Source organism: Poromitra crassiceps (genome assembly GCF_964638095.1).
Source record: "Poromitra crassiceps genome assembly, chromosome: 11".
Taxonomy (NCBI): domain Eukaryota; kingdom Metazoa; phylum Chordata; class Actinopteri; order Beryciformes; family Melamphaidae; genus Poromitra; species Poromitra crassiceps.
This window is the reverse complement of record NC_139643.1, coordinates 5,512,325-5,584,413: the sequence shown is the minus strand read 5'-3', so window position 1 is coordinate 5,584,413 and position 72,089 is coordinate 5,512,325. Positions and strand designations below refer to the sequence as shown.

At 43.7% G+C, this 72,089-nt stretch overlaps 1 protein-coding gene across 1 annotated transcript; it reads right to left on the bottom strand.

The window, feature by feature from the left end:
• Positions 1 to 17,132: 17,132 nt before the first annotated feature.
• LOC310785738 (protein NLRC3-like) lies at positions 17,133 to 63,979 on the bottom strand (the record flags this gene model as incomplete). The annotated part of the gene is made up of 8 exons (XM_083646871.1): positions 17,133 to 17,272; positions 18,019 to 18,065; positions 18,233 to 18,385; positions 22,205 to 22,378; positions 48,283 to 48,456; positions 56,569 to 58,363; positions 63,555 to 63,818; positions 63,940 to 63,979. 8 exons carry the CDS (start codon positions 63,977 to 63,979, stop codon positions 17,133 to 17,135), a joined length of 2,787 nt encoding a protein of 928 aa, XP_083502997.1.
• Between the last annotated feature and the right edge of the window lie 8,110 nt (positions 63,980 to 72,089).

Here is a 72,089-nt window from a genome sequence, read left to right as displayed (position 1 = left end):
CCGTTGCCATAGAAACAACCACGTGACATTGCTGGTCCCTGCCAATTTTATATTGGGTAAAGGGGCAGAGATGATGGTGCCCCAGTGTGTGAACTCCTGACATGAACTCCGCCCAACAGGTGTGGCCGGACTGGCCGCGAAACGTCATGTGACGAGGAGAAAATAAACAAACGAATGCTAAATCAGACCCGTACATTGCCGCTAGCTAGCTAATACTGTGTGTGTTTGTTTTATTAAGCTACTACAATGAATCAAGTAGATAATTTGTTGTCTGTGCGGTTTAGCACATTGCCGCTGGAAGATAAATTGGAGATAAAGCGTTTAGGGCCACAGACCAGACGATTTTGTGATGCTTCAGTCTGGGGATAAAGTGAACCATACCTTCAAGCGGGAATGGTTTGACAAGAAGACATGGATGACTGCTAGCACCTCGAAACGTGCACTGTTCTGCTTCCCCTGTATTCTTTTTGGTGGCGGAGATTGTGTTTGGGCATCGGCTGGATTTAAAGACATTAAACATCTATCTGAAAGAACGGCTCAGCATGAAGGCTCAGAATCCCATCTGAGCTGTGCCATGAAGTTGGGCTTACTTGGTGCAGGTCAACATGCAGGCAGAACTTGATAGTGCATATCGTCGGAACATTGAGGAGCACAACAAACAGACTGAAGAGAATCGGTATGTTTTGGGGAGGATTATTACTTGCATCAAACTATGTGGGAAATGCAAATTGGGCTTGCGTGGTCACGACGAGTCAGAGGAATCACTTAACCCAGGCATCTTTAGGTGCATTTTTGAGACAATGTGCGAGGGGGACAGCAGGCTCCAAAGACATTATGATGCAGAGCCTCAATTCAAGGGGACGTCTAACACCATTCAAAATGAACTCCTGGATTGCATGTATGAGGTATACAGGGAGGAAGTGGCAAAATAATTAAAAGAGACTCATTTTGTTGCTGTCCAGGCAGATGAGACTACCGATATATCATGCAAGTCCCAAATGGTCATCGTGTTGAGGTACATGGTAAACAACTATGTCGTGGAGCGATTCCTAGAATTTGTAGAAGTGAAGGACAAATCTGCCATCGGCCTTTGCAATGCGATCAAACAAGTCCTTGAACCCCTGGAGCTGACTGACAAACTCATCGCACAAACATATGATGATGAGTGGGAGCACAGGCGGCGTGCAAACACTGATGAAGGAGAGCTACCCAAATGCAATGTTTGTGCATTGCTACGCCCACCAGTTAAACCTGACCCTGCAACAAGTATGTGCATCCAGAATCAGTGCGCTGAAGGTCTTCTTTGCTGATTTAGCTGGTTTTGCCACGTTCTTCTCCAACTCGCCTAAAAGAACGACTGCTCTGACGGAGACATCAGACAGGCACATCCCGCGCCCCCCCCGGCACACGGTGGAACTTTAAAAGCAGGACCGTTAATGTGGTATGGGAGACCCGCGATGCGATACTGGAGTGTTTGGAAAATATTCGCACTCAACCGGGATGGGACAGAGTGACCATCAGCGAGGCATATGGCCTCTCCATGCACTTGAAGGACCCGACATTTCTCCAGCTGCTGCAGTTCTTTGCTGAAGTCATGCCAGAAGTGGATTTGATGTATAGCATACTACAGAAAAGAGAGATTGACGCATCTGGTGTGAATCGTGCAGTTGAGAACTTCAAAGTAAATGTAAGAAAAATGAGAGTGAGAGCAGATGTGATTGCCACCCAAACTCCCACTGGCCCAACTAAGCTGTGCTATCAAGCTATGGCCCATGGCCTTTAACAACAAGGACAAGTTGCAAACAGAGCTGGCTACTCTCTACCGACACAGTGAGCTGTATACTGGAAAATCAGCACTGTCTCTATTCCAGACCATTCACGAAAACAACCTGCAAGACACCTTGTCTGAAACCTGCACCCTACTAAACGTCATTATCACAACTCCCATGACATCTGCCGAATCTGAGAAGAACTTTTCAACATTAAAAAGGATTAAGACATTTACAAGAAACACTATGGGACAACAGCGACTGAATGCCCTTTCCATGCTTTCCATTGAAAATGTGTTTATCCAGGGAAAGGTGGATTTCAACACTAAAGTCATCGAGAGGTTTGCTCACGCAAAGAACCGGCACGCTACATTCCTGTTCAAGTGACCTGCATTGGTGAGTCAATATTTTTGTGTGTGGTGCTTAAATGTTTTTTTCACATAGGCTAATGGACAGTGCGCCGTACACTGTATACACACTATTGGAGCTGTCTGATATGTTTGTTTGGATATGTATGAGAATTGGACAGCCGTTCACTGTATACTCTAGACTATTGCAGCTGTCACGTGACTTGTCACTTTCAGCACCCTGGACAGGGCTCTTGTGTGTGGCTTTTGTGTTATAGCCTCTGCTCTGCTGTTGGATGTTGAATAGAATAATTAAAGCCAAATTTAATTAGTTGTTTTGTATATTTTTTGTCAGTAATGCAAGGTTTGCAAGGCTGTCATATATGTGATAGTATAGTAACCCCATCTGGGATAAACAGGGAACAGAGCAGTTTTGTTGTGTTGGGAGCGTACCTATGTTCCCCGGGTCCTATATTCCCCGGGTCCTATGTTCCCCGTTTTTGTGGGACCGGGGAACATAGAACCCTTTCTATGAAAAAGGGTCCTATGTTCCCCGCTTTTCCCAAATAGGGTCCTATGTTCCCCGCTATGTTCCCTGGTCCGATGTTTCTCCCGAAATGCCAAAAACAGCCTACCTCATATGATCGCGTGATTCAATCAATGCATATGGGCGCAGACAACACTCTCCGTAACATTTGGAAAGGGCCTGCCGACTAGGTCATTTTTTTCCCACCATCATTTCTGAGTTCTGTCTTGGTTTTCTCCTGCAGCGCAGGGAGAGACAAAAGATCCAGACACCTGAGTCGGGGCGGACATTAAATCATATGTTACCCTGCTGCAAGTAAACATTATTATTCTAAGAAATAGTATTTTTCTCCTCTTAGCCTACATGTGTTAATGCTTGTAAGCCCCGCTGTTGCGGGCATGTAGGCTATGTTAAAGCATACAATGTCAAGCTTTATTGGGTTTAAAGGCCCGCTCATGTGCTCCGCCCCATAGAGGCATGTCGTAATAGGGATGAAGGCGCAGACAACACTGATATAATATTAAAAAAAGGCCTGGTAATCCCCGAGACAGAACTCAAAAATGATGGTGGGAAAAAAAATGACCTAGTCGGCAGGCCCTTTCCAAATGTTACGGAGAGTGTTGTCTTTTGATTGAATCACGCAATCATATGAGGTAGGCTGTTTTTGGCATTTCGGGAGACACATCGGACCAGGGAACATAGCGGGGAACATAGGACCCTATTTGGGAAAAGCGGGGAACATAGGACCCTTTTTCATAGAAAGGGTTCTATGTTCCCCGGTCCCACAAAAACGGGGAACATAGGACCCGGGGAACATAGGACCCGGGGAACATAGGGATGACCCCGTTGTGTTTGCAGCAGAGGGCTGCTCAATATCACTGCTATGAAGTCTGCCTTCCGTGCGTACAGTAAATATGCACGAGCTCCATACCGAGCGTACCCATACAAATGCGAAGTGTATTTAGTTTTGGAATATTTCTGCTCCTTGGCACTCAAATCACAGTCATATCTGCCTACCATAGATTGGCTACATCTTTTTTGTGTGTGATGGTAAAACTGCCCCTCCAGAAATGTCAGGCTAAAATCGCCACTGCTCTTAACTGTCTTTTATTGAGAAAAGAATCATGAATAAGGTACCATACAGAAAAGAAATAGAAATGGTTGTAATTGATTTTATCTATTCTGTGCTGCTACGTGCAGATTGGTTTTTGATCCTGGATTTAGTCTGGTTCCACCATGCTGACTTCGATGGCGAGCCTGTCCCAGTGAGCGACATTCCACGGAGGGAACGTTTGGACACAGTGTGGCCAGCTGTGTCGGATCTATTCTGTGAAGTGACTGAACTGATTCGCATCAGGATTTCAATTACTGGATTCCAGATAAGGAACACTTACCGTGTTTTGCGTACTACCCGGGTAGAGTGACTATCTTTTCAAGAGATAAACAGAAGGAAATTTTATTTTATTTTTTCTATTTTTTCCTAAAACAAAAGAGCTCTATTTTGTTATTTTGGGGGTATTTTCTATTGCAACAATTATTGGTGTGTTGTGAAATAAACCTGCCAGCTGTTCTGTTTCAAAAGCTACGTTCTGTCTCCTTTTGAGTTATGTAAGAAAAATATTGAATTAATCACAATATCAATGGACATTAACATAATGATTAAAATGTCAGTTCATCGCATCTAATTCTACAAATTAATCTATCACATCTATAGCTAATATATGAAAAACATTACATCAATTGTGTGTGTGTGTGTGTATGAGTATGTGTATGTTAATTAGCGTGTGTGTGTGTGTGTGTGTGGGTGTGGGTGTGTGTGTATGTGTGTGTGTGTGTGGGTGTCAGAGAGAGAGAAGGAGGGGGAGAGAGGAGAAGAGGGGTGGTTCTTCAGGTTGTCTCTGTGAATCACAGAGGTGGCTGAGGGGCGGTGTCAAACCGCCTCCTTTCCAAAATGGCGGTTTTGCCAAATTTAGAAAGAGAGAGAGAGAAAGAGAGAGATCAGGTTCTCACAGATCACTAACAGTGTACCAGACATTGTACATCAACATACATGAAACTGTAATCAACCCTAACACTGCCCAGAACCATTAAACCATGAACTCTCACGTGGATTCCACGGTTAAGGGAATCGTTCCGTTTGTTGGGAAGGTTGCTCTGCACGGCGTCTCTGGGGTGCAGTAGAGAGGATGGCGTTGGTTTGTGGGAGCGATGTTCTCCGCGCAGCTCACCCTGGCCTGGGAAAGCGTGCAGCAGAAGTCTGATGGGGTTGAGTCGATGTCTGGGGCTGGTGTGCGTTCTCTCTGTTGGTTGAGTCAGTGCTCGTGCTGCTCTCTGTGGCTGGGTGCCACGGTGGGGTCCTTTCTGCAGCAGTTGGTTGGCTCTGCTGCGGTGTGCTCTCGTTTGGATGTCGGTTGGTGGTCCAGCTGGGCGTCTGGGCTACGAGTTTGGAAGCACAAGGAGGGCTTTTCCTCGCGACTTATAACAACTAAACCGACTTAAACTAAACTGAGATTAAGTGGAGCTAAGTTACGCAGGCTATTTCCTATAGACTCACTGCCTTTTTCACTGTAGTCTACCTCTGCCTCTGATGCTGGCTGTGGGGCTCAGTTACTCCGGGCCTGGTCAGGCCTAGTTGCTAGCAGAGGGTGCAGAGAGGTGGGGGGGACCTGCTGGCTTCCTGGCACCTCCAACCCCCTCCAGCAGCTCGGTTTGACTGAATGCTTCTCCGTAAACTCTTTGTTTTGCAGTAGTTTTAAGGAAAACCACATATTAAAATGAGCATGGCGTTGTGAGCCAATCACATGTTTTGGTTATTGGAGACGAGTTGGCTAAACCCACTCTCGAGTTTCAGCTCCAAGGGCCTTGACCCTAGTTGTTTACCTTTGGCTGTAGGGGACCAATGTCTTGATTAGATCAAAGGTAGACAATGCCCATAAAGCTCATGGAGGTGTGACAAGTCCTGCTGATTCAGGGAGCGGCTGTGCTCGGGGGCAGCCATAAAATCGCCATTTCTCCCACAGAGTTACAGGCTGGGAAGTCAGAGTTTGTTAAGTCATATGAGATGTTACTTTCATATTTTCACTGTTCATACTTCTGTGCAGTCCAGATATTGTGTCCATATCACAACAATACTCACTATTGTTATTGAATCTTGAATCTTTCGCCCTCTGGAGGCTGGAGCTGATCACTCACGTTACGCAAGGGATTCTTACGGATGGTCAACTTCCAGCCTGTTGACAGTGTTGTTGCTAGGCAACACTGGGGGTCCATGGTTCCCTCTTCTGTGTTACTGTTGTCTTGCTCACTTGTCACTAAAGCGAGGAACATCCTACGACTTCAGCCTCGACTTGGAGCGTTGCTGACGGCAGCTTGACCTTTATACTCCGTCAGCTAGACAAGGGGAGCACAGGGGGGTCCCCAGCAAAATGACTAAATTGTGTGATTTCACTAGGATTTCAATGACTAGAAGTTAGCCCAAGGAGAGTATGTAATATACTTGGTATTAGTTTTCACTCTGTGCTGTTATCAATATGTGCCAATCTACCTTATATTAGACTTGTGCTGAGCCTGTTCACATCAGCTGCGTCGAGTCACATTTTTCGAAATGTCAGAAATGTCATCTGTTCTCTCCTTTGACCAGCAGAGGGCAGCAGCATGTCATTAAACAGTAGCTCCAGGAGCAGCTGTCTGATCTCCCTGCTCCTGTCCGCGCACGCCGCACGCACGCACGCACGCACGCACGCGCGCGCACACACACAGCTTTACTGCACAAAACCTTTGACACACACAATATATCCCAATCTGCCAATCCATAATCCATCGCATAAATAAATACATAAATAAATAAATTAATACATAAATAAATACATAAATACATAAAGTAAGTAATCAAAAAAGATCAGAACCAAGGAGGCACTCTTGTCAGATTAAAAAAAGCTTTAATTGAAGACTTAGTTAATCTCTGAACAAATTAAAAAAGCCAACATGTTTGGGCCACAACCGGCCTTCATCAGGGCAGTAATGAATGAAGCAGTTGACACATGACATATAACCACACAGGTAGACAATTCAGTGTAAAGCTCACACCTGTTGAGGAGAGAGGGCCGAGGAAATTAGCTGTGGCCCTCCCAACATAAAAAAGCGTCAGTACTAGAAGAAGCTGTCATGTCATGTAAACATATATATTGACAGATACAACACAATAGAAAAATATCATTAGAACAAAAATCATTTTAGAAAGAGATGAATATATATCAGCCTAATGGTAATGGTCATTATATCCAATCCAATCCAATCCAACTTTATTTATAAAGCACTTTAAAACAACCAGAGGAGGACCAAAGTGCTGTACAGAGTACTGAAGAGCAATCAGCTAAAAACAATAAATCAATTAAATCAGATAAAATTAATAAAATGAATACAATGAATAAAATGAATAAAATGAATAAACATATTAAAAGAGGTTACGTAAAATATATAAAAGCAAACTCAATAAAATTATCTATCTATAGCCTACAGATCCTGTTAAAGGACAAACATATAAAAGCAACTAGGAGGAAGGAAAGCATGTCTATAGCATCATTCAGGCCTGGAGATGTCATAGCTTGTCTGGAAAAAAAAGACATCTCAATCAATACAAAAGATCAATCAAATCTGAATTGAGGTGATAAGAGTCCTAAAAGTGGTGACTCGTTTAAATGGAGTGTCTAGCTTAAAGTATGAAGGAGCAGTTAGTTGAAAGAGGGCGTGGTTTCACGTTGAACTGCTGTTGAAAACCAAGGACGGCAGTTTCCCCCAGAAGCTGTTTGAAGCCGTTTGTTTACAAACAACCTGATCCGATCCTTTGATGTAGCCTATAGTTTATCAACCTTATATTACAGAGCGCTTGCGCTATTCTTACAGCAGGAGAATAGCGCATCGAAAGTTGACACAATATTTTATGTATGATGTCAAATAATTCTATGAAGTCTAAAACTGACTATGTTTACATGCACACAATATTCCGCTTTTTGCCCATATTCGGAAAATGACAATATTCCGACTAAATGAATAATCCACTAATATTCCCGTTTACATGCAGCCCTAGCTCGCCCTCCCCGACACGTGAGGGAGGGGGGGAGAGAGAGAGAGTTGGTGGAGTTTTTCTGTTGAGAATAAACAGAGCAGCGCTATTCTCACCAGGATCACTTGGTCCATTTCAGGAGCTTGCTGCTGGGAAGTTTGGCGTTGCGATTATTTGCACATCCAAGTCTTTCATAAAAAGTAGGCTACTAGCCTATGTTATTACCTCGCAAGGTCGCAAGCACTTTGGACTTCCGTGGGCAACCAAACGATGTTTCTCATCTCCTCCCATCTAGAAATGTGGGCTTTTCTGTTCGCATGCCATAGATGACGGATTCTAATAATTATATCGCCTCTTCTAGTGCTTTCTAGCACACATCAGTTGACAACAAACATGAAACATGCGTCACAAACTGCGGTAAAAACCCTGATTGAGACACATATTTCCGAATGCGCTGTATACATGATCAAAGAATCCTCCTAAAACCCGAATAATAGTGGAATAACCCAGATGTCTTAATCGGAAAATGGTAAATTCGGAAAAAGGCCAAATTCGGAAAATGTAACTGGAATATGCTGTTCACATGACCCTTATCAAATTCAGAATATTGTCATTTTCCGAAAAATAGTGGAATATTGTGTGCATGTAAACATAGTCACTGTTTGTTGGCAGCTCTGGTTTGATCGAGATTTTTTCATAAATGTATATTTTAATCATAACTCTACTCAGGCAAATCGCGGGGTAGCTGTAGTTTATGAACCATTCAGAGCGTAGTATTTAATGCCTCAACCAATCGCACGACGCACGCGTACGGCTTAAAGGACCCCGATCTGATCCAGGATCTGCCCCTCCGCCCGAAATGTAAACAGACTCAGACCTCGCAAAAGCTACGGATCAATGTGTGATTTCCAGGTAAGAATATGTTATTCACAGGTATATGCCACACTATATATTATCTCAACTAGCGTAATTGTGTTTGGTAAGATAAAGACATTCGATAAATTAATGAATTTTCCTCATCGGCTGTACCGGGTTAGCGAGGTAACGTTAACGTTAGCTAGATTACGGAAACATTTAACGATCTAATCAATTCTAGAAACACATTTCAGAAGCTAGCTAACGTTAGCCACGTGTAACATACAGTAACTACTACGTTTTCTATTAGAGCTTCCAAGAAGAGAGAACATCGCCAGAGGCGATCTGACTACACTCCTGTGACGGTGGTCAGGGGATGAGGAACAGGACAACTAACTAACACGGACCCAAACCTCGATCCCTGCTGCAGATGGCCGCAGATCTGGAGAGATGTGTTGCAACAACGTACTCGTCTCCATGCTACTTCCAGGCTACTACACATCATTTTGCTCCTTGTACCTTGTATGGGATGAACAGCCGTTGTTGACGTTGGGGAAGACAACAATTTCGATATGCAGCCTGTAAACAATTTGTTGTGGCAGGCAGGGTTCCTACGCAAGTCTGGAAAAGTATTTAAAATTAATTTGATCATTTCCAGGCCTTGAATAGTTTTGGGATTTGGTGAGAGACAGAAATCTGGGAAAATATGTAATTTAAAAATGGAAAGCATGTAGGAACCGTGCCAATCATCTCACATATTGATATTTGTGGCTGTGAAGAACAGTCTTCATCTATACAGTGATATGACCTAGTTATCAGGGACAAGCTGTCTTATCTGCATAAATCATATTGAATAGTACCAGACAAAACCTTTAAAACAAATCAAGCTCTGGAATTTTTTCAATTGGAGATGTGTAGGAACTATGGAACACCTGGACATAGACATGCTATCATTAAATTTGCAATTGTGCAACAATTACATTTTATGTACAGTACTTGTTATAAATATATTAGAACTGCCATAGCGTTTCCCTGATCGTATAAATTAAGTTGCCATTAAACTGCGTTCGAGTTGAGGCTGCCAACAAACGGAATCGTGTTCAGAAGAAATGTATTTAGTTCATATGAAAAAAGAACCTAAACTTAAGATGGGGATCGATCATCTCAAAAACTAAAGCAGATAGCAGCCTTCGGCCCACCACCTATATCTGACACAGAGACGCTGAGGCACCATCAGACCAGAACATAAACCCAGGGTAGAGTGGTTCAGTGAATGAGGAGTAGAAGGTGTACAGGTGAGTCAGTGTGTCAGAGGAGACTGTGTAGAAGGACAGAGAGCCAGCAGGCCAGTCGAGAAACACTGCAACTCTGTGAGAGACAGAGGAGGGGTCAGGTATGATTGTGCGTCTGCCTTTGTGGTAGACCATGTAATTAGAATCACCACACTCACACCACAGCTTCCAGGACTTTTCATACTTTCCAATCTCACAGTCAGCACCCCCTCCTTTCCTGCTGATTCCTCTGTAAGTCACTCCTATACCAACCCTTCCTTCCCTCTCCACCTCCCAGTAACAGCGACCAGTCAGACCATCTCTACACAGCAGCTGCCAAATGCTGTTGTCAAATCTCTCTGGGTGATCAGGATATGGCTGCACCTCTTCATACACACACGTCACCTTTCTCTTGTCTTCAGACAGGAGGAGCCATCTGTGTGCTGTGTTTGGGTCCAGTGTGAGTTTACAGGCATCTGATGAGACAACAAGACTCATTACAGCAGCAGCTTCTCATCTAATACACCTGCTGTGTTTATTATTTTATTAATTACTTCACTGTTAATTATTCAACAGTTTACTGTTTGTGGCTAATTTTATTTCATATGAATTTATTGATTTAAATAAAAATAAAGGAAAACCAACCTCTGATGGGGCTGACAAGAGGTTTCATTATGAAAATATGATGAAAAGAGACTAATGACTAGGCTACAGGAAACATACATTACAGGAGTCATAATATACATCACACACACACACACACACACAACACACGCACACACACACGCACACGCACACACAAAAACGCCCTATCTGATCAGACTTTGTGGAGTCTATTTTGAGTGAAAAGTAATGATCTCTCTCTCTTTCTCCCTCTCTCCACACACACACACACACACACACACCTACACACACACACACACACACACACACACACACACACACACACACACACACACACACACACACACACACACACAACCCCCTATCTGATCTTCTTTGTGGAGTCTATTGTGAGTGAAAAGTAATGCTCTCTCTCTTTCTACCTCTCTCCACACACACACACAAACCCCTCGCTGTCAGGTGAAGAGAAGTGGCTGGCGACTGCACATGTATCGGAGGAAGCATGTGCTCTACAAGTCTGGAAGTAGCACTTCCTGGTTCGTAGGCGGAAAAGGCAATGGGATGTTTGTATGGGGTATTGGTTAAATGCATGTGGTTAACAAACGTTTATGAAACAGTGGAGTTTGTGTTCAGCAAGATTATCTTCACAAACGAGGAGCACTTTTATGACTTTACAAGCATCAAAAACACTTCAAAAGTTATAAAAGTGCTCCTCATTTGTGAAGATTATCCTGGGTCAGGGTTTTTTAACGCCGGCATGCCTGCCCCGTTAAAATATCTGAAAATGCCGACCCAACCCAACCCAGCAGGCCGCAAACGGCCAATTTAATGTAATATGTCTCTGGACTCACGATGAGCGCAGCAATGTGTCCAAACTCATATCTCTCCTCCTCTCTCTCACAGACAGACACACACATGGTGCCAGTGCGCGACTGGACAACCGTTTTACTGCTCTGGATGCGTTGTGCGGCTGCTTTCATTCTCATTCTTTCTGCTTGTCGGCGTTACAAACTCAGCTATTATCGATCTTTCCTCAATTAATCCAAGGTCTTCAAATGGAGGTAGCAGGTAGAGAGGAGGTAGGCTACAGAAACAGTTCTTATTCTTTCCAATTTCTTTTAATTACCTCATGCGCTCTTGTTGCAGTAAAGTTGACAAATAGATCACAGTCGAGTCCACACAGAAAATCTGCGGTGGCATTCGTTTTATGGACACTTCAAATAATAATTACAGTGAATAATCCTTCCAAAATGTTTTGAGAGCACATAGGCTACCTTATTTGAAGCGTTTCTTTACTAGTGCAGACGGCTTCAGACTCGCTGATTGTGTGTACGTGTGAGAGAGTTCATGTCTTAATAAAGGGTTACTCTGCGTGTTTCACTGCTCTAACTAAATTATATTATAATTTTGCTTTGTCACGTTCTGAGCCTGCCCCGCCCGCACCCACGATATTTTCATAATTTGCTAACCTGTGGGGCGGGCCAGCCCACAGGACCCGGCGGGTTCTGGGTGACCCGCGCATCACTACTGAACACAAACTTTGCTGTTTCATAAACTTTTGTTTTCTTTGTTTTCTTTGTTTTGATTGTTTGTATAATAAAGTTGCCAAGGTGGACGGGTCGTAGGCCCGCCCCGGGTGACCGATACCACGTCACCTCCACCCACACACACACAGACAGCCCCCACCACACGCAACATTATTCGGCATAGCGCCACCTACTGGCAAGACATAAAGCTGTTTCTCTCGAGAACCGTTTGTCCAATCGACTTCACCCTTGGGTAGTGCACTTAGGGGGACCTGATGGAGTGCAGTGCCGAATTTCGTGCAATTTGGCAGGAAAGTGTGTTATTGTCCGGGGGTTGGAGTAGTTTCTTGACAGTAGAGAAGAGGGTGTGGGGGTTTCGGGTTGGTGCTGTTGATGAAGGTGGAGAAGTGGGCGGATTTGGCAGCTTGGAGTGCATCACAGTAGGAGGAGATGTGTTGTTTGTAGGCTTCAGCGTGGACGGTGAGGTGTTTTTTTGTAAAGTATTTCCAGTTGATGGCATGTCTGTTTCATGGAGCGGAGTTCAGGAGTGTACGAGGGGGAGGAGGTGGTGAATGAGATTGTGGTGGTTTTCTTTTTTTTTAATATATTATGTGTTCCCCCGATTTTTTATCCCATTTTTATCCCCCATTAGTGCTCATTTTAAATAAATTTTTAATTTAAAAATAAATTAAAATTGTGGTGGTTTTCAACGGGGCCAGTGAGTCAGGGAGTCGGAGAGAATGGAGTTGAGCATGATGGCATAGTCATCAGGAGAGGAGGGGGCGGAGTCATATAGGGGGCAGAGGATATAGACTGGGAGAGAGAGAGTGGGTTGACAGATTTTATGTTATGGAAAGAGATGGCGTGGTTTTTGGGTGATGCGGTGAGGGCAGGGGGAAGAGAAGAGGATACAGTAGTGGTCAGAGAGTGGAAATGAGAGAGGGTGAAGGTTGGATATGGGTAGGCAGGCAGAGCAGACTTGGTCGAGTGTGTGGCCTTTTACATGGGTGGGGAAGTTGATGTGCTGGGTAAGGTGGTGCAACCATGTCCAGCAGCAGTGAGAGAGAGCGGGGAAACTTTCACTCACCTGCGGAGATGGGAACCTGTGAACTGGCGATGGAGTGGTGACTATACCTCCCGGGACAGGGATCAGGTAGCGCGGCACAGCTAGGCTAACGTTGTTTGGTGGGCGCCACGCAGTGGGTCAGTCACACACTGAGCCATGATGGTGACGTATTAAGCCGGCGGAGGGGATGATAAATCAGGTTAGGTGAATGAGACTAAATAAGAACAAAGACTAGAACAAAGACGGGCGCACAAAACAAATAGCCTACACACGGAAAACAAGTAACGTTAAACTAGATAGTTTAGGACGCAGGTGGAAGAGGCAGTCAAAACAAAGATGCCAGCAGTGCTCTGACTCAAAAATTACAGCAATGGCAAACGCAACACATTTCATGCCATTTGGCCACACACATATCCATACACAGAGCTTACATAAACAATACAATACCGGGCCGGAGTCCCACCAAAATGGATTATGAAGCTGCGTAGCAGCCTGATAATCTGTGATTCCCAAAGTGTTGGCCGTGGACCACTGGTGGGCCGTGGTTTTTGGACGAAGACAAATTACCAAATGGGCCGTACTTGACTAGAAAGCTTGAAGCATACACTAGGTAACAAAGTAGGTTCGAGAACCTACAGTAGCCTACATCAGTGTTTTTATTTTAATTTTCCCTAAATTGATTCATCAACTTTTTTTTTTTAAATATATTTTCCAGATTTGTTTATCCCATTTTTATCCCCCATTAGTGCTACTTTTAATGTATTTATCCTGGTTGCTGCTCCACCCTCTGCCGATCTGGGGAGAGCCGGAACTGGCTCCGTGCTTCCTCCGAGACATGGGCAGTAGCCAGCCGCTTCTTTTCACCTGACAGGGGAAGCTTCACCTGTAGGACATAGCACATGGGAGAATTACGCTATTCCAACGAGTTCCCCTCCCTCTTTAGATTTATCAACTTTTAATACTTTTCCGGCGACCCGACGGATACCCTGATTATATTTTTAATGTAAGCTTCCCAACCCTGCTTGTTTTTAAATGATGTGCACCTATGAGGAGTGCCATCCATCACACTCATTATGTCTGGAGTGGGCTATCCCCACAGAGGTAACGTTAGCTGCTGGCTTCACGCGCAACGCATGTTCACATGCGACACACGGTTATCTTTAACAAGCCGCAGTCTAGAAACACCGTTGGTCCTTGGTGTTTATCAAACGTAATAAACAGTTGCATTTCACTTTCACTTTGTCACAAAGTCACAGAACAGCCCTGGAAGGCTGGTAAACAACGTTACTGGTCCCAGCTAGGTGCAATAGGACGAATCAACGTGACATCACAACCACCAAGAAATGCGGAACCGTAGCAGCAGTTAACTAGTATAACCTCGTGTCACGAGAGAGCCTGGCATGCGTTACTGAGGCAGGAAGACAGAAGAAGACCCCGTCTTCCGTTGGTCTGTGCTGCAATGTTTTCGCCACAGCACGGTCTTCCTAACCTGACGCTGCCAGATGGACGGTTTAGCTACACATTATGTTTCCCTAAACCAGTCGATCTGGGAATGCAGTAATCCAACCCGCTGACGGAGGTGGGCACTTTTTCCAAGGTACTTGGCAGGTGATTGGATGACCCATCTGTCTATCACCGCTGGTGCGTGTTAACTACAACCAATCAGATCGCCATGCCTCTGACGTAACGTTTGCGACCGGGGTATGAGCCTGTTGAAATGTTTGTTGCTAATTAGTGGCTAACAGCAGCCAGGAGTGTTTGGCTACGCGCAGCGAATTGATGAGTGGCCATCCCTTGCGCTATTAATAGTTCATTGATGAAAACGGAGCGCAGTGCCACGTGTGTTTATTTACTATGCTGCCTCGCTATCTCCGTATAAGAACGTAAAGCGCTTTTGCGCAGCTTTGTGTGTGTGTTTTGTGGAAGCTAATGTAGGCTAACATGTGCTCCGGCTGGAGTGATGTGGGCTGGGGCCAGAGTTATGATTATTGCACGGGAATTTCCACAAACTAACGCATGAGCGATTAATAATTGGATTGGATTAATAAACGTTTTGATATTTTGGAAATGCTGTCCAGTTGAGAAATAACTTCCGCGGCGGCAGCCATGTTGACGAGTGAAAAGAACTAAAAAAACCATGTACCCACTACTTGCCCAGACGTTTCTCAGTAGCGTCACACAGAAAGCCCGCCTTAGGCTGCCGTTGATTCGTCGAGCCGGCCATGGTTCGACCAATCATCCTAACTGCCTGTGCATGACAAGATGGATTACGTCGAGAGAATCTCTTTTGATCTCGCGAGGTTATCTATCTTGCAAGCAAGGTTACGGTCTTCCGCCCATAGCCGGAAAACTCGGAGCGAGGTTTTTCCATCCAGGCTAAACTAGTATGAGTTGTGCCAAACAAACGTCAATATCTCAAAAACTACACATCACATATTTTGACATTCTGAGTGAGAGCAGAATTAATATTTCTGGTTTAGTTGTGTTAGTTTCTGACGTCGTCTGACGTAAATAGATCAATAAAATGTTTTTGAATTGTCCCTGGACTGCAGACTAATTTAAACTGTGGAGATCAGAGTGGTTTCCGACGAGAATAATGTTGGTGTTAGTTAGAGGCTTTGTTGCCCCGAGACGCTGCTTCTAACTCGGCCTGGGAGCGGACTCGCCGCTGGACCTGCCTGGAGCTGGAGGTATGTGCGCGCGGCTGTCTGCTCCAGACGGCGGGAGGCTTTGTGGAGCTGCGGAAAAAGTGCATCAAACTCGGAGTGAGAATCCTGTAACATATTGAGCTTATTCAGGTAAGATATTAATAATGTAATTACACATTCAGCGAGAAACAGTCTATACTGAAGACGTGTCAAATTTGACGACGTGTTGTTTAGTATTTTAAGTCTACAGTGTTTAGTTTTTTTCATTTCCTGAAAATTTGCCATTTTGGAGATGCGTGGTTGTCATCGGACGGCGACGATATGTAGTGTTAAAGGCGTATAAACTGTTGCAGTTTTAAAATGAAGTAAATTTAGTCAAAAGCACAACCTGGTAGAGTGAGACACTCAAGGCTGGCTCCATAGGGTCCCATTCTAAAGTTGCCCCCAGTAAGCCGTTTGTTTACCAACACTGATCCCTTGTATACAGACAGACGAGAGAGAGAGATGCACTCCAAGCTACAACACACTTTGAGAGAAGATCACAAGTTCACCTGATTGCTCAGTGAATGGTTAGAAGGATAGTTAGGCTTCATCCTTTTGTCTATAACAAAGTTGTAAACATTCTCTCTCTCTCTCACACACACACGCACACGCACACATGTTCTATTAATTTTTATTATTATTAGTATAGATATTGTTGTTTTATTATGATTATGACATTGAGAACATAGCTGGTTATCAGCAATGGGCAGTATGCAATATTGTCATAGATATGCACTTTAAATATGCCGGGCTGCTAACAGGTGCACTTTAATGCACAGTATTATTGCATATTATTGACCACTACAGATGATTTTATGATTTTTATGATTTGTGTGTGTGTCATTTGAATGTGTCTGTGTCCTCATGTGTTGTAGAACAAATTGCCTCCTTGGAGGACATTAAAGTTTTCTACTATTACTACACACACGTATAATAAATACAAAACTGACTGGAGGGGTGTTTAGGGATTGCTGGTAGCTGGTGTAAAGCTGGAATTATACCTCCTGCATGGACTGTTGCACAGAAATGAGAGACACAGAATCCTGAAGAGAAAATGTTTGGAGCTTTTATACTCTGTGCAGGTTTCTGCTCGCAGAATTGAGCGGGAGTTTTGAAAATTCCACTTTGTCTGCCCAGCCGTGTCCCTGTAGTTAGAGATTTTGGGGTGTGCACGGCCAGGTGAAATTATCCCGCACTGGAGCTTTGCGGAGGGGCATGGCTGCTGATTTGACGTCACTTTTCTGCATGGACCCTCGCGGTCCTTCCCGATGTGGGAAGTATAATTCCAGCTTTAGCACACAATGTTTAAGGTGTTTAGGGCTTGCTGGTAGCTGGTGTAAGAAGGGGTATGGTGTTTCGGGCTTGCTGGTAGCTGGTGTAAGAAGGGGGATGGTGTTTAGGGCTTGCTGGTAGCTGGTGTAAGAAGGGGGATGGTGTTTCGGGCTTGCTGGTAGCTGGTGTAAGAAGGGGGATGGTGTTTAGGGCTTGCTGGTAGCTGGTGTAAGAAGGGGGATGGTGTTTCGGGCTTGCTGGTAGCTGGTGTAAGAAGGGGGATGGTGTTTAGCGCTTGCTGGTAGCTGGTGTAAGAAGGGGGATGGTGTTTAGGGCTTGCTGGTAGCTGGTGTAAGAAGGGGGATGGTGTTTAGGGCTTGCTGGTAGCTGGTGTAAGAAGGGGGATGGTGTTTAGGGCTTGCTGGTAGCTGGTGTAAGAAGGGGGATGGTGTTTAGGGCTTGCTGGTAGCTGGTGTAAGAAGGGGGATGGTGTTTAGGGCTTGCTGGTAGCTGGTGTAAGATGCTCCCAGAATAATGTGGCTTGCCCTCTTCTGCACATGCCCCAACTGGGTGGACAAGGCTTGGGTGTCCCTGAGGAGGGAGCTATTGTCCATGTTCATTCATACAACTAAAATTAGGAGGGGCTGATTAAATAAGAACAGCTTCACTATTATTCTGGTCTAACCAAGTTTCACTGAAAAACATGACATTTAATTGGTGTTCTGTTATAAAATCATTAATTAAAATTGAGTTGCCTGCTAAAGAGCCGTTAGGCTGAAACGTCCGTGTGTGTGCTGTACCTGGTGTTAAGCTGGAATAAACCAAACGAAAGGACATTTTTGTGTGCTGGCTCTCTCTCTCCTACCAAGTATCTCCTGTGCCGTGCACCGAAACTTTGAAAACATCGGTGAGTGTGCTCGCTGCTGGCTTATGCCAGTTTGTTTGAACACTGCTAAAGATCTGACAGTGAATAAGGCCAAGTTTAGTGTGTTCATGAATCAAACACTTACATTTCCTCAGACCTGGTTTCAGCCACTGCTCTCCACCATGGTCCACACTGGAGGAATAAACAAAGTCAGACCAGCACTTTTAATTAATAACCTTCAATATGAGTTTCCGCACAGCATCAGTCATAACTGATGTTAATCAATATTCCTCATCTCTGTAGTGTGACAGAGAAAATGTCTGACTCTCGGCCTTCTAGCATACGTTGCCTCTCCATACCTGAGTCTCCACTGTCCAGCAGAGAGTAGGTTCTCTCCTGAGGCTCCTGGATGATTGTAGCTCAGGTCCAGCTCTCTCAGATGGGAGGGGTTGGAGCTCAGAGCTGAGGCCAGGGAAGCACAGCCTTTCTCTGTGAGAAGACAGCCTGACAGCCTACACACACACACACAGACACACAGAGCATACTGTTATGTAATATGTTATTCAGTGATGTATAGTTTGTAGTGCTGGGTGAGAAGAAATTGTATTTGTTAGATTTTAATTTCAAATAAAAGCAGAAAGACACAGACACACACGCGCACACACACACACACACACACACACACACACACACACACACACACACACACGTGATTTCTAACCCCACATAGGATAAGCAATAACCACGCCCTGTGGCGCCGGGATTGGCCAGGAGCATTGAAGCTTGGGACTAAAGCACCTGGGGTTTTTCATCTTTTAAAATAAAAATGTTTAAAAAACTATTGCTTGTTACATTTTCAGTGCTGTAGGCTACCTTTTCTCTGCGTAAGAATTGAGCTTGAAATTAACGATATGATACATTATATTATATGAGCTATGAACGTGAACACAACACCGTTTATATTATTGTATGTTTTTGTAGATTGTGTACATTGTGTAGATTACAATTATTATGCTTATTATTATTATTACTATGCTAAGGAAGGTAGGTGACCATAATTCATTTCAATGTCCGCTCTCAATATCCGCTCTCGAAATCGCTGTCCGTTCTCAAGAGCTATTCAGTTGGTTCATGAAATCGCTGGGCTGCGTGCCCTCTAGTGCTGCTCCTGGCCAATCCCGGCGCCACAGGGCGTGGTTATTGCTTATCCTATGTGGGGTTAGAAATCACGCCACACACACACACACACACACACACACACACACACACACACACACAGGCTGGAGCCAAATGTGTTTATTGTTGATCTGCTTGTATTGATCTACTCAGTAGAGTTAGAGATACTACTATAATGTGTTAATAACTCTCTAGAGATGTCTGTAACTGTGTAGATGTTTACCCTGACATCTATTCCACCTCACTTAGGTTGTTTTAGCTTGCTCACACCCTTCCTTGTTTACTTCACTGGCTGCTGGTTTTCTCCTGCCTTCAGGTCAAACTAGGAGAACGGCTCCACTGCTTTGTTCATCATCATCATCATCATCATCATCATCATCATCATCATCATCAACATCAACATCATCATCTTCAACCGCTTATCCAGGATCGGGTCACAGAGGTACTGTAGCAGTTCCAGCAGGGAACCCCAAACTTTCCTTTCCCTGGCCACTAGGGGTGCAATAGATCACAAAACCCACAAATCGGATCGTGTCATGGTTTTGATGTCATGTAATAATAAAATAATACATAATAATAATTATTATTTACTCCAAAAAGTACAGATAAATAAACTCCATTAATAATTCAATCATTTGCTACTTTGACTCTGACGCAGCTGCCCCCCCAGTCTGTCTCTGTATTCTCTCTCAGTGTCCCGCCCACAGCACTATCTGATTGGTTACACGCCTATGCCACAGACGGGCAAAGAGACAAGGGTTCAGCCCTCAGCCCCGAGTATGAGAGGGAGGGAGCCCCGCGTACCAGTGGTACCCATCCCACAGGATGAGAACCACTGACCAGTATTCATATGGAAACAGCGGTGCATTGAATCGTGGAGGCAACATGACGTTCAACTTGGGAACCATTGCAAAATGGTGCGCACTGTTTTACAGTTTGAACACACCATGGACGGATTAACCATTATGGACAAAAGCACCAAGTGGCAAGGGCACCAAGCAACTGGGTAAAAAAATATAATAACAGTAATAATAATAAAATAATAATAATAATAAATTGCCGCCCCGCCCCTCGTGCCCCCCCCCCCAAGCAACCAATTTGTGTGTATATGTTGTTGTGTTGTTTTATGATTAATGTGCTTGCTTGGCTGTGCTGTGTCTCTATGCACTGCAAAGTCCTGCATTTAACTTGAAAGATCCCAGCACTGCACCAGGCCGGCCCATTTTTATAGGGGTGTTCTCCCCTAGTGGCAAGTGATATGGCATCGTGTGAGAGGCAGCCCTCCCTTCTGCTCTGCTCAAAATGGCCTGCTCCATGTCAAAGCGTGGAAGTCGAAAACAATTCCTTCTTATAGGGTTGCAGTTTTTGATGCATATCCCAGTTACACCACGGAAAATGTCCGAAGTCACAGCCTAGGTGATGTCACTCAATGAAATCAGTCGCTCGCTCTTTCTCTCCCCTCTCTTTCCCAAACGTAACACAATGCATCTGTCTCGTCTGTGTGGTTTCACTGCAACTCTTTTGTCTGTGTATCTTTTCACTGCAACGCTGCATGGAGATGTAACGTTAAATGTATACTATGCAACTATTTAATTAAAAACAATTATACAAAAGTTTCCCGTCAAATCCCTTTATGTTGAGAGACGCTTCTCCCTGTGTGTATTTTAGTGATGGGGCATGTTTTTCTGCATTCTGTGTTTATGTGGTCGAACGAGGTTGTGTTTATGTGGAGAGAGAGAGAGAGCGGCGGTAAACTGTTCAAATGCAGGTTATTAATTAATTATCTGTTATTCTCTAATAGTTTCACAGCGGTTATGCTATAAAAACAAATAAACACACACACACACACACACACACACACACACACACACACACACACACACACACACACACACACACACACACACACACACACACACACACACACACACACACACACACACACACACCTTCATCAGCCAAACAGCTCAAACATTGATCTGGGAAGGAGCTCTATTTCCTGGTTTTAGTCTGCACTGACTCCACTCTGCTGGATTCCTCTCAGCACATCTTAGTGATGCTATTGGCTGGATGTTGCGCTGTGAGTAATGTTATTGGCTGGCCGTTATACAGCCCCACGTGGACCTCTGCAATGTATCCGCCCCAATACGTCCCGGCACAGCCAATATGTAAATAGCCCCGAAATCAGGCAGGGGGCAGCGTCTGGCCACAAACACACTGCCACAGTATTTAGTGGGTTAAAATTTATGTTTTTGACGGGAAACTTTTAAGGATAAAAAACACTTTTTTTCCACGAAATAGTTGCATAGTATACCATAGTATAGTATCAAAAAGTAACAGTGGCAGTTAAACTGTATTTCACACTGATGGGTAAAGTAGCAATTAATCCGTGTTCACATGCTGTTGCAGCCCTACTGGCCACATTAGCCAGGTCTGACTGGGAAATCCCGAGGCATTCCCAGGCCAGGGTGGAGACAAAATCGTATTAACATATGAGGTTATAGGGTTGAAAGTAAGACTGACTGAGAAAACCTTTCACTCTGCTTTTTATGACGACGATGATGATGATGATTATAGTTTATTCTGGTAGAGAAATATTTTAAATTCAAGTTTACTGTTCTGTTCAACTTTTATTCAGGAGCAAAATTAACCCTTTAAACTCAACAGAATAGTGATTTTACGTATTGTGATATAACCTGATACAAACCATTTTATTGTAATATCATGTTTAGCTTCATTCCCCAGCACTACTAGTTTGTTTTGAGCTTTTGCAGCTTTTGAACAGGTTTTCTGAAAAATAGATTGTAGCTCTGTGTAAACTCAGTACTGTAACAACAGTACTGTACTGTAACTGTAAAAACAATAAACTGCTCTGAAATTATACAAAAACGGTCTCCAATATTAACAGCTGACCCCAGGATCAGCTTTGTGTTTTAATTTCTGTTCTGGATTCACTTTGACAGACCCTGACAAGTAATTTACTTCAGGTTTCACCTACAGAGGCAGTGAGGAGAGAAAGTAGAGTTGAACGCTGGTTTCTCAGCTGGTTTAAAGCCACATCAGCAGCAAATGAGAGTTCAGCTATTTTCTCTAACATTAATGCACATGTAAAGCAGACATTAAATGGTCAGTTGAACAGTAACAGTATATCTGACCTGAGAGTCTCCAGTCTACAATGTCGACTCCCCAGTCCAACAGAGAGCACCTTTACACCGGAATCCTGCAGATCGTTGTTACTCAGGTCCAGCTCTCGAAGACTAGATGACTGGGAGCTGAGAGCTGAAGCCAGAGCTTCACAGCTTCTCTCTGACAGCTGACAGATACTCAGCCTGAAGGACAAGAAGACAGGTGGGAATGTTATGTTATATTTAATGACCCTATTGTATTATTTCTACAGATTGTATTGATGAGGCTAACTGACCCTTATATTTAATGTCATTGTATTATTTCTGCTGACAGACTGTATTGATGAGGCTAACTGACCCTTATATTTAATGTCATTATGTATTATTTCTACTGACAGTCTGTATTGATGAGCAGAGTTGGGGTCCATTACTCAAAAAAGTAATGTATTACACATTACACATTACTTTAAAAAAAAGTAATGCCTTACTTTACTTGATTACTCCCTGGAGAAAGTAATTCGTTACACTACTCGTTACATTACTTTTGCGTTACTCCGTAACATCGCCTGAGATGCATTGTCACGTAATTTGCCAGTTAACAATACAACATTAAACCTTACATTACATATGCCCATATATTAGCACAAATCTCTATCGTAATAAGGTAGGTTGCAAAACTTTTCCTGTCTGACGGTGGCTGTCCATTCCCTGCCATCTGTATTTTGCTCAATATGTTTCTGAAAAATGGTGATTCTACTGTTGAAACTGGCAACATTTCCTGTACTATGTACCATGTAATTGGTAATTGGCTGAACGACTCCTGCCTGACCTTGAATGTCTCTAAAACCGTGAACATGTATTTCTCTATAAGGCGTAATAACACCCCCCCCCCCCCCCACCTGACATCTTTGTTAAGGGTCAGAGGGTGGAGGTTGTCCAGGAGTTTAAATAGCTGGGTATTATTTTAGATAGCAACCTCTCCTTCAAAAAGCACATAAAGAAAACTGCAGGGACTGTCAAACTTCTTCGGCAATTTAGATTCATTCGATGTCAGCTGAGCACAGATGCGGCAAAACTGTACATTCTTTCATTTTATCACATCTGTCTTACTGTGCCACTACTTGGTCCCAGGCCAATGAAACAACAACGCAGCCACTCTTTACTCTATTCAAGCAAGCGCTGAAGGTCCTGGATAAAAAACTTAAAAGTTATCATCATTGTGACATTATCAAGAAATATAACTTTCTAACACTTGAGAATTTTCTGTTGATGGCAAATGTCTGTTTGTTGTATAGGATCTTCCACGGCCTTGCCCCCCTGCCTTTCAACAAATTAGTGACAAATCGCAACGCTAGTGTGAGAGCCTCCACTAGAGGGGACTGTTGCCTTTTAGATTAACTAAATTCAGTCAATCTGCATTCACAGTCAAAGCGGGTGGGCTGTGGAACACCCTGCCAGCAGTAATTAAAGGCTGCAGTACTCTCAGAGGTTTTAAATCCTCTATTAAGAAGTGGCTGAGAGAGGGTCAGTCTTGCGGCCACCTATAGTCATTGGTGTGGTCTCATATACTATTTCTTTCTGTGCTATGACATTATTTATTTTTTACCACTACCTCATTTGCCAATGTGTGATTTTAGTGGATTGCTATCTACCTCTATGTGTTCTATTTTACTGTGCATTGTACATGTATTATCTTGCTAATAGTAAGTATATTTTTTTGTCATGTATCTTGATTGTTTAGACATTAGGATTTTCTTTTATTGCTGTATTTGATATGTACTGTGTGTGCACAGGACTCTGTGTGCCCAGGGACTACAGATGCAAATTAGCTTTTAGCTATCTCTGGTGCAATATGTTTATTGTGTACTGTCCCTGCTTAAATAAACAATAGAGATAAAGATAAAGACATTATGTATAACATCACATATGGTACTGCTTATGGTACTGGTCATTTTATTCTCAAATTGACAAATTTTTAACATTGACACAGGTTTAAACTGTGGAAAAACAAACGCAATGTGGCTTACCCTCAGAACAAAGTCAACCACAAATCAGAGGCAGAGTAGTACGGGTCTTGAGTCAGACTTCACATCAATTCTTCATCTAAACTAGTAATGAAGCCTCATATTGGTGGAAATTCCCCCAGAGATACATTACTAATATATTAGATATTGCATGCACTGGCCTATCTGCAAATGAAACGGTTTACTGGATATTCAAACCAGTGTATTAGACACAACAAATTATTTAATTATGTGGGTGGCGGTGTGGGTGGCAGTGTGTGTGGCTGCGGTGTGGCAGCAGTGTGGCTCACGATTGTGATGTCATCAGTAATGTTATCAGTGATGTCACTTCACAATTGTGATGCCATCAGTGATGTCACTCGAGCAACTCTGATGTAGTATAGGCCGATGGCACACAGTTGGCCCAGATGGCCCCTCGGTGGGGGGCGGTGTGTGTCTGTCTGTCTGTCAGTCACGATTTTGGGAGCCCCTGGAGCGGGCGACTTCCATAACTGCAGCCATGGCGCATCATCTCCAGAGTCTCCACCCTATACACACTGTTATGTCAGATATCTATGGCTAAACATGGTCAAAGTTCCAAAACTTTAGGTTAACATGTAGAAATGCTGCCTATATGTCAAAAGCCCTCACATAAGTTGATTAACTCATTGAATGCCAATGACGACAGCTGTCGTCAATTCAAATACTGACGTAGACTGCCAAAGACGACGATTGTCGTCAATTGCGTTTTTTGACGGTGGGACGTGGATCAATCCCTGATACATCTCTGGTACAACTATTGTAGCTATTGGAGGTCTATAACCTATTTTACAGAACCCTTAGGTGGCGACAGTGCTCTCCACATAACAGAAAGGCAAGGAAAAAACAAAGAAGAAGTCGTTATGGAAACGGAAATCGCATCGCATCCGTATGCATCGATATGCTGAAGCACGTTACTGCAGCTGTGCCTGCAGCAGCCAATCTGCTCCCACAATTGAGCCGCTCCGTGTCGGTTGCGACAGCAGCACATCCGCACATCCACACCGTGGAGTTGTTATTATTCTCAACTGGAAGCATCGTTGCCGGTGACAAACACACGCGGAACGCTGTAAAAAAACTGGATGTTGCGCACCCTTCACTGTGCGCACAGCAAACTCAGCAGAGAGCCACCACAGACAGGAGGAGGAGTGTGCAGTTGAGGCGAGGCGGGGCGGGGGGGGGGGGGGGGGGCACGCAGAGCAGCACGCAACACCCAGACAGACCCAGGCAGCAGGACAGGATTAACAAACGCAAGCCAGAATATCCGATGCCCAACAGCAGCAAATCAAGACCAGCAAGAAGCTGCAACCAGCAGCGCACGCAGGGGCCAGCGCTGCTGGTTGTAGCTAAAAATATTATTCTGCCAAACAAAATTCCCTGGCCTAAACTGTTTTATTGAAGGAAATTATTTTTGAGGTGTGACTACATTAGAAAAGATTAGCTTCAGAGTCAGTGATGTGCTTGAAATGTTTAATTTCACAAAAGGCCAATTATCTCAGCTTCTAGAAAAAAATTGCTGTTTTTGGATGAATCAAGCTATCTTCTCCGGCTCATAACTAAAGAACGGAAAATGGGATCAATAAACTTTTTTTTGCAGATGATAGAATAGAGTCTCATCGTTCTTTGTGCGTGTTCAGTGTTTACATAGTAATATCACACAATATTCTGTGGGCCTCGAGAAATCACTGAAAACGCTCTGAAACTCTGGCACTGGGAGCGTCCGTTCTCCAAAAGTGGCTGGCACTCAATGAGTAAAGAGCTGAAATGAGGAAGAAATTAGCTGTGCTGAAAAACAGCTAAAACTGAAATGGAAGAACTGTAGTGCGTTAGAGGGTATAGGAGAATACTGTCCCAGAGGACTAAAGAGATGATTTAGCATCTAAATGTAGCCCAGTCTAAAAAGTATTTCATTTTAGGCTAATAAATATGTAAATAAATAATTAAGATGAATAAATAATCTTGAAATGTATAAATGTATGTTCAACCCTGTTAAAACAGTTCATAGTGACTTAAAAGCATGCTATAAGCAGATGAATATATCTTTGTCATTATTTTGGTGATGGTCGTTTAAGATTCATGTTTGTTTGCTGTGCAGTGTGCACAAGAAGCAGCGTGGTTGACGTTCAACCTAGCCTAGAAAACCTAACCTTGTCAATCATTTCCCTTTTGTAAATGTCATTGGTTGTTACTAATGTGTTTAGCCAATCAGAGAGGTGAAGGGGCGGGAGGTAGAGGAGACCCTGTTTAGTCTGACGCACATGGTTTGTCAGACGACGAGAGGAAATCAGAACGTATGAACAGTGTATAAGTTGCTGGAGTTTATGTCCATTAATGAGGTGGATGCAGAGTTTACTGAAGGTTCATGGATATATGGCAACTTGCAGAAGGTAAATAGCCTCTGTGTGTATTGTTTGTGGCACTTCATCATGATGTAGTGTGTAAAGTAAAATGCTATTAGCAATTAGCATGCTAGTGATATTAGCTCATGCTTAACTATAGTAGCAGCTGATGTTACTGTGCGTTGGTAGTGTGTGTTAATGCTTTTCACTGGTTTGAAGCTCGACATGAGTTTTAATATGAGTTAGTGACTAAGAAAAACTGTCATGTACATGTTAGACTGAGGACCAGGAAGCTCTCCTTGGACTCTTTTGGAAGAGAGAAGACGTCTCCAGGCTCGGCTATCCTACATCAGGACTGGGTCCCGTCGGTGGTCGGCGTCAAGCTCACTCATCGTCCCCCCTCACCTTACATCGCCAGGTTACCCCATCTTTTGCCCTGTTTCACCCAAGGACTGTGAGTAAGAACTAACAGTGCACGTGCTACCTTTTATTTTCAGCTTGCTTGGCAAGTGAAGCGGCCATTTGTTTTAGGCCTCACCGCTCACGAGCGTCGACTCAGGCCTGCAACCAGTTTTATTTTATTTTGGGAAAAAGGACATTTTGAGAAAAGTTTAACAGGAAATATAGGAAACATTTAATTTGTATACAGCATACGGTGAATTTTGTTTTGTATGTGATGTATGTTTATTTTTATAACTTAATTCAGTATTTATATGTGTCATATTTACATTTCATTAAGGTGTATTTAGAGGGAAAAGGAGTTAAACACAATTCTTAGTAGGTTCAAAAAGAGAGATATATATCATATTTTCCTGCTAAGTGGAGGCACCATAATTTATTTGTAAACCATTATTAGTGTAAGAGGTTTTACACTAGTAACTTTATTTTGTTATACAGGTCACACGGACAGCCACAGCTAAAAGTACCCAGGCCCCGCCCATAGTACTACAACCCCCGTTATTCATTTAGTAACTTTAATAGCTACATGGGTCGGGTGCTACAAGAAAAGTTCACATTTGAGAAGCTGGAATCAGAGAATTAGGAATCTTTTCCTTAAAGAAATGGCTCAAAATGATGAATAGATCATCAAAATAGGCAATTAATGTAATATTTGGCAATTAATCGATGAATTGACTAATTGTCTTTATCAGTTATTATAAAATGTATTTTTATGAATTTTCAAAATACGAATTTGTATTTCAAATACATTTTTCAGACCACAATTTTGTAGATAGATAGATAAGTTTTATTTCTGTGACATACACCATATTCATGGTGCCCAACCCGTCTGGGCTTACAAGACACAAATCATTCAAATTGCAGTCTGATCGTTCCTTAGGGAACAGTTTATGACGATATGCGTCGAAAATGGGAATAAAACTGTCTATTTAGATGGAGGAAAACACGCTGCCACTTGGCCCCCACAGAGCTACATTCTAGGACTGGCTTGCACACTATTTTGATCACAACAACGCCTAGGACGGACAAAAATGCTGCGGAGATCACTGGGTGAGTCGTCAGATCATAATTAATGTGAGGAGAGGGGTCCAGGTTAAAAAAAAACGAAATTCTCCTTTAATTGCTAATTTAAGTGAAATTAAGTGAAATACAGTCTAACTGCCTGCCGTTATTACTTTTTGAAAGTGTAACAATGAGTTGCAGAAGAACGAGACGTTCATTGACTGTCACGTTACATTCGGGAAGGAGAGGGGGGAGAGCGAGCGACTGATTTAATTGAGTGACATCCCATAGGCTGTGAAGTTCGGGCATTTTCAGTCGTGTAACTGGGAAACTGGGAATGTCTCATCATTGAAATAGATCACAAGATGGTGGTGTTTATGCAATTTACGCAGCGATGCTGCCTGCAGCTTGTCTGCCTGCAGCTTGTCTGCCTTCCCCTCGAAAAACACAGACAGCTCAGCTCGCTGTGAGCAACTGCCAGGGTGTGTTCAAACTGTAAAACGGTGTGCACCTTTTGCTACGGTTGCCAAGTTGTTACCTCCACGATTCAAAGCACCGCTGTTTCCGTTTGAATACTGGTCAGTCAGTGGTTCTCTACCTATGGTACGGGTACCTCACGGGACTCAGCTCCCTCTCATACTCAGGGCTGAGGGCTGAACCAGCTGTCTCTTTGCCTGTCTGTAGGCGTGTAACCAATCACATAGTGCTGAGGGCGGGACACTGAGCAAGACTACAGAGACAGACAGGAGAGGCTTCTGCACAGGGGGGTACGGTGGTGCAGTGGTAAGCGCTGTCGCCTCACAGCTCGAAGGTCCTGGGTTCGATCCCCACCTGGGACGCTGTGAATGCTGAAGGAATGCGTGCCCGTCCGCATGTCCTCGAGTGCCCACCGCCCGGGTGGGGTCGTCAAAAAGGGCCTTTCTGTGTGGAGTTTGCATGTTCTCCCCGTGCCTCCTGGGGGTTTCCTTCATATAGGAACCCCTTCACCAAAACATGCAATATCCTGGTTGCTGATGTGGTGCCTCCTCTGGTCGTGAAGGGCGCCTGTTCGGAGGGAGGGGAACTCGTTGGAATAGCGTGATCCTCCCACGTGCTATGTCCTACCGGTGAAGCTTCCCCTGTCAGGTGAAAAGAAGTGGCTGGCTAACTGCCCATGTCTCGGAGGAAGCATGGAGCCAGTTTTCAGCTCTCCCCAGATCGGCAGAGGGTGGAGCAGCAACCAGGATAAATATAAATGAGCACTAATGGGGGATAAAAATGGGATAAAAAAGTCTGGGGGAAAAAAAAGAAAAAAAAAAAAAGGAGAGGCTTCTGCATCAGAGTCAAAGTAGCAAATTATTGTATTATTAATTGAGTTTATTTATCTTGATTTTTTGGAGTAAATACTACATTTATTTGTTTATTTAAGCTCCAATTCCACGGAGCGATCCAGTCCGGTTAGAAAAGCCTGAGCTCCCCCCCTCCCTTTCATCCCTGTCTGTATATATTATTCCATATTATTATGCTTCTCAAACCAATCTCACTGCAGTTTAAATACTGCAAGCATGTAAATATGCTACACTATAGCAAGATCAAAGTGAAAAGAATGTTCGAAACGCATTGACTAGAAAAATATAGCCTATCCCTATGTGGCCTATGTCATGATGAGATTAGATTGGTGAAAGTTTGTCCAGTTTAGAATATCGTTTTCTCCCGCTACCTTTTCTTCTCCAGTGCTGCAGATGATGCACATAAATATAGCCTACATTATGTAAAGTCATTGCATAAATGTGTTTTTATTGTAAAAGTAAATGTGAAGTAAGAAGTCTTATTGGAGCGGACATCACAGTAGGACATCACAGTAGAACCGTGTTACAGCTGTCACTCATCTAAATCACGTTAAATCTGCGAGGGATATATATATATACAACCTGGATTACATATATGTTTCACATAGGGTTGTGTTTGGATTTCTATGTTTTATTTTGACCAATGTTGAAATGTTCTACAATTGCATGTTGTGATAACATAAACATTATTTCTATCTACCCCTTTAGGCAATTTAGGCTGATTTGGTTGATATTTCTTGTCGAAAAATATATTAGCCTCAATGCATGCTGGGAGATTTCACATGTGGCTCAACAGCCTCTGAATCACAGGGGCTCAAAACTAGATATAACAACTTTTTTCCATCGGTCTTTGTGCCTGTCTGACACGCGAGAGAGAGGGAGAGAGAGAGAGAGAGAGAGATAGAGACGCGCGAGAGAGCGAGATAGAGAGAGAGAGAGAGGGGGAGAGAGTGTGAGATTGGCAGAGGAGAGCTGTGCGTAAATACGCACAGTAATATCCGCGGTGCACTGAATAAGGCCTGGTTTTGAAAAGCGCTAAGCGCCAGGGGGGAAGATATCGTTAGGCCGGTATTTAAGGCCGAAACGCCCATTCTGGCCTATTCTGGCACTGCGCCACACCTCTTTGGCGTAAAGCGCATTTCGGGGCCCAAAACCATGTTGGTATGTTCCCGAGGCAGGCGCAAGGCGCGTTTTTTTGCGTTCAACGCCAGTTTTTGCGCCTACGGCCAGTGGGAAGATAGGGGGCCAATGTCCCCGATTTTCATTTCAGAAATCTGGACACCTTAGCACAGCACCTACTGCTAAACACCAAGGGCTGAAAGAAAACCACTATTTATCAGCCAGAAATGAGCCACACATTACAAGCAAACGTCAACTTCTGAGTTTAATGTCGATACAAAGGACTCGGGATGCTCTGGCTGTGTGGAATTCCTTTCTTGATGAATTAGTGGACGTTAGTGTGGTATGTTTGGTATTGTTTGGATGCGGCCATTGGTTCCCTCCTTGTGCAAGAGGGAGAGCAATCTTTGCAAATATCGAGTTCTGAAATGCGTGTTTCAACATTCCGACCCAGTGATCCTTTGTATTGACATTAAAGCTGCTATACGAGCAAGATTTTCGATTGTTATTATAGATGTTAGGGTTAGGGTTAGGGTTTACAGTCTAAATTTAATATTGATGCATCACATCTTACCTCTAATAGTAGACGAGACCAACACCGAGTACTCTCGCTTGAACCCCGAGTGAATCGGCCAGTGTTGTCTTGATGATTAGTCTGTCAGCGGGCCGGCAGATCAGGAAGTGAAATAAAACGGTTTGCGGCAGCCACTTCGGCCATAACCACAAAATAACAAAATTACTTCCAAACAAACTGTTAGAATATGATGAGAGATGTTCACGAGAGTAGCAAGCCCCTGGATGTAGCGAGCATGGCGTTCTCCTTGTTTATGGTCTGTTGCTAGGCAGAGCGAAACGGTTGAAGGCAGGCAGCTGCCGTAAACCGTTTCGTTTCACTTCCTGGTCTATCCGGCCCGCCGGAAGACAGACACACTCTATAATCATCAAGAGAGCAATCTCCGATTCACACGGCTTTGGTCTCAGCTACTATTATAGGTAAGATGTGATGTATCAATATTACATTTAGACTGTTTAATAACCATCGAAAATCTTGCTCATAGCTGCTTTAAAAGAAGATAAGTTTTGGTTAGGTATTTTTGCAACGATTTTAACATACACGGTATGGCCGGCCACTTCAAGCACCATCCACCCAGCCCGCGGAGCTGCAAGCAGATCTGTGTCAAAAGCTGTAACACTGAAATGTCACTATGGAGCTACAAAATACATCATTTTTGGACACCCGACGCAGCGAAAACCACATGGGATCATTTAATGTCCCGATTATGAAGCAACCCAATCGCCAGATCAAATGTCAAAAAAGAATACTGGTATTATGGAGCTTAAAAATTTACTCTATCAATTCGTCTAATTAACGTTATACGCGCCGCAACAAATAAACACATTTCCAAGTGTCTCTGCCATCACACTGGACATCAACACTAGCGGGAGACTTCTCCCCCTCCAGCAAATAAACATGAATGCTATGCGTAACGAACAACACATCTTACCGAGAGGGAGAGAGCTAAGCTAAGTAGCTAACAGCTAACTAGCGTGTTAGCTAGCCAATCTGAAAAGCATGTAAACACCGGTGAGATTAGTGAGAGAGTCGGTACAAGGAGGAGAGACCCTCGAGTGCTTGTGCAGAACTAGTGCACGTTGTGTACTGCAGGTAATGAGCCGCTGTGATGAAGATTAAAGCGAGATTAACGGAGTTAAGAGCAGACAGATACTATCGCAGCTGCGGTCTCGCTCTACGAGTCAACTCAGTGCACATGACGCATTCAGGAGCCGTCGGTAAAGCATGCGAGTGTGGCCTTTGAGTGACATCTTTCTTCTTCTTCTTCTATGGAATTGTATGGCAGTTGGCATCCTTAATTGTGCATTACCGCCACCTACTGTATTGCTAAAACTATAGTGCAATTACAATATCAATAAAAAGTGTCCACCAAAAATGCGCCCATTCACCCCAATATCCATACTGTGGCCCAGACCAGTCGTCTAGGCCGAAGCGAACACTTCATTCAGCGTTTTCGTCAAGTCATCTCCCGAAATGTCCTCAATATCCAAACATTTCCTGGCAGTGTCCCCATCTTGATCCTCTCTGACTTGCTTTCTATCTCCATAGCACAGTTGATCACCATCGCCACGAAAGCCAAAAAGGCTTTCTTGTCCACAAAAAAAAAAAAATCCAGATTCACCAGCACCACTCTTCTCCTGTTCCTTTCATACTTCCACTATCTCATGTTTCCTTTCCATACCTTTAACCAGTGTTGGGCACGTTACTTTAAAAAAGTAATATATTACATATTACTCATTACTATTTTCAAAAGTAATATTATTACTTTACTTATTACTCCATGCCAAAAGTAATTTGTTATACTCGTTATATTACTTTTCCGTTACATTCCACACAAATGGCAATAGGCCTTTTTCACTGCAGCGATTTTGTGTCTAAAAGGCAGGAGGTAACACAGGTGCACCAAGATGTTAATTACGGCTTCCAACTTCCAGTCCATTTAGGTGTTCCAGTGCCGGAGCCCTAATTAGTTAGTTGGTTGCACCTGTGTATACTCTGTCTTCTAGACACAAATAGCTGTTGTGAAAAAGGCCGATAGCGTTTTTCTCATCAAAATGCAGACTTTGCAGTGCGAATGTGTGAACTAGGTCTATTATGTGCCATTCCATTTAAACTAATCGCTTTGCCAGAGCACAGCTTCCTACAGAGATGCTTGATGAAGAGCACACCTGGCTCAAAGTGATGACAAGATGCAATCTTTTAATAAACAGCTTCTGTTTTATAGAATGCAGTATAATGCACTGCCAATGGAAACTCAATACGTATAGGCTACATCTTTGCGTAACCAGTTTGTGTCACAAATAACGTTAGCTCTGCAACATTAACATTAACCTGACAATAATAACAGCAATGTTAGTTTGATGTCCAACAGCTTGTGAGTTTTTACGTTATTTCTGTATTTTAACAGTTTTCCGGTTTCTGTTGTGCTGTCCTTTCGTCTCGTAACGTTAGGAAGTTTGAGCTCGTGTTTTTCACAGTGGAAAGAGTGTTAGTAGCCTACCTGTCCTGGACACTGTTTACATTTGACTTTGATGTTCGTGTCACCTTTCTTCCCGACAAAAACAAAGTCATGGGAATATATCCAGCCACGGATTTTCCTCCTTGGCTCAGCAGCTGATGAGCTTCTTGTACCGCAATAAAGCTTCTTTCACCCGTTCTGCCAAACACACGCTTGTCAAGATGACCATCCTGCCCATCTTTGATTATGGCGACACCATCTACAGAATGGCATCCCAGAGCGCCCTCAAAAAACTGGACACGCTTCATCATTCTGCCATCCGTTTTGCCACTGGCGCACCATTCACCACTCATCACTGTGACCTTTACAACCTGGTCGACTAGACATCCCTTCACACCAGACGGCTTCTTCACTGGCTCCAGCTCATCTACAAATCCATTCTAGGCAAAACTCGTCTCTACCTCTCCTCCCTTCTACACTTCTCCTGTTCCGACTACAATCTTAGATCCAGTGACTTCATCCGACTCTCCGTTCCGAAAGTCCGCACCGTCTTTGGCCGCAGCGCCTTCCGCTTTGCGTCAGCTTACGACTGGAACACTCTACAAAACACCCTCAAACTCACGGTCCTCTCATCGCTCACTGCTTTTAAGCAAAACCTGCAACAGATCGTAATTGACTGTTGTACCTGTTGACCTCCTCCCAACCACACACATACCCCCAGTCCCTCCTCTTCTCCCTTCCCTGCCCCTTCACCCCCTCCCTCCCTCCCCCTCCTCTTTCTCTCTCTTCCTCTCTCTCTTTTTCTATCTCTATCGCTCTCTCTCTCTCATATTGTTATTGTAGCCTGTGTTTGTATATAGTATGCTCCTATTACTACTGTAATTTTTTACTTGTATTTATATAACCTTGTTTTTTATTTCAGCCTCCCACCCCCTTCCCCCAAAAGGCCCTTGCTTTTTGTCAGGCTGCCTTTGTATATAAGAAATTGTTCTTACTTGCTTGCCTGGGTAAATAAAGGTTAAATAAAATAAATAAAAGCAGGGCAGAGAGGGAGGTGTGCTGTGTTGGTGCTCTGAATGTGCTCTGCGGTGATGTCACCTTGTGTTGGGAGCGTTAAAAGCCATGCTGCTTGTGATCAGTGAATGCCTACTGCGTGTCACTTTGCAGCGCAGCGGCATCACAGAATGGACTCAACAAAAGATGTAACGAGTTGTTTTATCTTGAAGTAACGGTAATATTATTACTTATATTCTATTAGTAATTCGTTACACTACTCGTTACTTGGAAAAGTAATATTATTACAGTAACGAGTAACTAGTAACTCGTTACTTCCCAACACTGCTTTTTTATAATGTGACCCCCCACAATGCAGGCATTTAACCTGCCCTTTACACCCCTCAACTTTGCATTCATCTTTACCACATCGCCCACATATTGTATCTCTTATGCACACTGCAGCTACATGACCATATCCTTGACAACAAAAGCACCTAAGAGGCGCTCTCTCAAACGGCCTCACCCTATAGCTCACACAATCTACAAAGACTCTTTCTGGAACTCCTGCTTTAAAAGTCAAACACACAGACTGTTCTCCTTCTTACCTTCTACAAACCTTGTCATTTTTCTTGCCTCAAACACACCGGCTACATCCTCAAACGTGTCCATGTCAACATCAAGTGGAACACCACTCACCACTCCTTTTTTCATGGGCTCTTTTCCAAGAGCAAAACACTCTACCCTACAACATTCATAGTTTCTTATCTCAATGACTTTCAAACCCTGAGCCTTCGACACACAATCTATGATTACCATTCCACTTCTAGTCACCCTGACAGATTTAACCATTCCCACTTTCTTTTAAGTAAACTTTCCCACGTCGTGTGGATTACTGAAAATTCCATCGTCCTTCGTTACTGCTTTCATACCAACAATAAAAGGACCAGACTTCACAAATTTCTTCACTTGCTGACTATTGTCACTCGATACACTACTGAAACTTTTTTGTTAATTCTACAGCCCTCTCGAACCTTCATCAATTTCAATTTTGCTCTCACTCTCAGTATCACGGTTCGGCACCATTTCCTCCCCGAGTGACATCTGTAAATCAACAAAAGAATTAACCTGGGTTACCCTTACTGCAGTATCCTTACTACTAGTATCCTTGCCTTTATCTCACCCTGTTGTATATTTTGCTTTCCTCATGACACTACACAAGAAAGAAGTAACACAAATTACATGGAATAACAATTGCCACCACTTTGCATCACTCCTTCCGTGGCTGTACCCCATCGAGCCACAACCCAGGGATGCTTGCCCCCATGGTTGCCACACGCCGGACGTGGTCTGGGGCCGAATTTGCCCTTGTTCTTTACAGTCAAGAAATAGCCTATGTTTAATATAGCGAACACTACAACATAAACTGTTTCTGAAAATAAATTGCTTTATCCCAGTTAAACACTTGCTTTGCAACTCTACTCTCTGACATATTAGACGGTTCCACAATCTCAACATTTCACCTTTTTGTTTGATCAAACAAGGCTCCCAACACGTCTCCTTGAAAAGCAACACAGGTGCAAATTTATGTACGCCAATTTTGTATTTGTATTGTGATTTTTTGAACACATATTTGTAATTTGTATCAAAATACTTTATGTATTTTCGCCCATCTCTGCTCATAGTACCATGAGTTAGGTGCAGCTCGGAGTTCTGTTTTTTACACCTATATAGGCATCTTACTGTGGAACAGCCTTGCACAAGGCGTCAAACTCTCAGAGTCTAGAGGGGTTTTTAGAGGTCGGGTCGACGCTCATCTCTGGAGCTATGGTGTAGCTACGGGTGCGCCTGGGTGTGCCAATGCCACCCACACAGGCAGCTGGCACACCCAAAAAGAAAGAGGGAAAAATTAAGTTATTAAGCCATTGAGACCAATAGCGTTTTTGGAGCTGCCAACGTCTTTCTGCAATTCATTCTCTATTTAAGGACGCGCTAGACGTGCTCCTCTTTTAATGAACGCACCTGGCGTTTCAGCGCTGGTGGCGACTGTTGTTTGTGGGCGTTTTTAAGCTGAAAAAGTTGAACATTAGAGGAAAAGCGCCCTGATCATCTTTTCCTCTCTTCCTACCTTTTCTCCTCCCGAGGGATTTTCAACCTCTGCTGCTGCCAGAATTAGCAATAATCTGGCTTTCATGTTGACAGTGAACAACATCAAACAGACAAAACTAGCTGGTGACCGTCCGTGTGGTCGTTGTGTTCTGATCTGTACTGCACGCGACTACAGGGGAAAACAAACGGAGCACAAAAAAACCGCTCCGTGCACTGTGTTTTGTGCACAATGGAAGCGCTCTCAACATGATTTGCATAGCGTTCTGACTGAAAAAAGCGATTTGGGTGTGAACGCTTGGTGGTGGACAGTGGAGAGACGATGATGAAGATGATGCAGCCGAAACACTGACGTTAATAACAGCGGGGGGATGCAGCCAAAAACACACTGGTGGTTTGTGCAGCAGCAGTCAGAGGACACTGAGAACACTCCAGATCTCTCTGCAGTAGACGAACCTGCATGCCAACCAAACTTGCGTTCTTTCCCGGCTAGAACACTCATTGGAAAATGAGATACCAAAGTGGTTTTACATGTTGCCAAAAAATACAATTTAATTGACTGCTTCTACCTGCTAATAATGAGTGTGAAAAGGAGCAAACATTGATGGTATGGTCATAATGGTCCTATCTTAATATTCCTCTAAATCTGGCTTGAAGGGCCCAAACTTTTTTTTATGGTTTATGGTTCGTCCCCTGGCACACCCTCTCTTTCTGTGGCACACCCAATGTGCCAAGTCTGGCTACGCCAGCTGCTCTGGAGCAAGGTATAGTAGGCCTAATTGACTGGTCCTGTGCGCATATTGTGTTTCACTGTGATGACTGTTTATATTTTTGTGCAAATGTTTTTGTAGTTTCTGTTACGACCCAGACTAGGGGTCACAGCATGCATCAATTGATATCCCGATTTACAAGAGTATCTACCTCCTCTCAGACCATCATAGACCTGGTATTGACATCTGACAAGTCCAAAATATCAAACAGTGGTGTCATCGAATATGGTCTTAGTGATCACTCAATGATTTTCTGCACTTGAAAAACCCGTAGATCTGTATTTAACTGTCACAGCTCAGTAAGGTCCAGGTCTCTGAAAAACTACAATACAGAGGTTCTATTAGACTTCCTGGGTAGTTTGGACTGGTCAGATGTCTTTTCTAGCTCCTCAGTGGATGAAGCGTGGTGCTACTTTAAAACATTATTTCTGTCTGCTGTTGATAGATTAGCTCCCCTGAAGACGTCCAGGATCAAAGCCAGGTCAGAACCCTGGGTCAACACTGACATTATAGAGGCTATAAAAGCAAGAAATGTCAGTTTTAGTCACTTTAGAAAACACAGAGATCCCGCCTCTTTCCGCACATTTAAAAAACTGCGAAATGAGGCAAATCAGCTTATTAAGAAAGCCAAGGCAAACTTCTTCAGGGAGTCTATAGCAGAAAACAAAAATAATCCTTCACAACTATGGAAAACCTTGAAACACCTAGGGCAAAACAACAGACTTAGGACAAAAACCATAAATAAGACCCTGATTATAGAGGGCACAGTTACAGCTTACTGCTTCAACAGGTTCTTCACCACTATAGCAGACACTATAGTCGGCAGTAAACAAACTGCCGACTTTTACAGGGGTCTTTGGTGAGAGCCATGTTGATTCATTCTACAAAAAGATGAACGTTCAGACAGATGCTTTTTCTTTTACAGAAGTGTCTGAAGGGGAGGTGCTTAAAAGACTCAAGGCCCTGAACCCATCTAAAGCAACCGGACTTGATAATATCCCGTCCAGGTTTCTAAGAGACGCAGCTGAAGTCATCACCCCATCTATAACGTTTATAATTAATGGGCTCTATTCTCCCACAGGCCATCGGCGCTATTACGGGCCTTAACCGCAAAAAAACGTGCCTTGCGCCTGTTTCGGCAAGATAGCAATAGGCTTTAGGCTGCCAAATGCGCTTTAGGCCGAATGGGCGTGGCGCAGTCCCAAAGTGGGCGTGTCGGCGCTAAATACCAGCCTAGTTATATCTTGGGAGCTGGCCTACATTTAGCGCTTTGCGCTTTTGAAAAGCAGGCCTATTCTCTGCCTTCACTGCTTCTTCTCTGTCACCCTTCTCTCTCTCTCTCTCTGAGTTCCCAGCATGCATTGTGTTTCTTCATTTCGCTACTAAATAGCCACCAAATGAGCCAAAATAGATATAAAAGGTAGTTCTAAATTAATGTGTAATGGTAACACAGCCTGCCATTGTCAACATTTCAATATTGGACCAAATAAAACTTCGAAATGAAAACACCACCCTATGTGAAACATATATGTCCTCTTGAGCCTATATATACCCCTTGTGGAGTTAACGTGATTTAGAGAAGTAACAGCGGAACGCGCTTCGGAACGCGCTTCTAATGGCATCTGCTATACTCTGATGTCCCTCCAATAACTTGGCCCTATTTCACATTTAGTTTTACAATAAAAACACATTTATGCAATGACTTGACATAATGTAGGGTATATTTATGTGCATCATCCTTCCTGCAGCAGGCGAGAGAAAATGATATCTTTCTGGACAAACTTTCACCAATCTAATAGGCTATATTTTTCTAGCTGATGCATAGAACATTATTTTCACTTTGATCTTGCTATAGTGTAGTGTATTTACATGCTTGCAGTATTGAAACTGCAGTTAGATTGCTTTGAGAAGCATAATAATATGGAATAATAGCCTATAATGCAGACAGACAGGCTGGATGAAGGGAGGGGGGGGGGGGGCAGAGCGTTTGGCTTTCGTCTGGTTTTGCGGGATCACTGGAATTGGAGCTAAAAAGGCAAGCGTGCGATTCGTTTATTGCACTTATCCAATGAGCATGACGGTGCATAATTTTACGCCTAAAAGGCGTGATTGTAATGCTTTGGGCTGCATCTAGCGCCAGCACGACGATATCAAGTGCGCCTTTCCACGCCCACTGCTTTGATCTGCGCCTGCCGCTCGGCCTAGAAACTGCGCCGATGCAACGATAGGGGCCAATATGTCCATAACACAAGGCCAGATTCCTCGTGAATTCAAATTGGCTAAAGTAGCCCCGTTACACAAAAAAGGAAGCAAACTGGAACCAGGAAATTATCGTCCTGTTTCAATTCTTTCTTCAATATCAAAAGTAATCGAAAAAGTCATTTTTGATCAGATAGACAGTTATCTATCATTGCATGGTCTGCTGTATGAATTTCAATCTGGCTTTAGGAAGTCACATTCAACAGACTCCTGCTTGCTCTATCTAAACGACTTCATAAGGCAAGAAGTGGACTCTGGTAAGTACTGTGGGATGGTCATGCTGGACCTTCAGAAGGCATTCGATACAGTGAACCATGACATCCTCCTGTACAAGCTCAGGTCCTTGGGATTTAACAGCACCTCCCTTAAAATGGGTGGGGTCTTATTTAAAGGGAAGAGAGCAGGTTACCGATGTGAACGGTACCCTGTCCTCCCCTCTCCCCCTACGGTGCGGGGTGCCCCAAGGGAGCATATTGGGTCCACTCTTTTTCCTAATTTATGTAAATGATATGAAGTCGGCATGTGACTGCGACCTGTTTCTCTTTGCGGACGACTCGGCTCTCCTGGTCTCCCACAAAGAGAAAGAGGAGGTAGAACTTATTCTTAGCAACGAACTCCAGAAAGTAAGTACATGGCTAGTAGATAATAAATTATCTCTCCATCTAGGAAAAACCGAGTCAATTCTGTTTGGCTCTAACGCCAAACTTAAAAAATCCCCTGGCTTCACCATCACAGTCGACAATGTGACCGTTGAAAGCAAGGAGGAAATTACATATCTCGGCTGTATCCTGGACAGTAAAGTATCGGGAGAGAGTATGGCTTTAAAAACCATCTCCAAAATAAATCAGAAGGTTAGATTCCTGGCCAGACTTTCCTCCTTCCTAGACAAAAGTACTCTAATCTCATTCTTACAACTACAAAAGTGTATGTAAAAAAGAAATGGGATAGCAGCCATATTGGTAGCCTATTTACAATGCAAAGTAGAGTGATATAGATAGATTCAATCATAAATCTGAGTATTACAATGTGTTTCTAAAACTCAAAAACCATAAAATGGACACCGAGTTTACTAAAAGCATCAACAGTTATGTTAAAACTCATATTCAGGTAGTCGCCATCTTGGAAAGATGCAGATTAGGGGTCCACACACATCTTCATTAGTAAAGATAAGCATTCCAACACCTTTCTAATGGTCAAAAAACATAAGATAGACACCAAGTCTGTATTTCCAGCTCATCTCTTTCAAAAGTTATAGCCAAAATCTTTTTCGGACAGTGGTCATATTGGATTTGGCCGCCATGGTGACCCCGGGGGTCACCAGCTCGGGCACTCTGGCTCAATTGTTAGAGCATGCCCTGGGCTAATTCTGGGCAAATTCTGGTGCTTTTAGACTTGATTTGCATGAACTTAGCCTCAAATGTCCCTAAGTCCCGCAACTATTATGTTTTGCATGGTGTTATAAATCGAGTGATAACACACATTTAGCTACCATTGGTGCAATGCTCTCACATATTTTCTAACTCTAGAGATGTATACCTTGCCAAAAATCAATATGAGCATTATTCCCAACCCTTCTGGCCCATGGACTAATATGTAGATAGATTTATTTTGCAAGATTTTGAGAGTAAATTAGACACTTTTTTCATATGTTTTTGAGTTTTACTATACTAAACCTGTTAAAATCATTAAAACAACCCTCTCAATCAATTCCTCATGCAGAAATCATACAGAAAAGTGGTGTCATTTGTCTCTGTATGACGTCTAGTTCAAAAGTTATGCCCCTTATCCATTTTCATCAGACATCGCAATATGCCCGCAAAGATGGCCGCCAAACGGACCCATGGGACACTATTTCAACGGGGTAACAACAAAATTTGTTTATTAGACACCTTGAGGAGTACAAAAATCTATGTTAGAAAAATATATCTTTCGGGTGCGCGGGGACCCCCAGTTCCTACTAGACTATAACCTAATCAGAAAACCATGAGAAAAGGATTCAAACAAACAGAGGTCACCCACCCAAATCCCAGGGCTTTATAATTAGCAGTTGATACATTCCATTACAAAAGTCAATGAGTAACAAGTCAAAGTTTCAAGTTTCACAAGTTAACTCATTACAGAGTACAATAGCTGTTGGCATGTTGGAAGCTGCAGGAGGAAGACAATGACAGGCACGTCTCACAGGCCCGTAGCCAGGGTTAACTGCACCCCCCCGGTTGGATTTTTTTCCCCATTTTAAAGTAAAATGCTTCAATCTGGTGCACTTTAAAAGCTAAATTAAGAGGCTAGATCTATAAAGAACTACAGACATCATGTTAGATTAATATCCTCTTTACTGTGCTGTTGCTTTAACATGATACAAAAAACAAATGTCTCCCCATATAATATAATTTATATTCTGCATACAGGTCACATGGCAGAATACTGCTCAATTAAATACAATGACCCATCTACACATGAATCACTTACAGGGGAGTTACTTACCCATTCACTTTAATAGAACTGTCTAGCCCCAATGCAAAATTTGAACGTTGTGGTGAGTTATGTCTCTTCCTTCTATATAGCACTATATAGCACACAGAGAGGAAGCAAATTATTGCATTTCTGATCAACTGTCATATATCATGTTATTTATGAGGGCTTTAAAACATCAATGACAGATGAATAGATCTGGGGGCCGGGGCTATTTTTCCCAAAAAAAAAAAAAAAAAAAAATGGGGAAAATACCGAGGTCATGACCTCTGTAGCTCTTTTCACAACAATACAGACACAGGTCGGTTCTTTAGAACGGGCGCTTTATTTCTTTTGGCATGTCTTGATTGTGTACACTCCTTTCTCTCTCTTTTATGCCTTTCACGCCTTGCGCCTTGCGCCGTGATAACTCGTGGCCGCTTGTAGTGAAACGAGGTCCTTAAATCCTGAAAGTCTTTTGACAGTCTGCTTAGACTTCAGATGTCAACTCTACAGTCTTGAAAGCACACAACAGCTCTAGCTTTACTGAGCTAATTGACAGCTATGCAGCCGCACGGCCACACTGCAGAACATAATGGTCCGTCAACAAACTCCGTTGTAGCAGCACCAAAGAAAAATTAGTTCCGCCTTCCGTGAGAGTAAAACACGAAGGAACATTAGTTCCTGAACAGAAACAACTAAATTTTAACTCTTTTAACCATACTTTAAATCAATTATTATTTATTTATCTATTGAAACTATTTATGTATTTATTAAATTAAATTATTTATCCACCACTAATTATGCAGCATGAATTTATAGCATCTGACGTTTTCAGCATTTTAATATAGCATTTTTAGCAGCATTTACAACCTCGGTGTCCTCAATGGTATCTACGGGCCTGACGCAGAGGCGGTCCTTGAACCAGGCCGAACAGGCAGCCGCCTGGAGCCCCGTCCACTAGAGGGCCTCGCAGATTTTTTTTTTTTTTTTTTTTTTTTTTTTTTTATATTAACTGATAGACCGACAGCAATAACCGAACAACGACGTTAGCGACGGTTAATCGATTAACGGTTAACCGTTGACATCTCTAGTCCAAGGAACAAGTGAGTGTTATTATTTGTTGTTGTCTGTGTGGAATGACGTTTATACTGTGTTCTACATGCGGTGGATTCGTCCGCCATGTGGCTCCTTGTTCATGCTAAATTGCAGTGCCCGTTCGCTGTCCACTGATAGTGCCTTCATTTGAGTTATTGATGTTTCTTTGTATTGTGGGAGTGCCTTATTGTTTACTTATTATTTACACATTTATGTTTATTTGTAGATTGATGTTGAGTTGAATGAGTGATCTATATTTGGTTTACTGTATAAAGATGACAAGTGACAAAGATAAAGATATGATTATGAAGATTACAAGTGATAAAGATATAAAGATGACAAAGATAAAGATATGATTATGAAGATTACAAGTGACAAAGATAAAGATATAAAGATGACAAGTGACAAAGATATAAAGATTACAAGATTCACAAAGAGAATGAGAGAGGATGCAGAGGGTCATGCCCATTGAATCTGTGGGGGGATGTAACTTCAAACAGCCTCTAAATATGGCAAAAATACGTCCAAAAAAGGTAGCCGGAAGGGTCCCCGCCGGCGGCGCCCCTTCGGGGCGCCACCGGTAGGGGCCTCCTTCGTGGCTTGGCCTGGAGCCTCCAGATGCCTAGGACCCCCTCTGACGTCTCAGCAAGCTTTATCCACCTTATTGTTGAATGCCCCACTGTAAAAAATAATTGTGGGTACAAGGTCCGGTTTAACGTGACTTATTGTTGCAGCTTGCCATTTCCTTTGTTATACTTGGCTGCAGACCCGAATTATAAACCGGAAACTGGAGTACGTTATAAAGGTTATAAATATAGTCACGTTATAAACAACTAACCAACGCTGGGGGTCCATATGGAAACAGTGTTACTCGAAATGGTTAAAAGTTAAATCAATTTGGTCATTCAGTGGCGTTTTACTGCCATGTAAAGTAATATTATGCTAGCCGCTAGCATTAGCCACAGTAGCCGACTACCCACAATGCATTACGTTATCCCAGCACCCAAACGACACGGCTGTAGAGCAGAATCGGCTCTGCTGTAAAATCCTCATTGACGTTTTTGTCAAGTTAAAACCATAGACTGTAAAACAGTCTATTACACCGGAAGCGGAAGAAACACCCATCAGGCATCATGGCAGCTAGAAATAAGGTGGATAGTCCTGGTACAGAGTCCACATCCAATCACCAGCCAGCGTACAACTAGGGCACAGCCAATCAGTCACACACCACAAGCAATAAGCATTCACCCAAGCTGGCATGCATCAGAATCCCATCAGCAGTCAATCACTCAATCAGGCATGCAGGAAAGACACACAATGCAGAGGATCACAGTAGAGGGAATAAAACATATATGACCCCCAGGGTCATAACAGTTTCTAATGTACTTTGAGTGGGACTAAAAATGGATGATTTCCGGATAGGTTTTTGAAGTACCATGTAATGTATACTATGTTTGTGATGGGAATAATAAATGGCACATGCACTACGCTGCAGAAGTAAGAAGAGACAAAAATACACAAACAAGTCAATAAAAGTGTGTTTGACAAAGACGATAGCGACTCTGCAGCCTCTCTCAGGAAGGCAGTCCACAGTCCGAAAGCCCTGAGGACTAAAGTGAAACTTCCTTCAGTGTTGAGTCTGGACTGAAGGAAAGTCAGGAGGACCTGAAGATCTCAGCTGGCTCTCAGCTCACAGGGAACTAAGAGCTCCACAGTATAATTCAGTACCAAAACTAGCCTGCTTTAACACTTTCAGTGCCACGGCCCTTGGGCAAAAGGTTGCTTGCTGTGCCACATAGGCCGCAATGCATTTTAAAACAGTCATATAATTTTTTTAATAATTACTATGTAAACACTGAACACGCACAAATAACGATGAGACTCTCTTCTATCACCTGCAAAAAAAAGTTTATTGATCCCATTTTCCGTTCTTTAGTTATGAGCCGGAGAAGATAGCCTGATTGAACGAAAAACATACCTTTTTTTCTACGAGCTGAGATAACGAGCCTTTTGTGAAATTAAACATTTCAAGCACATCTCTGACTCTGAAGCTAATTTTCTGATGTCTGGGTCTGTCTGGGTGAAGTGTATGCTGCTCTGCTGCTCTCCGTGCTCCCCCCCCCCCCCCTCAACTGCACACGCCTCCTGGGTGTGTCTTATGTGTCTGGTGGCTCTCAGTCTCTGCTGAGTTTGCTGCGCACACACAGTGAATGGTGCGCGATATTCAGCTTTTTGGTTCCGCGTGTGTTTGTCACGGGCTGGCATGCTTCCAGTTCGGAATAATAATGCTGATTATGTGAATGTGCTGTTTGCAGCGTACATGAAGGTGCTCAGTTGTGACAGCGGATGCTGCTGCTCTGGGCACAGCTGGCGTTGTGCTCGTTGTGCTTCTGCACGTCGATGCATACGGACGGATGCGATGCGATTTCCTCCTTTTTCCCAGTGACTATTTCTGTGTGTTTGGCTCCTTTTTCTCTGATCAGGAGAGTGCTGTCGCCACCTAATGGGTTTGTAAAATAGGTTATCGACCTCCAATAGCTACAATATTGTTAGAGGCGACGTAAGAAGCTTAGATCGACACCCCCCCGTCAAAAAAACAATTTGGAGTTATGACGCCATTTGGCGTCGCTGGCACTGTACGGTAAATTTCTAATGACGCCATATGGCGTCGCTGGCACTGAACGTGTTAAATGTCTCCAGTAACATTTTAATATTAATTATCTGTCTAACTGATAACCAGGGGACAGATGTTAAAACTGAGATGTCACCTTCCCACTGGGGAAGATCTAGCTAGAAGAACAGAGAGGGGCTGGGATGATCTTCTCTTAGTCACTGAGCTTCATTTCAGTGTATATAAAGCTGGAACAATACAACTCAAGTCCTTATGTAAAGTTCAATTTCGAGTTTATCATAGTATAAATACAATGAAATTATTATTATTATTATCCAATGGACTTCAGCATGTTGTCATTGTGGATCAGCATCAGGTCAGCCGAAAGCCTTTGGCATAGTCTTCGCGCCCAGCCAAGCGCATAGGGCGCGCGGCGATTTTGACTTCATCGCACACGGCGTGTCGGGGGGCAAGGCCTGAGTGCGGCGTGGTGCGTCCATGGAGATTTTTCTATCAGCGCGTCGGGTTTTGGCACATTGTCAACATGGACGATTTTGAGGGAAGACTGTCAGAGCAAGTCCGCCTCTACCCGCATCTCTATGACACAACACGGAGAGACCACAAGGACCAGCAGAAGTCCACCAATTCCTGGCGAGAAATCGCCAGCACACTCGAAGCTGAGGAAGCTGCCTGTCCCTGTGAGATCTCCGTGGTAGGCTATCAGCGGATATCTGCTGTGATTGAGTCCTCACCGTCCTCATCGTCGTAAAGTTGCCTTCGAAGCTTGACGTTCGATTATAACAAACTAGTGGTGTGGCTTAGCCTTCCCAAATGTTGAGGGTCGTTTTTTAGAATTTAATACATAGAATTGGGAACGTTACATTCAATTTCATTCAGACTGCCTGGCACTAATCGCCGCCATTTTCTCCTGGTGCTTCCACAGAAGGAGGGGGGTGGGAGGAGCAAGCTGCGCACTGACTATGTTCTGTTTTGGCCCGCGCAGAGTGCGCGCGCCCTCCGCGGAGCCCCACCTCCAGCGCGTGCGCGAAGAGTATGCCAGACGCTTTATGATGTCTTTCCATCTCAAACCAGGCTGTCACACCTCTGTCTCTGGGTTGTCTGGGCAGCCAGACAACCCAATGGACAGAGAGAGGCATCACCCCAGATGAATGCGTAGCGACTGGCCATGACCAACCTTGGGCCGTCTGGAAAACACTGAACCGTCTGCGGGTCGGCGAAGGACGCTGCAAGGCAGCCATGAAAAAATGGACACTAACATGTTCTGATGCATGTGTGTGCGGCGAACCACAAACAATGGAACACATCATGAGATGTAACTATGCTCCAAAATGCACTGGAGATGATCTGGCTGAGCCGAATGCCGCTGCACTCGCCTGCGCCAACCACTGGAAAGACGTGATATTATAGAGGATGGCCGGACACGAGGAAGAACCTCTGTCTCAGAATTGGTCCATTTTCATTGAACACATTCTGCAACCGATCAGATGAATAAATGTAGCGATTGTGAATGCCAATTAGTTTAAAATAATAAATGGTAGTTAAGGTTCAGAATCCACTTTTTATTGGGACAAGATTTCAGATGGCAGTTTCTCTGGAAATAATTGTCATAAAAAGCAGAGTTGGATCGGGAACTTAACCCTAACTTAATCCTAACGTTATAATAACTTAACCCCAACTTGACCCTAACTAACCCTTGTTCAGGATGTAGACATTTAACTACACAAACTGACATATGACTAGCCCCGTAACACTTAAACTGTGAGAGATACCAGTGTACCAATGGAGACATGTGACTTTTTATCCCTGAAGATACACAAAAGAAAATATTGTTATTACATATGGATAGTTGGATCAATACCTGGATGATCACGTGCTCCATATGTTCTGGGTAATTACCACAATGAAAGTGTGATATTTAATTCCTTTATTGCCTCAAACACTCTCACATCAAAGTTTTGCCCCTAACTGATTGAAAACTAAACTCACCAATACGATACCCTCTAGAGAACAATACAATCTCAGGTGCACGGCAAAAACACACTGGTAAGAAGAGAGAACAAGCCAGCACTCTAGATGTCCTTTTCAAAGTTTTTTTTTTTTTTTTTTCTTGCCAGCATTGACAACGCTGAAGAAGGCCTCTGGGCTGAAACGTTCGTTGTTGCGGCTGCCCAGAAAACAAATTTAAACTTTGAAAAGTCTAGAGTGCTGGCTTGTTCTCTCTTCTTACGCCAATAGATTGAAGCCATTTTGGAGCAATTTGGACTCCCGTATATAATCAACAAATGTCATCGTTATTCATTTAAATACAAAAGGATTTTGTGAAAACAGCATGAGAATTTGAAATACAAGTCTCTAAAACCAGATCCTATCTGATTTCAGATGAAACGACTCTATACACACATCTTCACATTACTATATTCAAATAATATTCATATCAGCATATTAATAAATACTGTTTAATAATTAATGTTGTCTGACCTGAGAGTCTTCAGCCTGCAGTTTGGATTCTCCAGTCCAGCAGAGAGCAGCTTCACTTCTGAAATCTGAATCACGTTGACACTCAGGTCCAGCTCTCTCAGATGGGAGGGGTTGGACTTCAGAGCTGAGGCCACGACTTCCCAGTTAGATTCTGACAAGATGTAGCCCCTCAATCTGAATAAAGAATAAAGGAGAAGTTGGACTTCAGATAGGTCTCTGAGAGTTCACAGCCAGAAAGTCTATTTACAGATTTAATGTAAAATGGTTGATTAGTAGGGGTGTCACAATACCCTCAGTTCACGATACGATACGATACACGATATTGGGTTCACGATATCGATACGATATTTATAAATTTTTTACAAAACTTGAATAATGAAAATATATGACTGGAAAAATAGTCTTATTTGAAATACACAAAATGCAAAACAAATGCTGTTGTTGGAAATTGTTATAATTAGGGCTGGGTTAAAAAAAATCGATTCTCCGATTTTAAATCGATTTTTATTTTAATCCTTTGATATCGATTCATATGTCCAGAGATTGATTTTTTTTAATAATAAGAAAATATATATAATATGATATATATATATATATATATATATATATATATACTGTATATATATATATATATATATATATATATAAATAAACATAGGCTATAATATTATAGCCTGTGTGTGGTAGTTGAAACATAGTTTCAAGTTGACGTTTATTTATGTTTGTAGTTGAAACAAAAACATAAATACTGTAGGCTACATAAATGGAAATGTTTGATGATTAATATCTACTTTTAGAAATTATATAGGCTGAAATCAAATCACTGTGCATAATTGTGAAAGTGTCAGATGAAAAGGCTGTTATTTACCCTTTGTCACCACCTGGTGAGTAAATATATGTGTAACTAAAACCATTAAAATTGATAACCGGTCCATAACTTTTTTCCCCATGTATCTACCGGTCCTTGGTGCAAAAAAGGTTGGGAACCCCTGTGTTACATAACTGGACAGTCATGTAATTCAAGTTACAGCTCAAAAACATGTTTTAGTATCACTAACCAAATCGATATTGAAATTAATCGAATCGGAATCAAATCGAATCGGGATTAATCGATTCGGAACCTTGTGAATCGGAATCTAATCGATTCTTGAAATTTGAACCAATACCCAGCCCTAGTTATAATAACTAGAAAACAACATGGAAGATAGGGCTTATATTGCAATATAATGTGTCACACTGTCACAAACTAAATGTTTGTTGCATGGTAGGCCTAAAAGAAAAATAAACTATACAATCTATATCTTAAATAACGTATGCAGGCAACGAGCTGTGTATTGTGTAGGCTACTCTCTTCATATTTAATTGTCATTCTCTTAAGAGGATGATTCCTTTTCAATGAATTCTCTGACTGCACTGCATTCTCTGACTGACTGTATGTTGAGCTTTGCGGAGCGTTAACACTTTGAGTGCCACGGCCCTTGGGCAAAAGGTGCTGTACTGTGCCACATAGGCCGCAATGCATTTTAATATAGCCATATCATTTTTTGTGTTCCTCTTATATGGACAACCAATAGCCTCAATGAAACTTTGAACGCTTCTGTTTCATAAAAAAAAAAACTGTGTTTATAAACCGTTCCATTTTGGAAATACACCCCTCTGAAAAAGAGTGTTTTCGACCGAAAAGAGCATGCTGAAATTAGTTTTTGAGATAATCACCTCTTTATGTTAGAAAGCCGACAGAATGAATTCTGCTTTGAGTTCGAGCCTGCTGCTTGCTGCCTGGGTGTGTGTGTGTCAATGGTTGTATGCTGTTAGTGCCCTGCGTGCCCACCCCCCTCCTCCCCCTCCTCCGTGGTGGGAGGAGTCGAGTGTCTCTGCTCTGCGGTTTGCTCTGTTTGCTCTGAACTGAAAAGTCCGCTGCCTGCATCCCCCGCTCCTTCACAGCGTGTCCTCGGCTCCCAGCCGAGAACAATGTAACCCCTCAGAAAGACGCCGCTGTCGCCGTGTCGGCAACTAAATCATATGGATGGACCATAGCAGCGGACACGGATGGGGCTCAACCGTGGCAGCAGATGACTGCTTTTCACAGGCACAGCCAAGTAACGTTATGCTTCAAGCATATCAATGGCGATTTCCGTTTCCTCATAACTTCTTCTCTCTTTTCTCCTGGCCTCTGTCTAATCGGGAGGGCACTGTCGCCACCTAAGGGTTCTGTAAAATAGGCTAGACACATTCAACAGCTCCCATATTGTAAGAGGCGATGTAAGAGGCTTAGATCGACATTCCCCCGTCAAAATATGAATTTGGAGTTATTGACGCCATTTGGCGTCGCTGGCAGTCTACGGTAAATTTCTCTTGACGCCATATGGCGTCGCTGGCACTCAATGTGTTAATTGACGATTGAAAGGTATCAACTCGTAGGGTACATGCTGTACGGAAAAATTACGCACCTGTTCTATTTTTGTCGGATCCCGCATGTCTGACAGATTACATGAGTGTGGGTCTGTTCGCAGCCGTACCGCATCTGTTCCGGAGGCCAATAACAATGCCACAACGACAACTGGGCCAAGTTAGAGAAAACGTGCTATAAACCAGAATCTAGTGGACAAAACAAAACAAATTCTAAATCTGAGCTGGGGAGGGTTTGTTATAGAATGTGCAGGGCATGAGGAGCTGTACTGGCTGGCTTGACCGAAATAGAGGTGAGCATTGCTTCTGTGTGGAAAAAGGAATGGAAAACGTTATCTCAAATTGGTCATACCGGCGACACTTGTAATTATTTTGAGCTTAATATGCATCCTAGGGTAATATTTTATTTCATGTCCCACTGGCTTTTCATATTTTATAGTGCAAGTTGAGCTGTTTATGTTATTTGTCTAATTTTGTCCCATGCGTGATGCCCTCGTGCTGCCTATGATTTTATTGACACTGAACATTGTTTCACAAACAAAAATAGTATAACGTCGCTGTCGTTCCAGGACCTCGAATCTCCAAGACAGCAACTTTTCAGGAAGTTAAAAAAACCTGTTTGCTCTTAAAATACTGAACCAAACGTCGTCAAAGTTGGCACATGTCTTAATTATAGTTAGTTTCCCGCTGAATGTGTCATTACTTTATTAATATCTTACCTGGATAAGCTCAAATGATGTTGTTTATATTATCAGTCCGAGTTGGAAGCACTCTCTCCCGGCCAGTCAGGCGGGAGAGAGTCATATGCTCATGCACGAGCCCCAAGCTCCGAGACGCGGGGGCGCGCGCAGCAGCAGCAGCAACCCTCCTCGGCTCTCATGGCCGAGGCGGGGGCTTGGGCATGGGGTGAGAACAGTCTGACATAACGTAGCGTTAACGTTACTTTATTCTCGTCAGAAAACACTCTGCATGTTAACACGTTCACTGCCAACAACGTATTACTCCGTCAAAAAAAATCCAGCGGTTGACTGCCAATTACGTATTAACACATTGACTGCCAGCCCTATTTTCAATGCTGTAGGTAGGTTCTGCCAGGTTTTTTTTTGAGGATTCTGGCTCATTTTACAAGAGCCGAGGATTCTTTTCTGTTAAGACTTCGTGAACACCAATCATCTAAAAAGAACTAATAGAATGTGTGCTTTCTCTGTCTAAAAGAGTTAGTTTGTAGAGTTAGTAGTTATGTATATATTAGCCGTTGAGTACAGCATGGTTTCAGAGATTTTCAGATAGTTTTGAGATAAATGGATTTTTAGAACCACCTCACGTGCCTGTGATTATGGGTGCCCTTGGGCAAGTCTGTATACTGTATTGTGTTTGTGTGCGTGTGTGTGTGTGTGTGTGTGTGTGTGTGTGTGTCCTTCAAACTCCTCCCTCCGTAGTAGGTGTGGCTTTGCAGTGTTTTGTCACAGGCGAGTTTCTGTTGCCTCACAGATCCCAAAGAAAGAGAAGGGAATCGCAGGAGCAGGGAAGAGGAGAGGAGAGGCGAGGGGGGGGGGGTTAGACACGGGAGAGAAATTCCTTCGCGATCCCCTTCTTCCAATCTTGAGGCGTACTCGCTCCCGCTGCTGCTGCTCGTCTGTGCTGCTGCTGCTGGCGGCTCTCGGGCAGTCTGGATTACTGTAAAACGGGCTCGTTCGTTTCTTGAGGTGTCGGCTGAGAGCTTTGAAGAAGCTTTTGCGATTCTGGTCTTATTTATGCTCAAAGGTACTCGAGTGTGTGTGTGTGCGCGCGCGCGTGTGTGTGTGTGTGTGTGTGTGTGTGTGTGTGTGTGTGTGTGAAATCGAAAGCGTTTTCGCCCAGCTATTTCCTTGAAAATTAGAATGGCTTTCTCCCGCGGACCCGCGGCTGTGCTTTCTCTCTGTCTGGAGAGCACTGTCCCCACTTAGCTGGTCGGTAAAATAGATTATACACATTCTCTTCCTCCAATTCTGGTATAGGAGACGTAAAAGGGGTTGATTGATGTCCCACCGTCCAAAAAAAAAAATGTTTATGTAAGCCGAGATATCTCGTCCTTGGCACTCAACGGTTGGATCATGTTCACGTGTTAATACGTCAAAAAAATGATTTTTTTTTTTGACCGTGGGATGTGCATCTAACCCTTTTACATCTCTTATATAATTATTGGAGCCACCGAACGTTTACAACCCATTCCACCGACCCACTAAGTGGCGACAGTGCTCTCCTGACTAGAGGAAGGCAAGCAAAAAGCAGTGTGAGGAAGCCATTCTCATGAAAATGGATTGGCGAAAACGCTTTCGTTTTCGCGCTGATTGCTGGCGGTGCGGGATTGCAAATTTGCATAATAGATTACGGGTGGAACACACTTTGAAACACGCAGCATAAATATGACCAGAATCGCAAAAGCTTCATCAAAGCTCTCAACCAAAACTCCAAGAAACGAGCGAGTCCATCCAGACTTCCTCAAAGAGCGGCGCCAGCAGACAGGCACAGCAGCAGCAAAGCAGTGAGACTGGTGACGCGAGGTTACAGCAGCAGCAGAAACGAGCTTGTGACATGCCCGCTGCAGCCAAGAAGAACACACACGGAGGGAGGAGTTTGAAGAAGAGGGGTGTTTCCTGCTGTTATGGAGGAAATGACTGTTCAAAACTATTGTTTAGATGTCTGACGTCTTACTGATGCCAAAAATGAATGGTTAAAGTGACTGTTCTATCGAATTTCACAAAAAGCCGTTTATCTCTGAATAAATTTTCAGACGCTGAAACCATGCTGTATTCAACTGCTAATGCTTACATAACTACTAACTCTACAAACTAACTCTTTTAGACAGAGAAAGCACACATTCTATTAGTTCTTTTGAGATATTGTGTGTTCACAAAATCCTAACAGAAACGAATCCTCGGCTCTTGAAAGATGAGCCAGAATCCTCAAAAAAAACCTCTGGCAGAACCTACCTACAGTAAAAAAAAAACGGCTGGCAGTGAATGTGTTAAAACAAGTTTGCAGCCTAGGAATAACTGGAAAACATTTGATTGATCTATTAACGTCAGAGGAAGCCAGGATTAGTCAAAACGATATCAGAAATACCCTGTGACTTTTCCGGGTTTACTGTCCTGCGTGGGGGGGTACAGACGGAGGTAGGGGACGAATTTCGAGGTTTGACTGACAGATTGAGGGCGAATGGCGTTACGAGATTTACTCACAAGCTCGTTTTAATGCTTTTGCATTGGTTGCATTTGATAAAAACCACACAGAGACGTGAAGGGTGACCAATGGCACTGATTTATGACAAAAAGTAAAAAGGTGAAAAAAGGGACATTCGAGGTCCTGGCACAACAGCGACGATAACATTTGTTCGGGAAGGGTCAATCATATATTTTTAATTACTAATCAATTATTTGTTAATTAGCCTATTGCAGACAGACCATCACATTTAGTTTCTGGTTTCTGTGTGGTGCTGATGGAGAGCTTCTTTTATCGTTAAAATAAAACAGTGCTCTGAGAACACATTATTTTATTTAGTCACGGTTTACGGTTGGATGTGGGCCTCCAACATTTTTGAGATTTTCAAGTGGGCCATGAGTCGGAAAAGGTTAAGAACCGCTGACCGAAGGCATCCATTAGTCAACCATGTCATGCTAGCTTGAGATAAATAATGCTGCAAAGTTAGGCTACATTTTGGTCAGGGATGAACTATTTCAAAGGAGTCCCGACTCCCTTGATCTCTCATCTGAATGAAAATTAGTCCTAATGTCAAATGTCTGTCCATGCATGGAGATACATGTATTTAAATAGCATTAATAGCTTAATAGCTTGTGGATTTTTTTTTCATGTTGTTCATCTGTTTCAATAAATATCTCATCCGTGTTATTCACACAGATACTTCTGATGAGTAGGCTAAAGGGGAAGAAAATGTTGGCAGTCGGGCTTGTGGGTATTTAGCCTCAATATTTGGATGTGGATGGATTATTAATTTGTACTGCAGGGCTGTATGCCCATGTTCAGATGTTCTGTTTATTAAATAAAAAAGTATAGGGAAATACTTAATAGCCTCGTGTTGATTAAAGGGTTGGGTGGGTCCCAGAAGATTTTTTGATTTGAAAGTGGCCCGCTGCATTCTTATGATTGGGAATGGCTGAATAGACTATCGAATGAGACTCAAGAAACATTAACATGAATGTAAAACTGGACCTGTCCTGGAGCAGTAATGACTTTACCCTCTTAGAGGAAAAAGTAATGTGATTACAGTGACACATTACATTGTAACGTTACCACACTGTGTACCACTGCTATGTAGAACAACAGTTAAAAGTGTGTATGTTTCATGTTTGAGGAACTCTAGATCTTTATTGTAATTCTGATGGTGTCAGGTAAATCTCACAATCGATTTATCGAGCAGCCCTAATTGCAAGTAAGCAACAATGTACAAGTTTTCTCAATTAATTTACCATAACCCCTCCTTGCAATGTGATACAAGTTTCTCAGTGAATTATAGTTGATTGCCTCACCGAATAATCTGCTGGTTACCCAATTTTAGCAGCAGAATTTGATGTCCTGGGGTGGCACGTTCGTGCGTAATGACGTGTCTGCGCTGCACGGAGATTATGGTGCGATCAAGCGCAGCAAGTGTTTTAGCGCCTGGAGTGCAGCTAAGAGGTGCTTTTCAAAGCTCTTAGCGCAAAGTAATTGCGCGCTGCTGACGAGAGGATAATGCCATCTATCCCCACATTTTAGCTCTGAAACGCCTGCTTTGGCATGTGGCACGCCTATGCCCAGTACAATTATAACAGGCATGCGCTTGTGCCCGCCCTCAATTTTGCCCACGGCGTTAAATGAGCGCAAATGCTAAATTACCGCTTTTGCAATAATTGTTAATTAGCCTATTGCAGACAGACCATCACATTTAGTTTCTTGTTTCTGTGTGGTGCTGATGGACAGCTCCCTTTTATCATTAAAATGAAAAGTGTTCTGAGAACACATTTTGTCACTGTACTGTTTACGGTCGGATGTGGGCCTCCAACATTTGAGATTTTTAAGTGGGCGATGAGTCGGAAAAGGTTGAGAAGTGCAGCTGACCTAAGGCATCCATTAGTCAACCATGTTATGCTAGCTTGGCTGGAAGGGAGCTAAATAACGCTGCAAAGTTAGGCTACATTTTGGTCAGGGACAAACTATTTTAAAGAGGTCCCTTGACCTCTCAGCTGAATGAAAATGAGTCCTGTAACGTCAAATGTCTGTCCATGCATGGAGACATTTAAATATATATAAATAGCACTAATAGCGTGTGATTTTTTTCATGTTGTTGCTCATCACAGCTTGTTTCAAGAAATATTTCATCTGTGTTATTCACACAGATACTTCTGATGAGTAGGCTAAGGAGGAAGAACATGTTGGCAGTCGGGCTTGTGGGTATTTAGCCTCAATGTTTGTATGTGGATGGATTATTAATTTGTACTACATTGCTGTATGCCCATGTTCAGATGTTCTGTTTATTAAATAAAAAAATAAATACTGCATAGTCTCGTGTTGATTAAAGGGTTGGGTAGGCCCCGGAAGATTTTCAGATTCTTAAGATTGGGAATGGCTGAATAAACTATAGAATGAGACTCAAGAAACATTAACATGAATGTGAAACTGAACCTGTCCTGGAGCAGTAATGACTTTACCCTGTTACAGGAAAAAGTAATGTGATTACAGTGACACATTACTTTGTAACGTTACCACTGCTATGTAGAACAACAGTTAAACGTGTGTATGTTTCGAGTTTGAGGAACTCTAGATCTTTATTGTAATTCTGATGGTGTCAGGTATGAATGTCGTTCTAAACTGTTTACTGTTGGTATTCACATCAGGACTAACCGAGCCTTCCTGCAGTTCCTCACAACTGGGATCAGTCTCAGTCGTCCCCACATTGTTATGTTGTAGGCGTCCAGGTCCCACACATCCAGAACCTCCTCTGACATCTCGAGCATGTAGGCCAGAGCTGAGCAGTGGATCTCAGAGAGGTTCAATCTGTCCTCGGACTTCAGGAACTGTAGGATCTGCTGATGTACTGACTTGTCATTCATCTCCACCAAACAGTTGAAGATGTTGATGTTTCTGTCGAGAGAGGAGATACCATCTCCTGTAGCCATCTTCTTCAGGTGGTTGATGGCTCTCTGGATGCTGTCTGGTCTGCTCGCTGTCTGACCCAGCAGGCCACGTAAGAGGCTCTGGCTGGACTCCAGTGAGAGGCCATGAAGGAAGCGGACAAAGAGGTCCAGGTGGCCATTTTTACTGTCCAGGGATTTGTCCAACGCTGTCTTCAAGAAGACATCCAGGGATTGTACACTGTCCTCAGATCTACCCTTTCCCCGGAATGTGTCCAGTACTTCCTCATCCCTGTTTGTGTGACAGTGGAACATGTAGACAGCAGCCAGAAACTCCTGAATGGTCAGATGGACAAAGCAGAAGACCTTGTCATCGCTCAGCCAAAGGTCCTCTTTAAAGATCTGTGTGAACACTCCTGAGTACACTGAGGCTGCTGTGATATCAATACCACATTTTGTCAGGTCGCGTTCATAGAAGATCAGGTTGCTTTTCTCCAGCTGCTCAAAAGCCAGTTTTCCCAGAGAGAGAATCATCTTCTTGGTGTCTGTAGTCCAGTGTGAATCTGTTTCATCTCTCCCATCATATTTGACGTTCTTTAGTTTGGACTGAACCACCAGGAAGCGGGTGTACATCTCAGTCAGGGTCTTGGGCATAATTCCTCTCTTACTGGTGTTCAACACATAGTCCAGAACCATAGCAATGATCCAGCAGAAGACTGGGAGGTAGCACATGATGTAGAGGGTCCGTGATGCCTTGATGTGGTCGATGACTCTGTTGGCCTGCTGCTCATCTCTGAATTTCTTCTGGAAGTACTCTTCCTTCTGTGGGTCAGTGAAGCCTCTCACCTCTGTCACCATGTCAATGCACTTATGAGGGATCTTATTGGCTGCTGCAGGTCGTGTGGTCATCCACATGCGAGCATAGGGAAGCAGGTTGCCCTCGATGAGGTTTGTCAGCAGAACATCCACTGAGGTTGACTCTGTAACATCAGTCACGATCTTGTTCTTCTTGAAGTTTAGAGGAAGTCGACACTCATCCAGACCGTCTAAGATGAACGCAACCTTGTCCTTGAACTTGTCAAACCTGCAGATTCCAGCTTCTTTGGTCACAGGAAAGAAGCGATGAATAAGTTCCACCAAGCTGAAATTGTACCCTTCCAGCAGATTCAGTTCTCGGAAAGTGAATGGAAATATGAACTGAATATCCTGGTTGGCTTTGTTTTCAGCCCAGTCCAGAGTGAATTTTTGTGTTAAGACTGTTTTCCCAATGCCAGCCACTCCCTTTGTCATCAATGTCCTGGGTGGTTCGTCTCTTCCAGGTACGGGTTTAAAGATGTCTGCATAGTGGATTGCTGTTTCTGGTCTCACTGGTTTCCTGGAGGCTGCTTCAATCTGTCTGACCTCATGTTCATCATTGGCATCTCCACCCTCTCCCACTGTGAGGTAAAGCATTGTGAAGATCAGATTCAGAAGTGTTGATTTTCCTGCTTCAGCAACCCCCTCAAACAAACGTCGAAACCTCTTCCTCAGATTGGATTTGAGTTCACGTTGACACACAGCAGTTTCTGAATGAACAAACAACAGATTAAATCAATGAGAGGTGAGTAAAGACATTTAGACATTCCCAACTCATGGACTCTATTCAGCTCATTACTGGTGGGTGGACAACCTTCTCAACTGGTCTGGGCTCTGGATCCACATTTGTCGTTAGTCATTCAACCCAAATTTCAGATTTTTATATACCTCACAATTATTTCACAAAAAATAGTGCAGTAATACACAATGCCCTCATGCACTGTTAACACGTTGAGTGCCATGGACGAGATATCTCGGCTTACATAATCCAAGCGTTGAGTGCCATGGACGAGATATCTCGGCTTACATAAACATTTTTTTTTTTTGACGGTGGGACATCGATCAACCCCTTTTACGTCTCTTATAGCAGAATTGGAGGAAGAGAATGTGTATAATCTATTTTACCGACCAGCTAAGTGGGGACAGTGCCCTCCCGACAGAGAGGAATCCGAGCAAAAAACAGCCGCGGGTCCGTCCGCGGGAGAAAGCCATTTAATTTTCAAGGAAATAGCTGGGCGAAAATGCTTTCGATTTCACACACACACACACACACACACACACACACACACACACACACACACACACACACACACACACACACACACACAAGCTATACACGGTATATAATAGTAACAGTCATTTAGAGTGAGACGGTGCCCTCCCGACAGAGAGAAAGTCAACCAAAAGCAGCAGCCTCAGGCGGGTGCTTCCTCCATTCACAAGGAAATGGCTTGCCGATTTTACAGTCATCAGTCACCAGACTCGCCGCTCTCGGCCCGCGCCAGCAGCAGCACACGGGGGATTGCAAATTTGCATAATATATTATAGGTAAAAGGTAAAGGTAAGGTAAAGTCCCACTGATTGTCACACAATGTGTGAAATTTGTTCTCCGCATTTGACCCATCCCCTGGGGGAGCGGTGAGCAGCAGCGTGCGCCGCGCTCGGGAATCACATGGTGATTTAACCCCCCAATTCCAACCCTTTGATGCTGAGTGTCAAGCAGGGAGGCAAATGGGTCCCATTTTTATAGTCTTTGGTATGACTCGGCCGGGGATCGAACTCACGACCTCCCAGTCTCAGGGCGGACACTCAGACCACAAGGCCACTGAGCTCACTTTGAAACGCCCGCAGAAAGGCCAGAATCGCACGCATTCCGAAAACCCAGAAACGAACGAGCCTCATTCTCATACACTCGCTGCCAGGGAGGGAGGCTGCTCATACTCGCTGCCTGCCAGGGAGCGAGGCTGCAGCGAGCACTCGCTTCTGACAAACGCAGGCTGAAAGCCACTAGACACGCCCACGGAGGGAGGAGTTGAAGGAGAGGGCGTTCGGAACATTGTTTGGATGTCTGATCTCTCACTGATGCCAAAAAGAAATGGTTAAAGTGACTGTTCTGCCTGTTTGATTGAATTTCACAAAACTGCGATTATCTCAACTTTCACTCTCAGACAGCTGAAACCATGCTGTACTCAACGGCTAATATCTACATAACTACTAACTCTACAAACTAACTCTTTTAGACAGAGAAAGCACACATTCTATTAGTACTTTTGTGAACTTCGTGTTCACAAACTCCAAGCAGAAAAGAATCCTCGGCTCTTCTAAAATGAGCCAGAATCCTCAAAAAACGGCCTGGCACAAGCTACCTAGAGCATTGAAAAAAGGGCTGGCACTCAATGTGTTAAAAACACAAAATAAACAAAAAAAAAGTGCAACTAGGGCAAACCCAATGAAATCAAACGGGAGACTTATGTTGAACTATATGCCTATCGTCGCTCTCTGATGAAAAGCAATCTTTTTTTTTATGATTTTCACTTTTTAATATAAATGGAATATATCCATTCTCCTCTATCTACTGGTAGGTTTTGATGTCTAAATGACCAATAAAAACATGTTTTACTGGGTAATCTATGTAACACGTACCACTATTGGATGTTAGACCTGCACATTACATCGCATATGTGAGAGCTGGACCTCCAAGCTCCCCCCACCTCATGAAGACTGAACCGAACGCCAGCTGTGTTTCGGCTTGGTTTTGTGTGCTTCTGGCATCGTCTGACGTAAATAGATCAATAAGGTGTTTTCGGGTTGTCCCTGGGCTGCAAACTCATTTAAAGTATGCAAATTGAAGTGGTTTCTGACGAAAATAACGTGTACGATATTGCAAGACTGCCCAACCCCATGACAGAGCCTTTCTGTCGGCCATGGAGTGGAAACTGCGCTGCTCTCTGCGCGTGCCCCCAGCTTTGCGGCTCATGCCCATGGGCTCCAGAGGGGAGGCGGCCATGCACGGCTACCTGGGAGAGAGTGCTTCCAAGTCGGACTGATAACATAAACATAAGTGGTTTTCATCAGACAGCGACGCTATGCTAGTTAATTAAGTTAAACTGGTGATGCTCATCAATTTTTAAGAATCTGAATTCATAAAACAAATGGAAACAACATTTAGGGATATTTGGAACCCCCCCCAGTGACTCAGTTACAAACATTGCAGAGAGGTTAGCAAAGTAGAGAGTACAAACATAAACTGTAAAATAAGGCTGCTATCTGAATGTACAAACAGGGAAGTGTTTCCCCAAAATAGAAAAACTACATAATGAGGCTTTAAGGTTAGGGTCATACCAGGGTAAGCCAATCAGAGGCAGAGTGGGGCGGGTCATGCTTTATGTCCTACAAAGTAAAAGCGCAGCATCCAATTTATTTATTTATTTTTTGTCCCCACGGGCGGCCGCAACCTGCTCAAAACGCCCCACGACCGACGTTTGGGTCTCGACCCACCAGTTGAGAAACCCTGGTGTTAGGGTAGATGGTGTTGAATCATTAATTATTATTAAGGAGTTTCATGCAACAATCGTATTCCTTAAAGGATAAGTAGTATTTCAATGCATTGCTTACTGCCAACAAAAAATGCCTTTAAGCGCTGAAACATAAAGGATAACTCTAGTATAGTAAGGGTAGGTTCTGTTGAATCAGTTATTATTACTCAACCAGGATGATATCATGCAACCTAGTTCCTTAAAGGATAAGGCTGGTGTTTTAATGCATCCAAATCCTATGAACATAACAAAATCAGCAATGATTTTGTTTTGACAACAAATCTCATCCATGTAGCCGATGCCCAATGCAGCCAGCAAACTCCATTTTACTAACTGAATGGGTAACTCTTTATTTGGATAGTTCGCCTACAGAAAGTCTACAGACTAAATTATTTGTAACATTTCAACGGCTTATTAGTTGAAGTTCAACAATTCAACAGTTTAACAGATGTTCAACAGATTTGATAGAAGGATATTATAATTCATGAACATATCTACTATATTACAGTAGGTGCAGGTGTGTGGAACAGGAAGCAAACAGAATATGTTGCATCTCAAATAATAAGCTGTAAAACAACATGTACAGACAAAACCAAACAGTTGACTTGTTGAATGTCAACAAATTAGCTGTTAAAGGAACACTCATTGTATCATTACAAAATCAGTAGTATCAGAAAACTGTAAACATGTTTGCAGACATTCATTTAGTTTGACAGTTATTGAGAGTTGATTTGAGTGCAATGTCATTATTTGTGCATGAATGACATCACTGGTCCACACCTTAACTCAAATCAACGATATTGATCTAAACCATATCGCCCAGCCCCAGTATATTCTGTCTGTCCTGCTCTCTCTCCTCCCCTCTCCTCCCTTCTCCTGCTATCTTCCTACATGTACCTTTCTCCCCTTCCACCTCCTCTCTTTCCCTGTTCTCTCCTCCCCGCATTCTTTCCTCCTTTCTCCCCTCCCCCTTCTCCCCCTCCCTCTGTCTCTGTCTAACATAAGATTGTTCAACCATGTTATCATTATTAGGGGTTGGGAAACCCTATTGTAATTGCTATGTTTATTCTATGCTTGTTTATTCTTGTTGCTTTCTTTTATATTTTATCCGTATAGGGAGGTCCATTGTATAAGCCCATGGCTTCTTGACCTCTCCTGTCACATTCTGTCATTTTTTTTAGTTATCATCTGGTTTTTATGTAGTTTTGTATAGAGTGCAAAAAATAAAACATATTATTCTTATTCATCTGTAAAAGTGTATGCACATCAGAAACCACAAGGCCCACAGTAACCAAACTTTGCATATAGGTTGGAAATGTCACCCACTACTCAGAAACAACAAATTACACCAATCTCCCAGATTTTGGTGATATAACAGCCCGTTTCACTTTTTTTGGCCTTCAGAGGTCATTTTAGGGCTTTGTGACCATCACCATCAATAGCAATATCATTGGGCCAATATCTGTAATATAGGAAACACAGTCTATCTAGGGACGATGTTAATGTAATATAGGAGAACACAGTCTATCTATAGGGACTATGTTAATGTAATATAGGAGAATACATAGATGATGTTAATGTAATATAGGAGAACACAGTCTATCTATTCATAGCTTTCAAGGGGCGTTACATGCTGCCGGGAACGCCCACCTGACGGTCAAAAAATAACTTGTTCATTCTGCTGCCAGCCGAGTTGACTAGTTTCTCACGCTGTGTTTCTCACGCTCCATTCTATTCACCACAGAGAAAGTCATCATTAACTCAATGCCTCAATGTTTATAGCGCCGCTGTGCTACATCACTGTGCCTCCATCTCAAAACTCATCCTGCCACCACTGTTTGGAGACTATCAGGAGGGGGATTTTGCCTCCGGGAGAACGAGTACTGAAACAAGACTAATACAGCAATTAACTTGATACAGGGGGCGACTCGTGTCAGACAATATGCAAGTTCCAAGTCAGTAAAAAGAGTCTCGAGTTCGAACGATTCTTTCAAACCCGCCCATCACTAAGAAACTAGTGGGAGTAGAGCAAACACATTGTTGATGTGATTTTCATAGGATTTGTTGACAGTAAACTATGCATTAAAAACACCAACCTTATCCTTTAAAGACACATTCACACTGTGCTGATGCCCATAGAGCTCTGCTAGCTGTGCTTTATTGGTTGCTTCTGTTCTGTGTTAACCAAGTAGCTAGCTGCACTTCTCTCTTGCTGCTGTTTGTGATGTTCATGTAAACTACATTGGGAAAGTCAAATATAAATAACTGAATTTAGTGACACTTATTTCTGCCCATATCTTCCAACCAATTACTGTAAGTGCCCCTTGCTCTGAGCTCTTCTTCTGTTAATTGCTGCCCAACATACCTTCGTCTTGATTCTTGGGGTTTTCAATGTCATTCATAAGAAACCTTTCCTGTTCCTTAAGGATATCTTTGAAGATGTCTTTGGCTCCATTGGTAGACAGTGACTTATAGAGTTCCCTCATCTGCTCCTGAGTGGTAGATTTAGATCTGACATTAGCGTAGGCTTCTTGCGTGATAACGTTCTTTGACAGGAGCCTATCCAAGATTGGTGCGACCATGGTCACTTTCTGGATCAGCTCAGCCCGGTGTTTATCCACAAAGTGCTCTGAGGAGAAAGGGAATGAAAAATGACTGATTATTAGGTGATTGATTTGAGTGAACATCAGGCTAAAATCAGCTTGTATCAGGCTACTTTGCTTCTGAAGGATTACAACATGTCCACCTACCTCCCATCGTGGTTTCCACCTCCTCTGTATCCGTCGCCATCATTGCCACCTGGTAAAATCACAGGAAATATTCACAAGATCACTTTATCAGCCAGGTCACACAAGAAGGGGAGAGTGGGGTAAGATGAGCCACGTTTTACTTATGTTGCCCTCAAGGCAAGGGAAAAATGAAACAGCTCCATAGTCACGTTTCAGTGTTAAAGCTTTTTGCACAGACCTGCTTGCAGATGCTGCCTGGCTGGTGCTTCTGCAACTCTGTTCCCAACTTGGAAGCAGGTGCCCATACCATCTATATTATAATAGTTGCAAAATAGCTAACCAAAACTTAACCAGGAATCCAGTGCAGCTAGCCGCAGCGCGAATTGCGATAAAAAAAAATCTGAAATGTTGCCACAAACAAATTCCACACATCCAGAGCATCCAGAGTCCTTTGTATCGACATTAAACTCAGATATAACTGTTTGTTTGTAACTTTTGTCTAATTTCTAGCGGATTAATAACGATTTCCTTCTCAGCCCTTGGTTTGGAGTGTGGGTCTGAAATGTCTCTGCTGGAGGGCCAGTAAGCCCCTCCCCCTTCACCATAGGTCTGATGCCAGAATTAATAATAATAATAATAATAATAATTCATTTATTTTATATAGCGCTTTTCCAGACCCAAAGACGCTTAACAGAGAACAAGAGACAAGCAACAGGGAACAAAACAGGCAACAGATACAAGTAACAGGCAACAGTTACAGGGAACAGATACAGATGACAGTGGCGGTTCAGGGCAAGGTAGTATGGAGAAGCAGAGGGGAGGAAGATAACAGGAGGGAGGAAGAGGGGGGAGGGTGATGGTTTGGAGCTATGGTTTGGAGGAGGTGGTCAGGGGTAGGGGAGGTTGTAGGCTTGGGAGAACAGGTAGGTTTTGAGTCGGGTTTTGAAAATGGGGAGTGAGGGAGAGTCTCGGACGGTCTGGGGGAGGGAGTTCCAAAGTCGGGGTGCGGCGCGGGAGAAAGCACGGTCACCGAAGGTTTTGAGTCTGGATGGGGGGATGGTGAGGGTGGCAGTAGAAGAGGATCGGAGTGTACGGGAGGGGCGATGGGGGATGAGGAGGTCAGTCAGGTAGGGGGGGGCTAGGCTGTGGAGGGCTTTGAAGGTGAGGAGGAGTAATTTGAAGTCAATGCGTTGCTTGACGGGGAGCCAGTGGAGAGAGTGGAGGACAGGGGTGATGTGATCGCGGGACCGGGTGTGAGTGAGCAGGCGAGCAGCTGAGTTTTGTACCATCTGGAGTCTATGGAGGGAACGGGAGGTGATGCCAGTGAGGAGGGAGTTGCAATAGTCAAGGCGGGAGGAGATGAAGGCATGGATGAGGGATTGAGCAGCAGGGGGGGAGAGGCAGTGTCTGATTTTAGCGATGTTGCGGAGATGAAAATATGAGGAAGAGAGGATTCCCATGTGCACAGCCAGTAGAAAAATCAGGTGCTGGTCGGTTGCAGGATAAACATGAAATGAAAAATTAAAGGAACCACCGCAACACTGAAAATGACTTACTGATGTTTATTTGTGAACAATATGAAAATATGAGGTTTTGACAACGATCGGGACACCCTACCCCTCGAGGTGAACGTGCAAAACGGAGGGTTAAGGGCTAAGTGGTAGGGCCAAGGGGGGAATTGGGCTGTCATCACCACCACCACCACCACCACCACACTGTGCATAATACACAGATAGGCGTCCATCTCCCCCCCCCCCCCCCCCCCACACACACACACACAACAAAAGTTTATTTGGTAGCCATAGTAACCTGAGCTCATAGCAAATGGCTGTCCAGCAAGAAGACTTGTGGTATCTACAGTTTTGAGAGAGGGCTTCTGGATGAGTTCGCTCTTCTGCATCTTCCTGTAAGTGTCATTGGAGTTTAATAAGGCCATATACTCCTCGACAACACAATGTTCCTGTAGTGATGGTATATGTGTAGGAACGTATGGTATGTACGGGTGTATGTGGGGAACATATAGAGAACGGACCGCAAGTATTGGAACTAGGGATTGTCAATAAAGCTTGCAATAAGACTAGACACGTCTCCCGTCTGGATGTCTACATAACGCCTGAGTATGGCATGTTACATGGTGTCAGAAGCTACGAATCTCGTCTCAGACAGCGTCGGAGGTCCGGAAGATGTCGGGCGAAAATAAATAAATAACCGCGACGTGCAGAGTAACGTGAGTCCCGGTCGGAGCTAAGCTACGCTAACGTTAGCCAGCAGAGCAACAAGCTAGTTAGCCAGACGGCCAGAGGAGCGTCTTAACGTGACGTTACGAGACAGCGCAGTGGAGTTTGCTTTCAAGAAGAAAAAGAATAAATAAATAAATAAAAAGAGAGAAGATGGATTCCCTGTTCTCAATAAGCCCACCTGAAAACTTCGACTTCTCAGAGTTTGCTAACTGGACCAACTGGATTCGCCGGTTTGAAAGATTCAGGATCGCAGCCGGATTGAACACTAAGGAGGAAGAATATCAAGTAAACTCATTAGTCTACACTATGGGTGATAAAGCTGATGATATTTTGGGCACGCTGGGCTTAAGTGATGCAGATCAGAAGAAATACAAGGCAGTAAAGGAAGCCTTTGATAAATATTTCATCTGCAAATATAATGTCATCTATGAAAGGGCTCGCTTCAATAAAAGATGCCAAGAGACAGGGGAATCCGCTGAATCGTTCATCTCTGCAGTTTATAAACTAGCAGAAAACTGTAGTTATGGCCCACTGCAGAATGAAATGATCAGAGACAGGTTAGTGGTGGGCACAAGACACCGCATCCTGTCTGAGAAGCTGCAGATGAACAGTGAATTAACACTAGAAAAAGCAGTGTTAATGATAAGACAACATGAGGAAATTAAGAAACAGCAACCCATGGTGCGCGAGACAAATACTACAGACCAGAAAGAGGCAAACGTGGATTCACTGAAATTCAAGAAAAAGTTCAGAAAGGAAAACCAGACAGGAAAAACAGCCTACGGAAAAGGTCAAAAGGATTCCCAAAAAGAACACAAAAGCTGTGGACGATGTGGAAAAACACCGGGACACTCCCTGAACAACTGTGCTGCACGGGAAGCAGAGTGCAGAAAATGTGGAAAGAAAGGACATTTTGCTGCTGTTTGTCGATCAGGCAGAGTGGGAGCTGTACTCGAACAGGAAGAAGATGACGACGAAGCTCTTTTCCTGGGAGCGGTGTCCACAGGAGATGAGTCTAACTCTTGGAGGAAAAAGACACTGAGAGTGAATGGCCACAAAATAACCTTCAAGTTGGATACAGGGGCGGACGCAACTGTAATCCCGGTGGCCGCCTACTCAGAAGAACAGCATGGCCCTCTCACCAGAGCAACAAAACCACTGTGCGGGCCCAGCGGCGAACCTCTCAAGGTGAAAGGTCAGTTCAAGGGAGTAATGGAATATAAAGACAGGACAGCGACACAAACAGTATATGTGATACAAAAGCTAGGTACTCCTCTGCTTGGCTTTCCAGCAATCACAGCACTCAGGCTTCTCTACCCAGTTGACGGTGTTGTGGAGCTGGAGGCTGACATGAGAGAGCTGTACCCCAAAGTCTTCACAGGGCTGGGCTGCCTGAAAAGAGAGTACAGAATTAAGCTGCAGAAGGACACAAAGCCCTATGCGTTGTCGCTGCCACGACGTGTACCTCTGCCGTTATATGACAAAGTTAAAGAGGAACTCGAGAGAATGCAAAAAATGGGAGTGATTGTGCCCATAGAAGAGCCCACAGAGTGGTGCGCAGGGATGGTTGTGGCGCCAAAGCCCAAAGGAAAGATCAGGATCTGCTCCGACATGACTCATCTGAATGAGTACATCTGCCGAGAGAGACACATCTTGCCTGCTGTCGACGAAACCCTGGCCAAGCTCGCAGGTGCAACGCTTTTTACAAAGCTGGATGCCACAGCAGGGTTCTGGCAGGTGCCAGTACATCAAGATTCAGTACCGCTGACCACGTTTATCACCCCTTTCGGCCGATACTGTTACAAGAGACTGCCGTTCGGGATTTCATCGGCACCCGAACACTTTCAAAAGCGGCTAACTCAGATGCTGACAGGGCTGGAAGGAAACGTGTGTCATGCAGACGACATTCTCGTTTTCGGGTCAACTCGAGAAGAACATGACCTCAGACTGCACAGAGTGTTGAGGCGGCTCCAGGAGGAGGGGCTGACACTCAACAATGACAAATGTCAGTTTGCAATGGACAGGGTCGTGTTCCTGGGCCACGTTGTCAGTGCACAGGGCATTGAGGCAGACCCAGGAAAAATCAAGGCAATCAAAGAAATGCCTGCGCCTGAAGATGCTGCAGACGTGAAAAGGTTTGTGGGCCTGGTTAACTACGTGGCAAAGTTCTCTCCACGTATCTCTGACCTCACACAGCCACTACGAGAGCTGCTCAAGACAGACACAGACTGGGTGTGGGGGAGCTTACAGCAGAAAGCTTTCGACGAGCTGCGTCAGGAACTGAGCTCACCCACTGTTCTAGCGCAGTACTGCGTCAACAGAGAGACAAAAGTTGCAGCGGACGCTTCCTCCTTTGGGCTAGGGGGGGTTTTGTGTCAAAAGCAACCGTCTGGAGACTGGCGCCCAGTCGCCTTTATTTCACGCAGCATGACAGAAACGGAGCGCAGATACGCTCAGATAGAGAAAGAGGCGCTCGCGCTGACCTGGGCGTGTGAGCGTTTCCAGTCATACTTGGTCGGCATGGACTTTCTCATACAGACCGATCACAAGCCTCTCATTTCCCTGCTGGGCAGCAGAGCGCTAGATGATTTGCCACCTCGTATCCTGAGATTCAGATTGCGCCTGCTTCGCTTCACGTACAAAATTGAACATGTGCCTGGAAAGAAACTGATCACAGCGGATGCACTGTCCAGGGCGCCGATCCGAGACCCGCCCACAGCAGAGGACATGCAGCTGGAGCAGGATGTGAGTGTGTCCATTGACTACATAGTGGAGCACTTGCCGGCATCAGAGGCGAGGCTGGCACAGATCAGGTCCGCACAGGACACAGATGAAATCTGTAAGAGACTGAAAAACATGGTGCAATTAGGGTGGCCTGCAACTACAAAGGGTCTTCCGCCTGAACTTCAACCATACTGGCAGTATCACCGAGAACTGCTGGTTGCAGACAGCCTGCTCATGAAAGGTGACAGACTCGTCATCCCGGTCACCATGCAAGAGGACATGATAAATAAAGTACATGACAAAATGTACCGCCAGAGCACATCAGTCCATATGGTGGCCAGGTATGACTAAACAAATAAAACAGAAAGTGGAAAACTGTGTGATCTGAGCACGTGAGGCTCATAATGCACCGGAGCCACTGATGACAACAAAGTTGCCCGACAGGCCATGGCAGCGTGTTGCGGCAGACCTTTTCCAGTGGAACAGTGCCATGTACCTAGTGGTAATTGACTACTTCTCGCGCTACATAGAAGTAGCTAACCTCACTTCCACTACCACAGCCCACGTGACAGATAAGTTCAAGGCTATTTTCGCACGTCATGGGGTCCCAGAGACTGTTATTACGGACAATGGCCCCCAGTTCTCAGCAACAGAATTTGCAGCCTTCACCAGAGACTACGACTTCACGCACACGACCAGCAGCCCCCGCTATCCTCAAAGCAATGGGGAGGCCGAAAGGGCTGTGAGGACTGTGAAGTCTCTCCTGAAAAAGGGGGAGGAACCACACAAGGCCCTCATGGCGTACAGAGCCACTCCCTTGGCACACGGATCATCCCCTGCACAGCTGCTGATGGGTCGCAACATCAGGACGCCCTTACCCGTCAGTCAAGAGAAGCTACAGCCAGGATGGCCTGATCTCCAGGCTTTCCGCATGAAGGATCAGGAATTAAAACAGAAACAAGCTTCCTGGTTCAACAAGAGACACAACACCCAGACAAAACAAGAGCTCAGACCAGGACAAAAGGTCTGGGTAAAGAACACAAGGGACACAGGGACGGTCAGTGGTCCAGCCCAGACACCCAGGTCATACAACATCGACCTGCCTTCAGGAAGTCTGAGGAGAAACAGATCTCACATCAGGGTCGTTCCAGAGACTCCCAGGGTGACTAGGTCGGGGCGGACCATACGAACCCCGAACAGGATGGATTTATAATCTCCATTCTTATGTAGAAAAAGCTGTGGTGGATTTCACAAGGCAGAATAAACCTTGCACAGCTTTGGGGACCCAGGTAGTCAACCCTGACCCCTAGAGAAGAAAGACATTCACATTGTTCTTTGTTTTGAAGAAAAAAAAAAAAAAAAAAAAAAAAAAGATGTCACACTGAAAAAAACAAAAACATGAATGTCACAGAGAAAAAGTTTAAAGAGAAACACCACACAAGTGTCGGTTTAAAGGAGTTATTGGTTACAGAAGATGTTTTGTTATGATGATATAATGGTAACAGTTGGACGGTATGCACTACTAAAAAAAAAAAAAAAAAGAAAAGGAGGGGAGAAGTAAAGAAAGTATGATGTGTACTGGAATGTTTACTAAGGCTGTTTGCTATTCATTGTTCAGGTTTATTTACAAGTACAGTAAAAACAAAAGAAGCTCTTCTAAGAAAGTCTGACACTCAACTAAAGGGGGGAGATGTAGTGATGGTATATGTGTAGGAACGTATGGTATGTACGGGTGTATGTGGGGAACATATAGAGAACGGACCGGAAGTATTGGAACTAGGGATTGTCAATAAAGCTTGCAATAAGACTAGACACGTCTCCCGTCTGGATGTCTACATAACGCCTGAGTATGGCATGTTACAGTTCCAGCTCAGGGAAGTTCACAAGTTGACTGACCTCAACCAGGTCAATCAATGCCTTGAGAGCTCTCCGACCATGTCAGCAGCTCTCGCCTTCAGTTCCTCCCCGGGCTTCTCTGTGCATGGCCCCTTGGCAAACATCAAGCGTTTGCTCAGAGGTACGCGTGCATGGAGGGTGCTATTCTTACTGAACACCCGGTCTCGCAAGAAGCTGGTCAACTTCTCTCCCACAGCATGGGCTGAATCTGCAATGAGTTCAACAGAGGCAGACATGGCTGACTGTGGTGTCGGGGGTGGGTGAAGCCAGGTCGAACGGGAAGGAATCAAACTCATGCATGCATGCAACAAGGTCCTGCATGGACGGCTCATCTTGTCACATCTGTTTTGGGCCACATTCTATTTGTGCTTCCTCTTGGCTTCTTTTCGGTTGGCGAGGATGGAGAGTCAGTCAGACTTCATGTTGCTACCAGTACCATTGTTCATTGTACAGTCCATCCACATGTCCCAGGCCATGATGGAGTAAGGTTTGCCTGTGATGGACAGAGTGAAGTCGGTACGAAGGAAGACCTGATCATCAGAGAGCATTGCCAGAAGTCAGGCAGTCACCTCCCATACAGTACACTACTACCCATAGCAGCATGGCATGCAAAGGGCTGACATACTCATCCCAGTTGCAGATATGGACTGTGTGCACAAAAAGAGCAGATTAGGTCTCCTCAGTTTATGTATCAGGAGAGAAGCTCCAAGTGGTTTCTATTTTTAAACCACAACCATTTATTACATTATTTGTCTTCACTTGGAGATCAGTTTTCAATTCTTGCTCTGTCTGAGACCTGGCTAAATGACAATATCATATCTCTTCATGAAATGACTTATTGTACTACAATTAATTGCTGTTGCAAAATGAGAGCAGTTGGAGAAGTATCCGTTTATATTACTATTATCAGAATCAGAATAACTTTTATTGCCACAATACAGTAATAATAATAAGCAATACAATTAGCAGCTATAGAACTTTAATGCAACGAGTGTAGTACAGCTACAGTTGCTGTAAACTTTACAGCAACTGTGTAAAGTGTAAACTTTGATGGTGGTGAGCCATGAGTGGCTCATGTCAGATGTCAGGGGGGGGGATTCAATTGTATTCAGGGGTAGTGGGGGGATGGTATGGTGCTTGGTAGAGGGAGCTTTCGGGCCTTGTTGAAGAGGCCGATGGCAGTTGGGGAAAAAGCTGTTCTTGTAATGAGAGGATTTGGTCTCTTGTCAAGTTTGTGTCTGGGGTGGGACGGGTTGGCCATGATCTTACGAGACTGCTTCAGCGTCCTGGCTGTGTGTAGGTCCTGAAGGG